Source organism: Nicotiana sylvestris, chromosome 6 (assembly GCF_000393655.2).
Source record: "Nicotiana sylvestris chromosome 6, ASM39365v2, whole genome shotgun sequence".
NCBI lineage: Eukaryota > Viridiplantae > Streptophyta > Magnoliopsida > Solanales > Solanaceae > Nicotiana > Nicotiana sylvestris.
In genome coordinates, this window is record NC_091062.1 from 33,691,534 (window position 1) to 33,763,622 (window position 72,089).

At 37.5% G+C, this 72,089-nt stretch overlaps 3 protein-coding genes across 3 annotated transcripts; 2 read left to right on the forward strand and 1 right to left on the reverse strand.

Moving 5' to 3' along the window:
* The first annotated feature begins 27,937 nt into the window (after positions 1–27,937).
* On the forward strand, positions 27,938–30,293 carry LOC138870457 (uncharacterized). Its single transcript, XM_070148262.1, has 5 exons — positions 27,938–28,283; positions 28,456–28,660; positions 28,810–29,246; positions 29,534–30,144; positions 30,282–30,293. The coding sequence occupies exons 1-5, from the start codon at positions 27,938–27,940 to the stop codon at positions 30,291–30,293; spliced, it is 1,611 nt and encodes a 536-aa protein (XP_070004363.1).
* A 205-nt stretch (positions 30,294–30,498) lies between these two features.
* Positions 30,499–34,419, reverse strand: LOC138870458 (uncharacterized). The gene is made up of 8 exons (XM_070148263.1): positions 34,018–34,419; positions 32,200–33,027; positions 31,893–32,096; positions 31,572–31,703; positions 31,384–31,489; positions 31,215–31,295; positions 31,018–31,086; positions 30,499–30,896 (listed from the first exon to the last, which is right to left on the reverse strand). The coding sequence occupies exons 1-8, from the start codon at positions 34,417–34,419 to the stop codon at positions 30,499–30,501; spliced, it is 2,220 nt and encodes a 739-aa protein (XP_070004364.1).
* Positions 34,420–37,058: 2,639 nt separating this feature from the next.
* Positions 37,059–40,349, forward strand: LOC104213851 (uncharacterized). Its single transcript, XM_009763401.2, has 2 exons — positions 37,059–37,383; positions 39,954–40,349. The coding sequence occupies exons 1-2, from the start codon at positions 37,134–37,136 to the stop codon at positions 40,220–40,222; spliced, it is 519 nt and encodes a 172-aa protein (XP_009761703.1). The 5' UTR covers positions 37,059–37,133; the 3' UTR covers positions 40,223–40,349.
* Positions 40,350–72,089: the final 31,740 nt, after the last annotated feature.

The following is a 72,089-nucleotide window of genomic DNA, read 5'->3' on the forward strand; positions in this document are numbered from 1 at the left end:
CTGGTTCTTCCTCATCAGTTCGACCTCCAGCACGGGGTTTTCAGCAGTCGACAGGTCGTGGTAGGGGTAGAGGTGCAGTGCCGAGTTCGAGTGGTGCTCAAAATCGAACCTATGCTCTAGTAGGTCGACAGGATCTCGAGTCGTCTCCAGATGTTGTTACAGGTATTATATCTGTGTTTTCTTATGATGTATATGCGCTGATTGATCCGGGATCTACATTATCATATGTTACACCCTTTGTGGCTAATAAGTTTGGCATTGAACCTGAATTGATAAGTAAACCCCTCGCGGTATCTACTCCGATAGGAGATTCTGTGATTGCTAGAAGGGTATATAGAGGTTGCACTGTGATGATTTGTAGTCGTCAAACCTCGGCAAATTTATTTGAGTTAGAAATGGTTGATTTTGATGTGATAATAGGAATGGACTGGTTGGCCTCATGCTATGCAAATGTTGACTGTCGTACGAAGATGGTTAGGTTCCAATTTCCGGGTGAACCCGTCATTGAATGGAAAGGGAACATTGCTACACCGAAAGGTAGGTTTATTTCCTATCTTAAGGCAAGGAAAATGATCTCAAAAGGTTACATTTATCATCTCGTTCGCGTTAGGGATGCGGAGGCGAAACCGCCTACTTTACAATCAATCCCTGTGGTCAACGAATTCCCAGATGTTTTCCCAGATGAACTCCCAGGCCTTCCTCCTGAAAGGGAGATTGAGTTTAGCATTGATGTGTTGCCTGACACTCAACCGATCTCTATTCCTCCATACAGAATGGCCCCGGCAGAGTTGCGAGAGTTGAAGGTGCAGTTGAAGGACTTGCTGGATAAGGGCTTTATTAGGCCTAGCACTTCACCTTGGGGTGCACCAGTCCTATTCGTGCGGAAGAAAGATGGGTCGTTACGGATGTGTATCGACTATCGACAGTTGAATAAGTCTACTATAAAGAACAAGTATCCACTTCCAAGAATTGATGACCTGTTTGACCAACTCCAGGGTGCCAAGTATTTCTCTAAGATTGATTTACGTTCAGGGTATCATCAGGTGAGGGTTAGGGAGAAGGATATTCCAAAGACGGCCTTCCGGACAAGATATGGGCACTTTGAGTTCTTGGTGATGTCGTTCGGGCTAACAAATGCCCCAGCAGCTTTTATGGATCTCATGAATACTATATTCAGGCCCTATCTTGATGTGTTCGTGATTGTATTCATTGATGACATTCTAGTGTATTCTCGTTCGGAGGCGGAACATGCGGGCCACTTGCGGATAGTATTACAGACGCTTCAGGATCGTAAGTTATATGCTAAGCTCTCCAAATGTGAATTCTGGCTGAACTCAGTAGCATTCCTTGGCCATGTGATATCTGATGAGGGTATTAGTGTCGACACTCAGAAGATCGATGCAGTAAAGAATTGGCCGAGACCTACAACACCATCAGAAGTCCGCAGCTTCCTAGGGCTAGCAGGATATTATAGGCGGTTTGTAGAAGGATTTTCCTCTATATCATCACCATTGACTAAGTTAACACAAAAAGCTACCAAATTCCAGTGGTCTGACACTTGTGAACGTAGTTTTCAGGAGCTGAAGAATCGATTGACATCTGCACCAGTGCTCACTCTTCCTGAAGGAACAGAAGGTTATGTGGTATATTGTGATGCCTCAGGTATAGGTTTGGGGTGCGTATTGATGCAGCGTGGGAATGTGATTGCTTATGCATCAAGACAATTGAAGAAGCATGAAAAGAATTATCCAACCCATGATTTGGAATTGGCTGCAGTAATATATGCTTTGAAGATATGGCGGCACTACTTATACGGCGTCCATGTTGACATCTACACAGATCACAAGAGTTTACAATACATCTTCAAGCAGAAAGAGTTGAATTTGAGGCAGCGTAGGTGGCTTGAATTATTGAAAGACTACGACGTCGAGATATTGTATCATCCCGGTAAAGCCAATGTTGTGGCAGACGCTCTCAGCCGTAAATCAATGGGAAGCTTAGTACATATTGAGGCAGGTAGATGGGGGTTGATTAAAGAGCTTCATCAGCTAGCCAATATGAGAATCAGATTGTTAGACTCTGATGACGGAGGTGTTACTGTACAGAATACATCAGAATCATCTTTGGTAGCCGAGGTAAAAGCACGACAATATGAAGATCCTATCTTAGTACGATTAAGAGAAAGCATTCAACAGTGTAAAAGTATGGCTTTTGGGATCGGAAAAGATGGGGCACTGAGATACCAGAGCCGATTGTGTGTGCCTAATGTGGCAGGGTTGCGAGAGAAGATTATGAATGAGATTCATCAATCCCGATATTCCATCCATCCCGGCTCGACAAAGATGTATCATGATGTCAAGGAGCAGTATTGGTGGGATAATATGAAGAAGTCTATTGCAGAATTTGTAGCCCAGTGTCCCAATTGTCAACAAGTAAAGATAGAACATCAGAAACCCGGTGGATTGCTTCAAAATATAGAGATTCCGACCTGGAAGTGGGAGGTGATTAATATGGACTTCATTATTGGATTACCTCGCTCTTATCATAAGTTTGACTCCATCTGGGTGATAATTGATCGACTTACAAAATGTGCCCATTTTCTGCCAGTGAAGACAACTTACACGGCTGAAGATTATGCAAAGTTGTATATCAAGGAGATTGTTAGGCTTCATGGTGTGCCCATATCTATTATATCAGACCGAGGAGCTCAATTTACGGCTAACTTTTGGAGGTCTTTCCAGAAGGGTTTAGGCACACAGGTAAATCTCAGCACTGCATTTCATCCGCAGACTGACGGACAGGCTGAACGTACCATTCAGACACTGGAAGATATGCTACGAGCATGTGTTCTAGATTTTAAGGGGAATTGGGATGATCATCTTCCACTCATAGAATTCGCCTATAACAATAGCTACCATTCCAGTATTAAAATGGCCCCATACGAGGCACTATACGGGAGGAGATGTAGATCACCAGTTGGATGGTTCGAAGTCGGTGAAACAGAATTATATGGGCCAGATTTGATTCACCAAGCTATTGAGAAGGTGAAAGTGATACAGGAGCGATTGAGGACGGCACAAAGCAGGCAAAAATCTTATTCTGATGTCCGACGTCGTGATCTAGAGTTTGAGGTTGGTGATTGGGTTTTCCTGAGGATCTCACCAATGAAGGGTATTATGCGTTTTGGGAAGAAAGGTAAGCTGAGTCCAAGGTATATCGGGCCGTATAAAATTCTTCGACGGATTGGACAGGTTGCTTATGAGTTAGAATTGCCATCCGAATTGGAATTTGTCCACCCGGTATTCCATGTATCTATGTTGAGAAAATGTATTGGAGACCCTTCTCGAGTCGTCCCTATCAAAGATGTACAAGTTACAGAGGACCTATCATATGAAGAAGTGCCAGTGGCGATATTAGATCGGCAAGTCCGCAAGCTGAGAACAAAAGATGTAGCTTCCGTCAAAGTATTGTGGAGGAACAAAAATATGGAAGAAATGACATGGGAAGCAGAAGAGGAGATGAAGTCTAAATACCCTTACTTATTCCAGAATGAAGATAACAAGGATGCTGGTGGAAGACAGGATACATTGGAAGGTGAAACGGCTCTATGAGGTAAGCAATAATTTGAGAATACTCCTCCTTAATACAAAATGGTGATATGTAGATAATGTAAATATGCATAATGCTTTGTGTAGCCTTGTGAAGCCATATGTTGGGCTTAATTACTTGCAAGTTTTGCTAGTGACCATTTTATAGGGGAAAATTGATCGGAAATTTCCATTGGAATCCACGATGATTAAAACTCCCCATAAACCCTTACATTCGAGGACGAATGTTCCTAAGGGGGAGGGTGTTACAACCCATATCCACATGTGTTAGTTCATGCCATATATTAGTTAACATAAATCCAAAAAGGAATTATCTTTGAGATGATAAGAAGTCAATCCTATTGGTCTTAAGTGATACAAGAGTGTATAAGGGTGATTAACCAGTATTAGAAGTTAAACGAATCAAGGATGTTGTAACTCGTATTTTCAGGTAATCTAGCGGTGCTTAATACACTCAAGAGGTCATTTATTAAGGTATTTTAATCATATAATATCCGTATCATAAGTCTTGAAGTCAAACGAGTTATGAAACAAAAGTCGACAAAAGTTGTCGCAACTTAGGTTCATAATTTTACTTAAACATTAGGTCAAATGTTTCTAATCTTTTCTCATAATTTACAAGGAATTACGGGGTGATCTACCCACCAAATTAAAGATCTATGAGTCTAGTTTCCAACGCATTAAACCGTTCATCGATACGATCTCGGAGTAGAGAGATATTCGCGTTTTCGCGAGACTGCGCCAAGCACCTCTCTATGGGGCCCACTAAGTCGGTTTAAGATATTTGGACCTATATAGGATGACTACAACCCGTTTTAAGTCATTTCTTTTCACTATTTTCAGACCTTAGAACCCTAGGAACATCCTCTCAAGGTTCTCTCAAGATTCAAGACCCAAAAAAGGGCAAACAACACAAATCAAGTGTCGGGAATTCCGTGGCGCTAGTAAGTCTCTTGTTCTTCTTGTTGTTGCTCATTTTTGTGTCGTTCCAGCTCGTGTGGGAGGTTGTTTTAAAGGGTTTATGTTCTGTAAATACTCCCTCATGTTCTTAATATCAATCCTAGGTGATTTCAAGCCTTCTAAAGTGATTCTAGTGCCGAAAAATACTAATTGATCGCTAGTTTCGCTTTTTTGTTGTTGTGGCAGCATTGGAGGGATATTTCATGGAAATTTAAGGTCAAATTGGAGTTGTTCTTTCTGTATAAAGGTAAGTAACCTCTTACTCTATATGTATTTAAGATTATCCAAGTTGCAGCTAAGCCATTGAAGCTAGAACTTGTGAAATATATATCGAAAGGCTTGGAAGTAATGTTATTGTTTTGTGGACTGTTTTGCGTTGTTGTTGGGCTGCATATTTTACTACTATCTTGTGGAGTTTTGGAGGAGTAAGGGTGTGGATAAACACCATATATATGTAGGGTTATGGGCTGATAGTTATTCGTAACATTTCCAGGTTGTTTGACACGACTACGGTGGTCGTCGTATGTATGGAGTGATTAGGCTGTGTGTGGACTATTTTGGGAGGCTCAATATGTTTATTATTGATGTTGTTTGGGCTGTTTGGTGACTGTTTTGAATGGTGTGAGGTCATATATATAGGGGAGGTTCTGTCCGTTTCATCGTAAAATAGGTTGTGGTCGATACATAATAGTTATGACGCTTAAATGATAATGATAGTATCGTTTCTCTTATTGTAGACTAAGGAGTTTTGACAATTGCATAGCTTGAGATTGGGGCAGTATATACAAGGTATGTGAGGCTATCCCTTTCCTTCTTTTGCACGACTCCGATTGTACATAATGTAATGAACGATCTTCCAAGATACTCTACTCTTAGAAGCTAGCAGTACTTACATTGTTTTCCCTCTTATGGAACGATTGATGTTAATGTTGCTTCTCTTAGTCTTATGTTATCAATGTTGTTGGTACTTCCTGATTCTTATAAGGTTCATAGTGAAGAGTTAGTCCTAATAACGTGTACAGAGGATACCGACCTTACGTCACTCCGAAAGGTTTAGAATGTGATTCCATGAGTCGAGCATGCATTATATATATGTATCTATTTTACTCTACCGAGCCACGCTATAGTTGGCCGGGTACGGCACCTATTGTGCAACCACTGATCAGTTGGGTTTTACCGAGCTCCACGTGGCCGGGTACGATTCTACCGAGCCTATTATGGCCGGGTACGATATGATGATGATGATGCCCATAGAGGCGAATGCTTTAAAGGTTTATGTATTTATACATATGTATCATGCATTTCATGTAAGTAGCCCTCAGAGGTACTAAGATGTTACAGGTTGTATATTCTCTATCCTTGCTTACATTACTGATCGTATTTATGGTTCCTTGCCTTACATACTCAGTACTTTATTCGTACTGACGTCCTTTTATTTGTGGACGCTGCATGTCGTGCTGCAGGTCCTGATAGACAGGCAGGTGCAGCTCCCCCACCACAGTAGACTGTCCAGTTCAGCGGTGATTGGCGAGATCCCTTCTCCGGACTTGCCTTGGTCTTGGTATGCAATTTTTGTTATAGACATTATGGGTATGTCGGGGCCCTGTTCCGGCTATGTTGCAACACTTATGTTCTTTTAGAGGCTCATAGACAGGTGTCGGCTCATGTATAGTTTGGTATGCCTTGTCGGCTAGTTTTTGTTGTATAGTCTTTCATAGTAGCGTGGTAGCTCATACCTTATATGTAGTTTCTTGATTGTCTGGTCATCCCCTGCTATGTATGTTCATGCCGTCATATTTTATTGCTGGTTGTCCATGATCTAGGTCTACCATTTATATTGATCTCGTCAGCCCTAAAAGATAATAATGAAGGTTAGATGAAATGTACGTTGGTGCTTGGCAAGTGTGGTCGGGTGCTAGTCATGGCCCTTCAGTTTGGGTCGTGACAAAACATTAGGCCTAAGACATGTATATTCCTATTTTATCAACACATGCCAAACAAATATTCCGTTCAAACACCAAAACAATTATGAAACCTGAAAATATAAGAAGAAACAGAGTGAAGAATAGACCTTTAATTGAGCAGCAGCCAAAGAAGCTAACGGGGATACAAATATGACGGAATCTCGAACAGAACCCCGTGCTGATGACAAATCGACCCTCTCCACTTAGACCAGAATACTCGTTCAAAGTTCTGTTTTCGAAGAAACATGCTATTTAAGAGGGTCAAAATCGAAAGGTCACCGGAGCTCCGATTTGGAATCTTTATGAGTTTTCTCTGTTGCAAATTTCAGGAGATGAAACAAATCATAAGTTAAAGAAGAAAGATTTTTTGGGAAGGATTGAAAGGTTTGCTTGCTCTTAAGAAGAGAATGATTCTATAGAGAAGGGAGGGGTGTCGCTGGGTTTTTCGTGACAGCATGGAGGTGAAGAGATGCGGCTGCTGCTTTGTTCTTCTTTAAGAAGTTGATGCCCATCTCCTTTTTCTGTGTGTCAGCCCTCTTTGTTAGGTCTAGGGTCTAATTGTTTTATAGGATTTTTTAGGTTAGGGCGTATGGGACTAGGAATTATGGGCTTGGGAATTATGGGCTAGGTTCAAAATTAGGCCTAAAAATGGGTAATTCGAGCCAGAGTTTTATTCTTTCCCCGCGAACGAGATTAAAAATACGATCTCATTTATTAATTAATTCTACTTAAGTAAAATAACTATTAAAATAAGACTGACCGTTAACACAAAACTATTTTTTCATATTTTTCAATATTAAAAATGACTACAAAACATTAATGAAACTACTTTTTTGTAATTTTCATTTTCTTGTAATAAAATAAAGTAAAAGAGTAAAAATTAGTTGAAATAGCTATATTAGGCCTAAATTAAATATTTACGTGGTAAAATATAAAAAATCTTGGGGAGGGTCAAAAATCACATGTCTACAGCTGCCCCTCCTTGACTGCAAACGCGAAGAGTTTTCAGACAAAGAACGACTAGACAGGTTTTTTGACCCGACCCTTATTTGGGAGAGACTAAAACTGAGAAAAGGGGAATGTGACCGAGCCCTAGTATCTGAGCTGCCTACATATCATTGGCTATAAAGGAATCAGGCCACGTGTAGTTTAGAGGTGAGTGAGATGATGGAGTATGCCGAGGTGGAGAGCCGGTCGAGGTGCCATTCCGCCGAGGTTCCGGTCCGCGGTCCTGTTATTACATCAAAAATCAAAAGACGAAAAAGACTAGCTAAGCCTGTCAACTATGAGTTACAAGATTCCTATCTATAAGTCTTCTGATGCTTGATCTTTAGCCTTGAATGGTTCTTCATGCGGACTTTGGATTTGAACCTTGACGCTTGCTAGTTGCAGGTGCTAGCTCGTTCTTCTTCAGATTTTCGGATCAAGACCGGACATGTTGTGCTTGTGACCTCAACCATGTCTTGAGAAGCTCATATCATTCATCAACTTCTGCATTTGGATTAACTTCTTGCCCTTCTCTTTTTTTTTCTTTATTGTGACTAACTTCTGTTGATCAGCTCGGACTGTTGACTCGCATTCTTGCCGCGAGCTTCTTTTGTTGCTGACTTGAATTGTAATCTGAGATGCTTTCCCTTTTCTTCAGGTGGATGCCTGATTACTGAACTCGAATTAAAATCTGAGATGTTTTCCTTTTCTCCAGGTGGACGCCTGATTACCGACACTTAAATTGTTTCCCTTCCCTAAAACTGGTGATGTTCTCCCTTGCTTTCCAGGTGATTGCCTGATTGCCAAAATTTTATATGTATTCCCCTGCTTTCCAGGTGGGCGCCTGATTGCCAAAATTTTGACTGTATTCCCGTGCTCTCCAGGTGGGCGTCTGATTGCTGAACTTGAACTGTACTCCCATGCTCTCTAGGTGGGCGCCTGATTACTGAACTTGAACTGTATTCCCGTGCTCTCCAGGTGGGCGCCCGATTACTGAACTTGAATTGTATTCTCGTGCTCTCCAGGTGGGCGCCTGATTGCCAAAACTTGAACTATATCCCGTGCTCTCCAGGTGGGCGCCTGATTGCTGAATTTGAACTGTATTCCCGTGCTCTCCAGGTGGGCGCCTGATTGCCAAAACTTGAACTGTATTCCCGTGCTCTCCAGGTGGGCGCCTGATTTCAACAAAACTTGAACTGTATTTCCGTGCTCTCTAGGTGGGCGCCTGATTGCTGAACTTTAACTGTATTCCTGTGCTCTCTAGGTGGGTGCCTGATTGCTGAACTTGAACTGTATTCTCGTGCTCTCCAGGTGGGCACCTGATTGCTGAACTTGAATTGTATCCCTGTGCTCCCCAGGTGGGCTCCTGATTTCAACAAAATAGATAAAATAAAGAAAATGTTCTGCCCCAGTTTGGTAGCTGGGCACATATGTGAGTGTTAACTGAATCATGTTACCGAATATTTTAAGAATTTGAAAGCTAGATCCCATTATCCAAGAGGGTCCTGACAACTCCTAGTTAAATGACGGTTTTAAATCTAAATTATATCTTCTAAAGGTATGACTCCCACTAAACCTTGTTATCTAAGAGGGTCTTAAAACTTCATCCCATTATTCAGGAGGGTCCTGAAAATCAAAAATCAAGTCTTATCTTAAGAGTGACAACTTTTACGACTAAATTATACTACCCTACAGCAGAACTTATGCTAAATCTTGTTATCTAATGAAAATCTTAAAGCTAAGTCCCATTATTCAGGAGGGTCCTGAAAGCTCTTAATTGACCTATCTCAAGCATGAAAATTTTGAAGCCAATTTATATTCTTTTGGGGTACATTTACGCTAGACTTTGCTACTCATGATTGTTTTGAATTTTAAACTAGGTCCCATTTTTCAGGAGGATCCTGAGAATTTATGGTCAAACCTGTCTGGTGCTTGATTTTCCTTACGGAGGGTTTCTCCGAAACAAACAAAATTTTCTGCCCCTGTTTCAAATCAAAGAACAATCTTGTCAGTTCAAAAATATGGTTGTTGGTTTTTGGCCTTGACTTTGAGGGCGATGGCTCCTTTACTTCCCATGGTAACTGATTTCCGCTCGAAGACCTTGCTTGCTTATTGACTAACCACTTTCTCTGTCACCCTTATCACAGAATATATCTCTTCTCCGTTAAAATCCAATACCCTCTATCTGTTGCATTGCTCATAAACCGACATTTACCAAACCTTTGTGTTTCACATAAACCCCAAAGCATATTGATTGTTACCAACTCAGTGCGCACGTTGTTCATTCCTGATTTAAATCACTGACCTTGGCCTTGAGGTCTATTGCCCCCATCGCTTGCCATGATAACTTTGATTTCTGCTTGGAAGATCTTGTTTGTCACTAGTTTACCACCCCTTTTTGTCAATCTTATCACAGAAAATACCTTTGATCTGTTCACCCTAACCCTCCATTTGTTGCATTGTTCATTAATTGATATATACCAAGCCTTTGTATTTCATACGAATCCCAAAGCATGTTGATTGTTACCAACTCAATGCGCTTGTTGTTCTTTCCTGACGTATGCCACTTTGATGTGCTAACCAGATCCCGTTTTGTGTAATTTGGAAAGATGGTGGTAAATTTTGAAGTCATTTCTCACTTGTTCTGACCAAACAGACTCAGGAACAGGAAGTAAACAAGACAAAAGAAATAGAGTAAAGGAAAATGGAAAGAGATGATTCCTAACAAGAAAACTACACAGTAGGAACCTATCAAATGTGAATACCAACTCTAATGACCATGACATTCACCTATGGCCTTTTTTGTCAATGCAAGTCGGATGTTCAACTCTTGTTGTACCCTTAAACCGTGAAACTGGGCTTCAATGCTCTGATTATCTAATCTGATTCACAATCCTTATTCGACTTGTAGTGCCCGAAGGGTTTTCACCATCAACCCTCTCTCATTTTGTTCTTTCTCTCAACTTACAGTTGCCTCAAGGTGCCCGTGAAGGTTTTCACCAATAAGACTCTCTCATTTTTTATATCTCTCAGCTTTCATCGCCTTACGGTGCCTGTGAGGGTTTCCACCAATAAGACTCTCTCATTTTTCAGTTTTCCTTGTTTGGACCGGAGTGTTGTCCCTGATATGAATTACCTTTACTTGCTCGACTTGGCATCTCTCGAAGACTGATCGGAAGGTATTTCTTTGGACCGTAATATGGGCTTTTGGATAGGGTTAGAAAGAAAGGGTATCAAAAGGCTCAAAACAATTCAAATGGGTTCAAGATTACAACTTTCGGAATCAGAATTCTTACAACAACCACAACTTCAGCCCAATTCCTTTGCTTGGGGACTTTTGAATTTTTACTTTGATGAGACCAAACTGTGAGGCTGCCTACGTATCCTTAAAAGGAATCAGGTCGAACGTAGTTCATGTCATAGAAATTACTTTTGTTGTTGTGATTTTTCTTTTCTTTTCCTTCCTCTTTCTCTTCTTTTCTTTTCTTTCTTCCTTTTTCTCTTTTTGCTATTTTTTTGTTTTTTTGTTTTTTTTTCTTATCTTTTTCCTCTTTTTTCTTTCTTTTTCTTTTCTTCTTCTTTTTTCCTCTCTCTCTTTTCATTCTTTTTCTTTTCTCTTTTTCCTTTACTTATCTTTCGCGCTTGCGTTTCTGATCTTTGCTACTGATTCCAAAAGAGGGGTATGAAAGGAAATAAGTAAGGCTCAAAAGGGGTAACAAAGGATAAAGTATTTAGATAGCATAGCAAAATGCCTTCATCATTCCAGTCTTCAAAATATGCCAAGTACAAATAAATACAATTTAACCAAAGAAAATGATATATAATATCTCTTGACCGCATCGGAATTGATGGCCATTTCTACACACTTGCCTTCTATATCTGTTAAATACAAAGAACTATTGGACAACACTCTCACTCTTATTACCACGAACAACCCCTGTCAATTTGGGCAAACTTGCCTTTAGCTTCAACCCGATGCGCCATGATGCATTTCAATAGGATTTCTTTATGTTATATCTGCCCTAGTTTCACACAATTCGGGCTTGAAGTGATCTCAAAATGCCTTTGCTTATTTCCCCTCAAATGTCCCTACATCTTCAAAATTGTTTCATTGCTTCATAACTAAATTGACTTTTAAAAACCAGGTTGAGAATTACGCGTGCATGTCATGTCACTAGAACCAGCATTAGACTTGGCATAGAAGAGAACTAAACAAAGAAGATGACTAGAAATAACAAAAGACAGGAAATTGCATTAGACAGACGGTGAAACGGTTCGAATAACAAAATAAGTAAAACAAACTGGGGTACAACCCTAGAACAAAACTAGGTAACACTAAATAAGTTGCTATGGCTAAAGGAACTAGGAAAAATAAAAGGATAGAAGGGTTTGAGTCACAAGACAATATCTGGATTACAATCCTGAAATAACCCGGACAACAGAAATGACAACAAAATAAACCACCAAAACTCCTCCCTGGCTAACCAAGAAAAGAGCGTCTTTATAATCACCAAACTCAACATCTTAGCCACTGACTTCTGCATTAACAATACTAGGACCTTCACAGGTCTCCATCACATTGTTCTTAATAAATTGCTTTTGGGTTCCCTTTGCCTGCTCGTTCTTAGGATCAAACTCTAATAGCTCTTAAAGCTTTGCAGCGCGTGGACCTCCGAGGATCTCAGAATAATTCTCATATTACTTTTCAAAACAAATCATACCCACCATATGCGTCTTATTATGAACAGGCGATGGACTTTGGCTAGTGTCTGCTGCATCTGGATTTTGCACGACAATGTCACTTGCATCAATAAGCTCCTGAATTGCCTTTTTAGGTGCCAACACTTTTCTGTATCATGCCCCGAGGCATCTGAGCAATATGCGCACCTTTGAGAAAAATCAAACTTCTTTGGAAGAGGGTTTGGCATTTTTAATTGAATCGGCTTCAACATGTCCAATTTCCTTAGCCTCTGGAACAGACTGGCATATAACTCTCCCCATGGAGTGAAGGTTTTTTTCTTCTGCAACCTCTCATTCTTAAATGCTTGATTGGGCCGGAAACCTGATCCAGGAGGGTTTTGGTAGGCTCGTTGAGGCGGGTAAGACATTTGTAGACGTGGTACGGGCCATCACGGGCCTCGTGGGTGTGGAGCATATGGTGGTGCACTGTGGACAGGGTACTGGGAAAGTTATGTACGACTTTGGGGGTTCTGTAGAGAGAAGTAGCATTGGGGAGGGTCATCTGGTGCACAAGGATATCCATGGGGCCGATGTCGAGGCTGAGAGTGTTGAGCAGGAATGCCCAGCAGATCATTTTCTATTTCTCTTTCTTGCACCCAAACTTATTGGGATGTTCTGAATGTCTTTTGTAGTATCTGTTAATGTAGAATAACTTATGATTTTGCCTAACTTGATTCCCTCTTCTACCATCTCTCCCATTTTTAGCACATCATTGAAAGGCTTTCCCACGGTCGTGATCAAATGACTGAAATAGGTGGGGCCCTGGGCTTGTAGGAAAAGCTCTACCATTTCTTCTTCACCAATCGGGGTACTAACTCGAGCAGCTTGCTCCCTCCATCTGAGCCCAAACTCCCTAAAGCTTTCCTCCGGCTTCTTTTCCATTTTAGATAGGGAGGAGCGGTCTGGGGTAACGCCTGATTTGTATTGAAAGTATCGAAAAAAATCTTGAGCCATATCACCCAATGTAGGCCACTTACCGACATCTTGACGATTATGCCATTCCAAAGTTGCCACAATCAAGATCTTACTAAAATAGGCCATCAACAAGTCATCTTCCTCTCCAACACTTCTCATTTCACTGCAATAAACCTTCAGGTGTGCTACCGGATCTCCACACCCATCATACAAGTTAAATTTTGGCACTTTAAACCCCGTGGGCAGGCGAACATCAGGGACACAGACAGTTCTTTGTAAGCCATGCTACCCTGGTTTCCCATTCCTTGCTTGTTCTTTAAGGATTGTTCTATGCCTTTCAGCCTCCTGGGTATCCCATCTCGCCTTTCTCTTCCTGTGAACTTTTCATTTTCAACATGAGGCTCATCCCGCGGGCCCTGCTTGTATGAGTTGGCAACCTTGTGGGCAACCTCTGAGGGGTAATATTGGGCATCATGAGATTTAAGTGGGTGTTCATTGTCGGGGATAGTGGACATGACAGGAGGGCACTTTTGGGAAAAGCTAGTTGGAGGACGAGTGATGGAGCTACTAGGGTGGTTGGGAAAGCTGTGATAAGCGGGTGGATTTGGAGAGTATGGAGGATCATCTAGCCCTATGACCGAAGTTTGGGTAAGGGTAGCATCTAAGAAGCTAGGTGGTGACGGGGGTGGTGTCTTCCCAGTCATCCAGCCTGATATATGTCCGTTATGTGTTGTCTTAACATCCTCACCTCATCAGCCAAACTAGTGTCCTGTCCAACCAACTGCTTTCGGGCACCGGTATCAACCAACCCAATTATGTTGTTGTCCGCCATTGCCTTTTGACTTTATGTTGTGGAGAGGAGTTACTACATCGAGAACCACAAACCAACTGCCTGTCTGCTATGGAGATATCAAAAGGAACAAAATGGGATCATCCCGTTAGCGTTAGGGCATTTAACAGCAAAAATATCACTATGCGTGCAATGCACCTAGCAACAATTAATGGTTCTAGAATGACTTCGAGGGTCATAAGGTCATTTGGCATCATCCCAATTTGTCCATTTGAATCTTCTCTTTTCTTTGCACTTCTTAGCTCGCTCATTTTCCTTCCCTTTTTTTCTTTCTGATTATCGCTCTTTTTCTTCCTTCTCGTTTCTCACATCCCATAATTTCACCATCTTCTCTTCTTCTTTTCTTTTCTTTTTTGTTTTTTTTCTTTTAATAAAAAACAATGATTCGATAGACCCTATGTAGGTTGCCTACGTATCATGACGCCGCATGAATCAGATCTTTGCGTAGTTCGGGAAGATCGAGAATAAAGCAAACAAACTAACGTTCTTTTTTTTTCTTTTTTACCTTAATGACTACTCTGATGAGAAGAGAGAAATAAAAGAAGCAAATCTTTTTTTTTTAAATTTTCTCGACTTAATGTTCTATGACCTATTCTAAGCTCAAGCTTAACAGGCATGTTTTTTTCTTTTTTCTTTTTATTTTCCTTTTGAAACAAATACTCTATTAAGGAAATATACTAGAAGAGAAAAATATTTTTTGACTATCTTTTTTAGGAAGAAAATCTAAAGAAAAAACCACAGAAAAATATTTTAAATTTTCATTTGATATCTTGACGCAAGATTTCGAAACAAGCAATGAAAAAGATAAAAAAAATATTTTTGGATTTCAATTTTGATTGCCTAGAAGAGAAACTCTGAAAATAAATCAAAGATAAAGTATGTTGTCTTTTTCTTCTATGTACAATATCGTAAAGTTCTAATGAAAATAAAAAAAAATTAATTAATTTCCAAAGGAGAACCTCAAAAGAAAATCTTTTTGGATTTTGGAATTAATATCTTAAATAAAACATTTAAAAAGGTACTAAAAGAAAAAAAAAATTGAATTTTGGTCCTAATATAGTAAAGAAAATATAAAAATAATTTTTATTATAAGTTCTAGATATTAATTGCCTAAAGGAAAAACCACCTCAAAAATATTTTTTTTTTCATTTCTACAATTAGTATTCTAAAGAAAATTCTTAACAGGAATATAAAATGCAATTTTCTTTTTGGATTTTTGATTTATTACACCTCTTTTCAAATGCAAAATAGAAAATACAATAATAATAATAATAATAATAATAATAATAATAATAATAATAATAATAATAATAATAATAATAATAATAATAATAATAAAACTCGACATTACTATACAAAACTAAAAGGTAAAAACGACATAAAATAAAAAAAATAGACTCAAAACATAAAAAAAAAAGAAAATCTTCTTTTAATCCACTCCTGAATGAGCGATCCTGACTAGATGTCCTAGGGCTCTGTCATGCTCAAACTCTGGTAAGTAGATCCACACCTATATGAAAAAAAACTCAAACTGACACTAGATGAGACAATAACATTCCTTACTAGACACATGCAAGACATGGTTGAGGCTATTTTTGCAAAATGGCTTATGTGGCCGAAAAGGTGGCTAGAAGTACAAAATTTGGCTAGGACCCCGCAAAGACAATAACTTAAGATTTACTAGGAAGACCGGATCCTATGTGGGTTGCCTACGCATCACGCCCCGAAAGACGAGAATCAGATTTGCGTAGTTCGGGCAGATTGGATACAGGTGAGAATTAAAAAAAACAACTAATCTAGAGAAAATATATTTTTTTTTCTTTTCCTTGAAAATGATGAAACATGCAAAATCTTTTTGGATTTTCTTTTACCTTTTTTTTTTGATTTTTGATTTTTGAAAAATGATATAAAAAAAAGTGCGAAATTTTTTGAATTTTCATGCTCTTTTTTTCGTCTTTTTCTTAATAAAGATGTAACAAAATATAACTGGGCCCACTTGCTTTATTTTCGCACTTCACCCTCTCTTTTTCTTTTTCCTTTTTTTTTATTTTTTTTCATTTACTCTGAACTATCATTGGTCTGCCAAATGACTCTTTTACCCTTGAAGATTGTCACATGTAGCATATTAGGATGCATCAGGATGGTCCTTTCATTTCAGGTACACCTGCCCTAGACAGACCCAACCCCTGTGTTGAGTCTCCAAAGTCAAATGCACATGATGCAAACAAACACTCCTACTAGGGATACGACATGAGGCTGAGTTATTTTAAGTTTAAAACCTGGGTGTATTATTCTAGACCTGGCTTACCCGAGCTGAAAACTCGAGTCGAGGAGGGGCTGCGTACCGGTAACCAAAAGATCATCCGGCTTTGCAACTTGTCCGAACCTTGTTCTATTTGGGATACAACACTAACAGAAAGAAGTCATGACCAGCGTGCACTCCTCGGGAGAGAGAAGAGAGGGGTTTCGTAGCAGTTTATATACAATTCAAATAATATCAAAGCGGTAAAAGCAACATTTAGCACATTAGGCCCAAACATGTAATAAAATCAGATAATAAATAAAGCCAAATATAACAATTCCTCTAAGCTCGAATTCTGAACCCTGAACCAAAGATTCTGGGTTCGGTCCCCAGCAGAATCGCCAGAGCTATCACACCTCCTTTTTACCTACACCCCCGGAAGGGAGTATATAAGGGAGTTTTTTCTAACTTAAAGTGACAATCGAAACGGATTATTTTATTAAAATTCAGAGTCGCCACTTGGGATAGTTTATGGTGTCCCAAGTCACCGGTTCAAATCCCAAATCGAGGAAAAGGTTGACTCTGTATTACAGTCCGCGAACTCAGAAATCCGGGTAAGGAATTTTGTTAACCCGGGAGAAGGTGTTAGGCATTCCCGAGTTCCGTGGTTCTAGCACGGTCGCTCAACTGTTATTATTAGCCTATTATCTGATTTTAGTACATGTTTTAGCCTATGGTTCAATTTTAACTTTATAACCGCTTTTTTTTAAATATTTTTAGGAAGATTGCAACGTCATTTAAAATATGTCTTGAACCACGTCAGATAAATGCACCCGCAGTCCGCAACACATTTTATATAACATTGTCGAGATTTGGATTTGGGTCACATAAATGCGCACCCGAGTTTAAGAAGGTAAATTATTAAATAGCGCGCCTAAAGCAACTGCACATTTTCAAGTTAGCGAGGGCCATGGAAATTCAACTAAATGGCATGCCTCGATTTCTAAAGATTAAAATTAATTGAGTGAGGGCCATGGGTTTCGGGATTTTATTTGGCATGGCATGCCTCGAATTATTCCAAAGGGTTTTATTATTCGAAGTTGTTATGATCGGGTTACATGAAATGCACCCCCAAATTTCGGAATTAGGCATCGCAACTACGTCACGGGAACCGTACCCATAGTCACAATGGTTTATTAATCGTGCCTAAAGCAACTAGCGCATTTGAGTTATTTTCCTATGTTAAGAATTATCAGTGCTTTTCAAGTCCATAGTACATTCACCTTCTCTCTAGGATAAAGACATGCTAATACATATTGATTATATCATGAAGTACTACTGACAAGAAAAATATAGCAACTTTGGAATGTTATTTTCAGTTTAAAATTCTATGCACTTATAAGTAACCAAAAGGAAACAACAGAAAACTAAAAAAAGGACGAGCAAGAACAAGGTTTTAATAAATTTATTCACATAGGCAAATAAGATACCAGTAGCGTCAAAGTCATCCAAAGGATAAACAAATAAACCAACATAAACATGCGTAGGAAAATAAAACAATACACAACCAGTAGTTCTCCTATTTCCCTTTGACCATTTCTTACATCACTGTCATTTCAATGTTCACGCCAAAATTACAAGACTTTCTACAAACTAATATTCAAAGTGTCAAAACAGCTTCTTTTAATAAATTAGCTAACACCCACTTCATTTTATTGATAATCTTTGATTTTCTCTACAACTTTCAAAGATGGTGTTCGTTTCAGGCAACGTCCAAAAGCAACAGCCTCTTTCAAAAATAGCCACGGAGAAAACTCAGCTTATTTTAACTCACACCAACTCTAAGTTAAGTAATTATGTTCTCTTCTCAAATCAATTACGTACTGATACTTCCTTTTCGAAATCACACAAGCTCACGAACCACTGCCATCCAAATTAAAATTCAACTTCACATGAAATATTAGTAGGAATCTCTAACTAAGGAAAAAGAAAGTTAAGAAATAAAACCCACTAAGTGAAATGGAATCGAAAGAGTGAATAGTAACTGAAGCTTGCAAACATTAGGCCTAAGACAAGTATATTCCTATTTTATCAACACATGCCAAACAAATGTTCCGTTCAAACACCAAAACAATTATGAAACCTGAAAATATAAGAAGAAACAAAGTGAAGAATAGACCTTTAATTGAGCAGCGGCCAAAGAAGCTAACGGGGATACAAACACGACGGAATCTCGAACAGAACCTCGTGCCGACGATAAATCGACCCTCTCCACTTAGACCAGAATACTCATTCAAAGTTCTGTTTTCGAAGAAACACGCTATTTAAGAGGGTCAAAATCGAAAGGTCACCGGAGCTCCGATTTGGAATCTTTATGAGTTTTCTCTGTTGCAAGTTTCAGGAGACGAAACAAATCATAAGTTAAAGATGAAAGATTTTCTGGGAAGGATTGAAAGGTTTGCTTGCTCTTAAGAAGAGAATGATTCTATAGAGAAGGGAGGGGTGTCGCTGGGTTTTTCGTGACAGCATGGAGGTGAAGATATGCGGCTGCTGCTTTGTTCTTCTTTAAGAAGCTGATGCCCATCTCATTTTTCTCTGTGTCAGCCCTCTTTTTTAGGTCTAGGGTCTAATTGTTTTATAGGATTTTTTAGGTTAGGGGGTATGGGCCTAGGAATTATGGGCTTGAGAATTATGGGCTAGGTTCAAAATTAGGCCTAAAAATGGGTAGTTCGAGCCCGAGTTTTATTCTTTCCCCACGAACGAGATTAAAAATACGATCTCATTTATTAATTAATCTTACTTAAGTAAAATAACTATTAAAATAATACTGGCCGTTAACACAAAACTATTTTTTCGTATTTTCCAAGATTAAAAATGACTACAAAACATTAATGAAACTATTTTTTTTATAATTTTCATTTTTTTGTAATAAAATAAAAAAAAGAGTAAAAATTAGTTGAAATAGCTATATTAGGCCTAAATTAAATATTTACGTGCTAAAATATTAAAATTCTTGGGGAGGGTCAAAAATCACATGTCTACAGCAGCCATCGTTCACACGTTGAAGATTTGGAATCATGATCTGTATGGCGTGGAATGTGCGGTGTTCATGGATCACAAGAGTCTGCAGTATTTGTTCAAGCAGAATGAGCTAAATTTGAGGCAGAGAAGGTGGTTGGAGCTATTAAAGGATTATGATATCACCATCTTATATCATCCGGGAAAGGCCAATGTGGTGGCCGTTGCTTTGAGTAGAAAGTCAGCCAGTATGGGCAGTCTTGCTTATATTCCGGTCGGTGAGAGGCCGCTTGCCTTGGATGTTCAGGCTTTGGCCAATCAGTTCGTGAGGTTGGATGTTTCTAAACCCAGTCATGTGTTAGCTTGCACGGTCGCTCGTTCCTCTTTATTGAAGCGTATTCGTGATCGCCCATTTGTGTGTCCTTAGAGATACGGTGCAGCATAGAGGTGCCAAGCAGGTTACTTTAGGTGATGATGGAGTTTTGAGATTGCAGGGTCGAATTTGTGTGCCTAATGTGGACGGGCTTCGAGAGTTGATTTTAGAGGAGGCCCATAGTTCCCGGTACTCTATTCATCCGGGCACCGCGAAGATGTATCAGGATTTGTGGCAATATTATTTGTGGAGAATAATGAAGAAGGACATCGTTGCATATGTGGCTCGGTGTTTGAATTGTCAGAAAGTTAAGTACGAGCATCAGAGACCTGGTGGTTTGTTCCAGAAGTTTGAGATTTCTGAGTGGAAGTGGGAGCGTATCACTATGGACTTCGTTGTTGGACTCCCACGGACTTAGAGGAAGTTCGATGCAGTGTGGATTATTGTTGATAAGCTGACCAAGTCAGCACATTTCATTCCTGTGGCAGCCTCCTACTCTTCCGAGAGGTTAGCTGAGATCTATATCCGGGAGATTGTTCGTCTTCATGGTGTGCCCGAGTCTATCATTTTGGATCGAGATACACAGTTTACCTCCCATTTCTGGAGAGCAGTTCAGCGGGAGTTGGGCACACGGGTTGAGTTGAGCACAATGTTTCATCCTCAGACGGATGGGTAGTCCGAGCGAACTATCCAAATTTTGGAGGATATGCTCCGAGCTTGTGTCATTGACTTTGGAGGCTCGTGGGATCAGTTTTTGCCTTTAGCTGAGTTTGCCTACAACAACAGCTACCAGTCGAGTATCCAGATGGCTCTTTATAAGGCTTTGTATGGTAGGCGGTGCCGGTCGCCAGTTGGATGGTTTTAGCCGGGAGAGGCTCGGTTGTTGGGTACAGATCTGGTTCAGGATGGCTTGGACCAGGTCAAAATTATTCAGGATAGGCTTCGTACACCTCAGTCCAGGCAAAAGAGTTATGCCAACCGTAAGGTTCGTGATTTGGCATTCATGGTCGGTGAGCGGGTATTACTTCGAGTGTCGCCTATGAAGGGCGTGATGAGATTTAGGAAGAAGGGCAAGCTTAGCCCTAGGTTCATTGGCCCGTTTGAGATTCTTGATCGAGTGGGAGAGGTAGCTTACAGACTTGCATTGCAACTGAGCTTATCAGTCATGCATCCAGTGTTTCATGTGTCCATGCTTCGGAAATATCATGGTGATCCATCCCACGTGTTAGATTTCAGCATTGTCCAGTTGGACAGGGACTTATCTTTTGAGGAGGAGCCGGTAGCTATTCTAGACCGGCAGGTTTGTCAGTTGATATCGAAGAGTTTTCCTTCTATTTGTGTTCAGTGGAGAGATCAGCCCGCTGAGGCATCGACCTGGGAGTCCGAGTCCGATATGCGGAGCCGTTATCCCTATCTTTTCCCCGAATCAGGTACTTCCTTCTTCTGTCCGTTCGAGGATGAACAGTTGTTTTAGAGGTGGAGGTTGGGTCATCACTTGTTTTAAAAGTAAATTCTGCATTTCGAGGCCTTAAAACCTCTTTCGGCATCACCTCAATTGGCATGCGCAGTCCGGGCGCGTAGCCGGAAAGCCATTTTGTGAAAATCTGTGAAAAATAATGAATTTTGACTTTAAAATGAGTTTAAATTGACTTCAGTCAACATTTTAGGTAAACGGACCCGGACCCATGATTGGACGGTCCCGGAGGGTCCGTAGGAAAATATGGGACTTGGGCTTATGCCCAGAATCGAATTCCGAAGTCCCAAGCCCGAGAAATGAATTTTTTAAAGAAAATTATTTTCTGAAATTATTTATGAGTTTTGAAATAAAATGTGTTTAAAATTTGATGGTATCGGACTCGTATTTTAGTTCTGGCATCGGGTACAGGTCTTATATGTGATTTAAGGTAAGTTTGTGAAATTTGGTAAGAAACGGACTTGAAACGACGTGAATCGGATCGTTTTTGAGAAAATTGAAAATTTGAAGTTCTTAAGAAAATTTCATGATTTTGATGCTAAATTCATAGTTGTTGATGTTATTTTAGTGATTTGAACATAAGAGTGAGTTCGTATGATGTTTTTGGTTGGTGTGCATGTTTGGTTTGGAGCCCCGAGGGCTCGGGTGAGTTTTGGATAGGCCACGGGATGGATTTTGGACTTGGTGAGTTGCAGGTTTTTAGCTGGTGTGATCAGGCCTGCAGGCTTCGCAGACTGACTAGCAAATGCGAAGGCTGAGTTGCAAATGCGAAACAGCCCAGGCCAGCTCTTTCTTGCAAATGCGATACGCCCCTTTTGGGCCTGTTATCGCAAATGCGATCCTTTTTTCGCATTTCCCAACTCACAAATGCGAGAATCCCTTCGCAAATGCGAACATAGTAGAGGTCGGGGTTCGCAATTGCGAACCCTGGTCACAATTCCCATATCTATTACCTGCAATTTTATAATTTAGCCGAAAATCTCTCATTTTTCACACGCTTTCAAAACCAAAACACTCTTGGGCGATTTTTCAAAGACAACTCTTCTTCCAAATCGATTGTAAGTCAATTTTAACTAGTTTCCTTCAATCATTAACATCTTTTCACATGATTTCAACTCAAAATCAATGATTTTCATGGGGGAAATTGGGTGTTTTGGGTAGAACCTAAGTTTTTTAAAAATTGGGGATTTGGACCTCGATTTGAGGTCCGATTTTAAAATAAATTATATATTTGGATTCGTGAGGGAATGGGTAATCAGGTTTTGGTTCGAACCTCGGGTTTTGACCATGTGGGCCCGGGGGCGATTTTTGATTTTTGGGTAAAACTTTGAAAAAACTCATTTTTATACATTAGAATTGATTCATTTAGCATTTACTGATGTAATTAAGTAATTTATGACTAGATACGAGCGAATTGGTGGTGGAGTCAAGAGGTAAAGCGATAGTAGAGGCTTGAATTGTGTTCGTGGCATCGAGGTAAGTGTTTGGTCTAACCTTAGCTTGAGAGATTAGGAGTCGAGTCCTATTTGCTATGTGATATTTGTCGAGTACGATGTATAGGCATAGTGACGAGTATCTACACGTTGGTGTCAAGCATGCCCATGAGTATTATATTGTGACTATTATGGCTTCGTTGTATTATTCATGATTTGATGATGATTTCTATTGTTGGGCAAAGTTTGTGGAAGTAATTGTGACATTTGGACATTGAGGAGCGTTGGCTCAAGTTGTACAATGAAATGTGAAAGTATAAGTGTAAATTGAATCTTTTAGAGCATTGACTCAAAGTTGTGAAGTGAGTTGTGAAGTAAAAGTGAAAAAGAGAAGAGAATCATTATATTATCCCCCTTGCCGGAAATTTGTTGTTTTTTGATGTTATCTCCCTAGCCGGGATGTTGATGCTTCTTTTGATGTTATTCCCTTGTCGGGACTTGATTGTTGAACTATTGTTCCCTTGCCGGGATTCTTATCGTAATTTCATTTATTCCCTTGCCCTATTATTTGTGATTGTTGTTTGGGTGAAGAGGAGTGTTAAAGCACAAAAGGTGATGTCGTGTATTATTTTGGTGAGAGAGTGTTAAAGCACGAAGGGTGATGCCGTGTATGATTTGTGAGGAAAGAATGTAAAGCACGAAGGGTGATGTCGTGCCGCTCGATGTACCATTCCGTGCCGATTATATTGATTATATGGTGAGGACGAGAGTAAAAGCACGAAGGGTGATGCCATGCACATTTTCATTACTTGATTGCTTTGGTGAGGACGAGAGTAAAAGCACGAAGGGTGATGTCGTGCACTTATTGGTTTCTGATTCTTTGTTGATATCTGAGATATGTTGTTTCTTTCAATTTCCTGTTGTCATTCTATTCTAAATTGATAGTTCTCCCGCAGCATGTTACCCCTCCCATACTTGATCGTATATTTCTGTTCTTCTTTTCCGCTGTATATAGCTAAATTGCACAGGTGTATTTGGTAGTCTGGTCCTAGCCTTGTCACTACCAGCACATGGGGTCGGTTGTGCTGATACTACACTATGCACTATGTGCAGATCCCGGAGCAGCATCATTTGGACTGTAGATTGGGTGGCTGCCTTCAGTCCACGCGGAGATCCAAAGTAGACCTGCAGACGTCCGCAGGCCCTGGCGTCTCCCTCTACCCCTTTATTCCTGTTTCATTTCCTTAATTCAGAAACAATGTATTGTTTGTTTTCAGACTTTGTATGTAGCATTATTAGATCGTCTGTGGTACTGTGACACCAGTTTTGGGTGGTTGAGGTTCAAACAGTTGTATTAGACATATATATTCAGATAATCTACTGCATTTCTTCCCCCTATTGAAATTTTCCGTTGTCCACACGCTTTGGCTTTATAATTGTTAAAGAGTATAAAATGGATAAAGAAGCAATTTGTTCAAATAATTGGCTTGCCTAGCTCATATTAGTAGACGTCATCACGACTCCCGAGGGTGGAAAATCCAGGTCGTGACAATAGATAATCGAAATTCTTCTGAGATAATTTAAATAGTTAGATAAAAAATTTAATTTGGATTATACACATTAAATTGACCAAAAAATTAGTATAAACTATGAATTTCATCTATTACTATTTATTAAAATTAAAATTACAGTTTTTAACGCTATATTGCTGTTCGATAACTTTATGTAACAAATGAGAATTACTAATTTTTTATTTTGACATTTTAACAACTTAGTACCAAAATTAGTCGAATCAAATAAAAAATAAAGATGAGTAAAGCAGGTTATATTTTAAAATTTTAATTATATACATTAAATTAAGCAAAATTAGTAATATGATTTTTGTAAAATAATAGGCTGACGCATAAATATGACGAAGATATAGAAATCTAAAATCATGAAAAATAATCATTGTCATATGTATATTACGTAATGAGAAGACGAAATAAGAGCAGAAATTTTTTTGGAGAAGTACAACGGGTAATGGGAATTTTACAACAATTCCGAGCAATCTCCGGGAAGCTTTTCAACCGGAGAAGTCAATAGAAACTATCAGAAGATGCATATGCTTTAGGTTGAAGCAGGGGCGGCCCGTCCATAAAGCAGGTAAACCAACTACTTTAGGCCCCATATTTATGGAGGACTTTATTTTTTTTAAAGAGAAATTTTCATAAAGCACTTTCTTTAGTGGTAATTAGCTATCTATAGATACCATTTGCTATATTACGGATTGTAGATCCGTTTTATGTTGTTATAAGATGTATTAGATGTATTTAAGTGAATACAGTAGCAAAAATAGACGTGAATCAGGAAAGTCCAGCTAATCAGTTGTTGTATTTGAGTATATTCGACTGTATTCATGGCGTGAAACATGGGATTACAGCTGGACAGATTGTTGTATTCGACTGTATTCACGGCGTGAAACATGAGATTACACTATTTTTAAACGGAAAGTGAATCAATTAACATAATATACTCCTAATATAACTCAACAAACTCAATCATAACACACAAATTTTGTATTTCCTTGTATAAAAAAATTCTCAACAGAAAAATACCCTAAAAACATAGCAATCTTCAGAGAAATTATATAATACACCTGAATACATAAATTATATTAATTTAAAAAAACATATGAATACATTCATGACATATAGCGAGACAGTGACTACAATTAAATACATAGAATACAGCGGGATACATTGAAATACAATGAAAAAAAGACCGTGAATACAATGAAGTAAATGAATACATCGAGATACATTGAATTGTAATGAAAAAAAGACAATGAATACAATGAAATACATGAAAATACAGCGTGATACGTTGAAAATACATTGAAACGGAGGGAAGATTTTTGGGTATGATTGAGTCAAGTCTCATTGCTTTTGGACCTAGACTACCGTTTGAAACGCGTTGCAACGTAAACTTTACGAATCTTGTACTAGCTATTTGTGCTGGTCGTTAATGGGGTTCTTGCCCTGTTTTGGCGTTTGTTATGTCCAGGCATGTGACAAGGGTTTTTTGGGTGGGAAGCGCTGGTTGTTGTGGCTGGAAACGGGTGTTCTGGCCGCTGGTGTTGTTGGTAGAAGAGGGTGGACGACTGGAAGCTTGGGAGTGAAGAGGAGAAGGACTTTGGGTGGCTCAGGCTTAGAGGTTCAGGGGGGTCGCTGGCTCTTGGATTTTTCGGCGACTGATGGCTGGCGGCAGTGAGCAGTTGGTGGACTGGCGGCGGCTGCTTAGGGGCGTTGGATGCTGCTAGTTTTGGGGGTTCTCATGATCTAGGGTGTGTGGAAGAAGTAGAAGTGGTTGTTGGTTGTGAGATCGGCGAGAGGAGCCCTCAATCATGTTTTCAGGGAATGAGGGAAGAGAATGGCATGTATCAAAGTAGAGAGAAAAACAAAATAGTGTAGCTGAATAACGTATTTAGTGGCTTAGAGGTAGGAGGTAACTAAAATTAGATATTTCGCTATAAACATTAAAAGGTATCTATAGAATATAATATTTTTAAATAGTATTTATTTAAAATAAATAAGGTGTTAACCTTTGCTATAGGAGGTAAAAATTCATTTTTTTAACACCTGATAGGCTATATATAAATTTTAAAAAAAAAAGTTATGGGAAGTGAAAAGGTTTGATTTTTTTATTTAACAAATATAGAGACGAAGGATTTGCAACTGCTTTGATTTCTGTCAAGAAAATTGCATTTGAAACTAATATCGACCTAGATTCTATAAGAAACGTGTAATATATAGGAAGAAACAATTTGAGGAGAATGTCAATAGTGAAATCTCGAAATCTCTCGAATAGTCTTTTAGAGTTGATTACCTTTTATACTAACTCCCTCTGGTCCATAATAAATGACTTTTTAACCTGTGTTGTGCCCCTTAAGAAAATACTGACTCCTAAAATAAAATTGTATTTTGACTGAATTATCCTTAATTAAAATTTATATGTTATTAACTTGACACATTGAGATATGTAAATAAGAACAAATTTTGAAAAAAATAAAGTTAATTCCATCTCGATTATATAAAAAGACATTTATTTTGGACCGAAATAAAAGTCAAAAAGTCACTTATTATGAACCAGAGAGAGTAGTAGACAAAATTATGTTTGCACTTTAAAATAGATTTGAACAATTAGAGGCATAAGAAAATATTTTTGGTTTTCTATTTAGCGATAAAAATTGAGATCACTAGATGATGGAAATTTAAAAAAATATTGCCTTCATCTTGAATGCTCCTTAAATCATAATAATCAACCCGATATTGATAGTTTAGATTTATTTTCTGAATTAAAAATATTAAAGAAAATAGTACAATTAGAAGATAACAATTTAATTGATATACTCAATCAAATAAAAAGATTCGATTATTTTTCAAATACCTATATTACTTGTAGAATAATGTTAATAACTCCTATTACCGGTTCTTCAGCGAAAAAAAGTGTTTCAAAATTAAAATTGATAGAACCTTACCTAAGATCAACAATGTCTCAAAGATATTAAATGAATTAGCTATGTTGTCAATTGAGAAAGATTTGTTAGGAAAAATTGATTATAAAAAAATTAATAATAATTTTGCATCTAAAAAAAGTTAGAAAAATAGACTTCAAATAAAAATAAAATATTTTTTATTAATAAAAAGTTAAGGCCCCTCATAAAATTTGGCTTTAGATCACGAAATTGGTCGGGCCGCCCCTGGATCGAAGGTGTTGTTGTAAGGAGCTGGTTATGTTTAACGGAAAGTTTTCCTTTTACTGTTAGTTTTAGGTTATAGGACCAAAACAGTACACTTTTTGTATAGATTAAGGACCTTTTCCATTAGGTGTTATATATCAGGGACCAAATGGATCCAAACCACATACGTTAGGGACGATTTTGATCATGGGATTTTTACCTATCTATACCATATATCAAATCTTATTACCAAAAATGTTCATAATTTGTTATTTACCCATGTAGTCCACACTTTTACTACAAATTATATACCAATCCAAAAATAGGTAGATTTTGCCATTAAAAAGCCCTAAAATGAAGGCACCAAATCTGATGTGATTCTGTCAAGGATTTTATTCGAATTTTGAAACTGAAGGAGATCTCTCTTCCTGATGAAGGCACCAGTTGCGTAATTCTCTCCTTCCTCAACAGAAAGAGATCTCTGTTGATATCAGCTACAACAAAAAACGCAATCAAATTGTACAATTACTGAAGAGAGACTATATCTGTTCTTCGTCTCAAATTGTACAAAATTGCTCTTCGTCGATATCAGTACTCAAATTGTAGAAACTATATCTGTTCTTCGTCTTTTTTCCTATCAACTACACGAAATCATGTCAAAAATCCCAATAATGCTGAAATCGAATGGTAATTGGGATAACTATGGCAGATTTAGAGATTTTGAAGTTGATGCCATTGTGGTAGATGATAATGCAAACTACGGAATTCTCAGTTCTACAATTGCAGAACAATTATCGATTGATACATCGGATAAAATTATAGAAATCAAATACATTGTGAACGAGAATTGTCCTCCAATGGAGATTAGGAATGATATGGGGGTTCGTGCTTACATGGAAACCAAAAAGGAGAATAAAAACTTAGGTTCGTATCCTTTATGTATAAGCGTAAGAGATTTCAATATGGAATTGGCAATCAACAATGAAAGCACCAGTGCAGGTATGTTTGATTCGACATTGCAGAGAGTTATGGTGTTACTATGTTATCTACAATATTACTACAATTACCTACAATTAAACTACAAAGCTCACATAGTACTGAAAAGGATAAAGCAATGTTGCTTTCAAAATTATCTACATAGAAACTACATTTATGAATTTATTGTTTGCAGGTTCGTCTGGATCCCTAAACTTACTTGAATTTCCATCCTCACCAGCTATAGAGGAATATCAAAGTGAAATAATAACTGAATCTACGCAAACATATATTGAAGAAGGACAAGTTTATCAGGACAAGCAAACAGTAGCTGCTGCAATGAAGAATTATTCAGTGATGCACAAGTTCCAGTTCAGAGTAAAAAGATCTAGTCATAGAAGGTATGTAGTTATTTGTGGATAATATATCAGCAAAATCAGTGTATGATTGAAGATAGGTGGGTTTTATAAATTGTAGTTAAATTGTAGTCAGTTTGTAGTTAATTGTAGTTTTTTCATAAATTTGTGTAAATATTGTATTTCTTTTGTAGCTACTGGCTTATATGTGTTGCTGAAAGCTGTAAATGGCATTTCAAGGCAACGTCAATTAATGATTCGGCAATGTTCAAGATAAGAAGTTTCAGCCGTCAACACACATGCTGCCTAATGGACGAAACATTCATACAGCGCAAACGTACTGCAACAGTACTTGGTAGCATGGTCGTTCCAAAGTATTGTGATCCTAAGACTGTTTACACACCAAAGGACATACAAACTGACATGTTATCCGAACATGGACTGAACCTAAGCTACATGCAAGCATGGAGAGCAAAGGAAAAAGCTTTACAGTTTTTGAGAGGGAATCCGTGTGACTCCTACAACAAATTACCCAAATATTTTTATATTCTTGAGAAGAATTATCCTTGTTCTGTTGTTAAATTGAAGAAGGCAGGAGATGATTGCTTCTTATACGCATTTGTTGCTCTTTGTACATCAATAAATGGTTGGCAACATTGTAGGCCGGTAGTAGTGGTTGATGGAACATTCTTAAAGTCAGCCTACAGGGGGATTATGCTGACAGCAAGCACCATGGATGCAGCAGGTAAATAATGGAATAATTTTGTATATTTTGTAGACAGTCTTTAAAATGCAGTTAAATTGTAGTTATGTTGTAGTTATTTTGTAGTTATATAAAAGAATGTAGTTAACATGTCTATATTTCTCAATATATATTGTAGTTGTTATTTAATCATATTTTATGTCTTAAAAATGTAGGTACTATTTTTCCCTTGGCATATGCTGTGGTTGATTCTGAAAACGACGCGTCTTGGAAGTGGTTCTTTGAGCAATTCAAGGAGGCATATGGTGAAAGACCTTCAATGTGTGTTGTTTCAGATAGGCATGAGAGTATACTGAAGGCAACATCAGTTGTCTATCCGGGATTGGCACACTACTCTTGCATGTGGCATATATGGACAAATATAAGGTCAAAATTCAAGAAGGGACATCTACAATTACATGAATTGTACTTTGCTACAGCACGGTCATACACTATGGATGAATTTAATGAAAGGATGTTGAAGATTGAAGAGGTAGACCTGCGTGTAAAGTCTTACCTATATGATATTGGCTATCATAGATGGTCAAGAGTACATGCAACGGTGAATAGAACTTTTACTATGACGTCAAACATTGCCGAGTCGTTGAATGCTGTAACAAAAGATGCAAGAGAGCTTCCAATATTTGATCTATTTGAGTATATGAGGACTCTTCTTGAACGTTGGACAAAAGAAAAGTTATCGAAGGCAAAGGGTACTTTCACATACCTTGGTCACAAATACAACAAAGAATTGGAAGACAACAGTACATTATCTCAGAAACTAAGGGTAAGATATTTTTTTTGGTGCAGTAGAATCAAAAAAGTACTAGCTGCAGTTTTTCCAGATTGTAGTTAAACTGTAGTCAAATTGTCGGTAATAATAGTTTGTAGATGAGCTGTAATATATTTGTTGCTGATTTGTAGGTAAATTGTTGATAATCCATTTTAATGATTGATGTATTATTATTTCTGTTTGGTCTTCAATTGTAGGTGAGGGCTTCAACAGATCATATACATACTGTGTTAGATGGTGTGAAGCGGTACATTGTGTGTCTAGAAAACAAGAAATGTAGCTGTGGACAATTCCAAATACAAAAAAAAGATGATCAAATACAAAAAATTGACAAAATAAATTACAATTTTAAAGTATAAAAATGGTGAACAGACAGTGTAAAATGAAGCATTCATACCTCCTAGATACTTTATCACTACGAATGTATAACCAGTTGGTGAACCTTTCTGTCAATTCAGGATCTACATTTTCACCTATGACACTTGTGAAGGGGTGCTTGAGGTAAAAAAATTTAGGTCCAACAGATGTGCTGCCTCCAGAACTATACAAAGATGTGAAAGGTGATCGTGCATGTTTTCCCGGTTGCCTGGTTCTACCGGGATGAACAGGGGTTGATTCATCTCGTATGGGCTCGCCATACATGACCAACTGTGATAAGTTTTCTGGCAGCTCAAAGTCATCCAATGTCAAACCTTTGTTTTCAATGCCTTCAGGAACAACTTTTTTATCAATGCCTTCAGGAACAACTTCAGTCACAGTCACACCGTGAATTGGCGACTGTGGAACTTCACCTTCTGTAGATAAGTGTAGATCTATGTAGATATGAACAGTATTATGGAGTTATAGAGAATATAGAGAATATATTACCTGCTTGTTGTGCCTCAGCCACTTCATCAATTACTGGTTCTTCCTCAATATTTCCTTGTAGATGTTCTGCTGAAACATCAGCTTGAATGAATAATTGAGAATGAGAATTGTAGATATATGTAGGAATATGTAGTTAAGGTGTAAATTATTAAAATTTTGCATAAAAACCTTATTGTAATGAAGGAATGGTTCTGTACCTGCTTTATATGCCTCAGCTGCTTCTTGGAAGTCAGGATATAAGTCAACATGTGGTTGAAAATGTTCTGGAGAAATTGTAGCTGCAACACATAGTAAAAAAATGATTAGTATAATTAAATAATGCTGTCTTGAAATTTGTAGATATGTATGTAGGAATTTTGTAGATACATGTATTGCTTGTGCTTCCATGCAGTTGATCACCAGCATTGAACTGGAATTGCTGGTTGTTCTCTCCTTGATGTTGGTAATTATTTTTTGTTGAACTACCAGCAAACTACAATTTTGGGGAATATTTGAGACTACTTTATTCATATGTCTTAATTAGTCTTAGTACAAAATTATATGTAAATTCTTACCTTTGACTCGTCCAAATCAAACCTCTTGTTTATCACATTCATAACACCCTTCAAAGATTGATCTATGAACTCTCGAAGGCTTGAGAGTTCCTCAAAAACATCCTTCCTATAGGCATCTAACTTTCCATCAACCTAAAAATTAAATATATAATTAGTTGGTAATCTTATTCTAACTGCTACAGTTACACTACAATTCAACAAACTATAATTGTTATAGATTTATACCACAAATTAACTACAATGTATAACATACTATAATTGTTATGTAATGAAGTCAAAATGTAGCAAATTATGTCAATATATTGTAGTTATTCATAATACCTGCACAATCCCCTTTTCCAACTTCATGAGCTTGCTACTGACAGATTCAATGTCCTCTTGACAATCTGTATATTTGGGTTCAAATGATGGAGAAGCAGCAGTTGGAACATGTGATGGTTGAGCACCATGTTCATCTTCATATTGAATCTTGTCTGGCAGATTAAGCACTCCAAGCTCTTCTCCAGATTCAATCATGTTTGTGAACTGAATGATGAAAATAACAGTTAATTCAAGTGACAAAAAAATGTAGATTCAATGTAGTTATTATGAATGTAATTGTAGCATCATACAAAAGTGGAAAAAATACCTTGATCCACTCAGGCTTGATCATCTTCTCTTCAATTGCAGTTAACCAAATCTGCCCCTTTGTAGCTGACCATCTTAAAATGCGAGGTATAGATTCAGAACATCTCGTAGCAAGCTCGGTGCTGACGGACGAGCAACACTCATATAGCCACACTTGCAAGGCTAATGAGCATCCCCGTATCAGATAAGAATGTACATGGGGATTAAGACGATGTCGGACAGATTCAATAACCTGCTTGAAGGATTTGATACCCCATGGGTATGACTCAAAATTACCAGACTCTATTAGAAAGAACATAAACTTGTCTATGAAAGTCACATGGTCTTTATCAGAAGGACAAACAAAAAATTCCAACATATAAAGAATGCACAACTTCACCGCATCCACATCGTTTGCCCATGCTTTATTAGTCACTACATTTTTCAAATGCCATTTCTCAACCCTTTCTTTGTTCGGAAAATATGTATTCATTAAAGGGCTAACATAGGTGGAAGTGTAACCATAGTCTGAAAACTTATTCACACAATTAAGACCAGTTATCAACCCAAATTCTCTCAAGGAAAAATTCAATTTTTCACCCTTAAATAGTACTGAAAAATATGAGTCAGTAGACTTTGTCAATTCATACTTCATCAGAAGATGAAGTGATTGGTTTTGCATACAGATTGTGGGGAGACCTAATAAGTAACCAAAACAAGTTTTTCTGAAAACCCTTAAAGCATTCAGAGAGAGTAAAGCTTGTATCTGGCTAGGTATGCTAGGATCACACAAACTGTGGAATCTAAGCACACCATAATCAACATTTTGTTGTGCAAAGTAAGGTCCATTCTGTAGAAAATATAAAATTAATGAACATTAGTAGTTTGCATAAAAAGGAAGCAGTAATCTACATATAACTACATGACAAATACAAAATATAACTAGAAGAAGAATAGCCTACCCACACCTATAACTACAAAACAATAACAGAAGAACAATGCACGTGTAAACATTATCTACAGGATGTAACAGTTACTTCAAGTATCTCACATAAATGTAGATTAACTGTAGTTAGAATGAAGTTAAATATATGAGCTATACATGCTACAATAAAAAATAACATATCTATAATTTAACCATCAGACTACACATCAACTACAAACTAACTACATTTGTACACTGTCTAAGAGTCACGGTTCCAATTAAACTACAAAATTGAGACAAAGAATCTACAAAACAGTTACTTCAAGTATCTCACATAAATGTAGATTAACTGTAGTTAGAATGAAGTTAAATATATGAGCTATACAGGCTACAATAAAAAATATCATATCTACAATTTAACCATCAGACTACACATCAACTACAAACTAACTACATTTATACACTGTCTAAGAGTCACAGTTCCAATTAAACTACAAAATTGAGACAAAGAATCTACAAAATTAGGACAACACCACATTTTACCAAAATACACTTGAACAATCAAAGAAGAACAATGCACGTGTAAACATTATCTACAGAATGTAACAGTTACTTCAAGTAACTCACAAAATGTAGATTAATTGTATTTAGAATGAAGTTAAATGTAGCAGCAATACAGGTTGCAATGAAAAATACCATCTCTACAATTTAACGATCAGACTACAAATCAACTACAAACTAACTACAGTTATACACTGTCTAATAATCACAGTTCCATTAAACCTACAAAATTGCGAAAAATAATCTACAAAATTAGGCCAAAAAACACTTGAACACTAAATTAACACTTGAACAACAGATTTTTACAACCAAAATCAAACTACAAAACAGTGAGGAAACATAAATAGTGTTTACCTTTATTGAAATTTTTTCCTTAACCAATTTTGGTACTTTTTTTGAGGGTTTCTTCTTCTTTGGTTTTGATGAAGAAGGAGAGACCTTGTGTTTTTTCACAGATGGAACTTTGGGAGAATCATCTACAAAATCGTCATCTACACTCAACTCTTTCCCCTTGCGTTTCAGTTGATTCTCGACTAGTTTATCAACTCCACCAACATCAACATCGTGCAAATGCTTGCTTCTCATTTCCGCACGAATTTGTCTAGGAGATGAAATACCAGTAGTTTGTTCACTTGCATGCGTCGTTTGTGGGTTTTTTGGTGGTGATTTTGGTGTTAAAACACCCAAATCAAAGGTTGGAATATCAGCTAATATAGCTTTTGATGATTTTTTTTGGGGAGTGTTGGTTTTTTTCATGATTTAGGAGTTGAAGACAAAGATGGAAGTGAATTCAAATCGTGGGGGATACTATCAACTGAAGGTAATTAAGTGGAGAAGAAAGTGATGGTAATTGTGGGTGAGAAGAGATTGTACGAGAATGGAGGAAAAACTGAAGGTAAATCGTGGGGGTGGGGGGAATTAACTGAAGGTAAATCGTAGGGGGTGTGGGGGGGTGGGAGGAGAGAGAGGCGGGTAAACCAAATAACGTGAAAATACAGTCCTAAAATCACGCCTAAAATAAATGAAGGAATAATTATACCCTTAATTTGAATTATGGTATAGAAATGGTAATTTGGTATGCTTAAATGTAATAAACACAAACCTTAAACATTGAGGGTAATAAGGTTTGATATATGGTATAGATAGGTAAAAATCCCTTTGATCATTCCTCACATGCAATATACATGGATTTCGCATTTGAACTTTATGGTTTCAGATTCGAAAGTTTACCGCATTTCATCTAATTTATTGGGTTCAAAATCTCTTATTTAATAATAATTTATGTGAATTTATTTCTTTTTAATCAGTTAAAAAAGAATAAACCTTTTTCTAATACTGTAACTTTTAATTTTAGTATTCCAATATTATCCTTAATGAAAAGTTTTCACGCCATACAATTGGTATGTCATGTTTTACATTACAAGTTTTAAAAAATTTGCAGTCACACAAATATATCTCATTTGTTACATAAAGTTATGGAACTACAATAAAGCATTAAAAACTGTAATTTTAATTTTAAGGAATAGTAATAGATGAAATTCATCTTTCTAATTTCGTGGTTAATTTAATGTGTATAGTCGAAATTAAATTCTTATTTCGAACTATTTAAATTATCTCAATTTTTTAAATTCTATTCGATTGTTTTTGCTACTAATTCGTTAGAACATCATAGAATATTAATAATTCTCATTTGTTATATAAAGTTATCGAACTATAATATAATATTAAAAACTTGTAATTCTACTTTTAAAAAATAGAAACAGATTAAATGAACGACATTTACTTTTAAAAAATATATTATACTTTACCATTAAGGTACACTATTTGACCACATTTGATTTACTCAGTCAAGAGCGAGAATTGAAAATAAAAGTTCCTAATTATCATGTTAGAACAAAGGATCACTCATTGTTCCGTCTAAATAGTTTAATCATAACCATCGAAATTTATAATGTAGGGGTATCAATGTAAGTTAATCGTATGATAAGTATGAATTCAAGTCTAATTGTTTTTCTCTCATTTTCTTTCCTTATGTAATTAAAAAGGTTTAAAGAAAAATAATGTAGCTCAATAATATTTTCAGACTATGCTACTGAATAGGGGTGTCAATGGATATTCGAAAACCGACCAAACCGACCGAACCGTATCGCACCGAACCAATTTTTAGGTTTCTTTTTAAGAAACCGTAGGTTTTTATATAAATTTATAACCGCACCGATAATTAGGGTAAGTTTTTTATTTTATAAAAATAAACCAAAAAAAACCCGAACTGTACCGAATAAATTTTACATGTAGAAAATATATTTATTTAGTAAGTTTAAAAATAATAATGCATTAAATTTTCTTTGAGCCTTGGAATTATGAAAACTATTACAAGTCAACAAGTAATTAAACTCAAAATACTAATTCCTAAAACCTATTATGTTACTTCTACTTAAACCAAGTTATTTCAAGTATCTTTATTAGCAAGACACAAAGTATTCTAGCAATTATGAGTAGCAAACTATAATGTATTGAATATGTTTCTTTTCATATAATTTAGATTTATTTTTTTGAATATTTAATCTTCTATAGACTTAAAATTCTTGAGTCCCAACTTGGTACATCTTTTAACTCGTGTGATTAATATTTTCTTTGCCTTTGTTTGATTTCTTTTACGCTGTTGTAGAATAGTTGATGGATCTATACTATGGCCATATTTTTTTTTTAAATTCATCACCCTTTAAACAATAAAAATGTCTAGAGAGTTTTGCTAAGTCCTATAAAAGAACGTACGTTATTGCAATTCTACTTCTACTGATGAATTTTACATGATATTAAAAAAATACCAATAATTAACCGAACCGTACCGATACCGAAGAGAAACCGACATGATTGAGACGGTTTCGAAAAGTCTAATTTTGGTTATATATAATAGAATAACCCAAAAATTGATATGGTACAAATTTTATAAAATAACCGACCGAACCGAACCATTGACACCCCTACTAAGATGATAAGGGGTGGTTTGTTTACAGAATGTCCTGGGTGTATCCCGTGAATAAGCTATGAGTTCATTTATATTTAATAGTTTTGGCTTAAACTATATATTTATGTTAAAAAAATATTTATTCCCTCCGTTTCAATTTATTTAAATTTATTTGATTGGGCACAAAAGTCAAGAAAAAAGAAAAAACTTTTAAATTTTTTAATTATTTGACATTTTAACAACTTAGTACTAAAATTAATCGGACGGCATAAAATAATCAAGATGAGTGAAACAGGTTTTTTTTTTTTAAATTTTTTAGTATGTACATTAAATTTTTTTAATAAAATCTTAGTATTCATATATAGTTTTTTTAAATAACAGGCTGACGCATATATATGATGAAGATATAGAAATATAAAATCACGAAAAATAGTCATTTTCATATGTATATTAGGTAGAGAGAAGACGAAATAAGAGCCAAAAAATTTGTGGACAACAGGTAATGGGAATTTTACAACAATTCCGAGCAGTCGCCGGTAAGCTGTTCAACCGGAGAAATCAACAGAAACCATCAGAAGATGCATATGCTTCTTCAGAAGGTGAGTACAGTGTAACGTCGGCGGTAACCAAAATCAGTGGTCCCGTTAAGTATGACGGAACTCAATCAGATGAGAAAATCAGCAACATTCTCTGCAAGCTCCGGAAATTTGCTATTGTCTCTGCCGTTGACGAGTCTCTCAGAACCGTCGCTGGTCAGTATCTCTCTCTATCTTTCTCTTTCACACACACAACTCCACCATATTCTTTAGGGAATTTTTGTTATTTGGAATGTTTATGTGGTTTATTTCTAAAGGGTTTACGAACTGTTTCCATACTAGTGAGGAATTGTCCGATTTCAATATACTGTTGAATTTTGATTTTGGAATTAGTCGATTACAGTTCGCTTTTTGATAATATTGATGAGGTTGAGCTGGATTTTATGTAAATAGGTTTTCAGATGGTTGGAATTGATTTCATCTCCTAAGCTTTGTACTGCATCAGTATGATGCGGTGTGTGAGGGGAAAATCATATACTACTGTTATACAATATTTTCTTTTTATGACGTAGTGTCGGGGCCAACTTGCACACATAGACTATTTCCACAGGATACCTGCCACTTCTCACCAGCGGATGGAATAAAATCACCTAATATGTTTTTGCCTCTGCCTGGATTTGAACATGAGCCCTCTTGGTTCTCCTCCCACTTGACCATTAGGTTACACCCTTGGGGGCTATTATACAACATGTTGTTGAGTATGCGGGCATTCCTGTGAGAAACTAGGTGTGTAGTGCCTTAGGAGTTATTGTGATTCTCAAGAGAATACCTTAACTGTCGGTGCAGTGTCTATAATCTTGGTGATGGAGAGAACCTTGGAGTTGGATTTCTCCCTTCTGCCTGCGCAATGTCTAAAATCTTCTTAACTTTATGGTAAAGTAATGCAATCTTGTACCGTGGTGATCACTGGCTAATACATGAACCAATCAGATGGGTTGATTTAGAGAAGAGAGGCTAGGAACCTTTGTTTTAGGAGTGAGCGAAGTATAAAATGGTTGAAAAAGTTTACTACTGTATTATTAACAGTTTCCAGGATTAGCTATTTAAAATAGAATTTATTTAGCTTAAAAGTTTCAGATAACTACTAACCTTCCATCTTGAAGTCGTCTTGTGAATAAACATATGAGGGCCAGGCCATTTTGTGAGTGACAACTGAAAACAGTTGCTGTAGAATGTTAATATTGGGCAACTTTCTACACCAAATATCAGACCAGAACTTAATTCTGTTGGTAAGATTGTGTATACAATGGGTTGCGGAAGTACCTCCCCACTTATTAACTGTCCCCACCATATCCTGTATTATAAGTCTATAATAGAGTCTAGCTTATTTAAGTTTTCCGGTTTACACCCTCATGTTTGTATTTACGCCTTGCTTAACTAGTTCTTCCAGACTTAATTGTCCTTGGAAAAAGGGGAACTTATTGTTTCTGAAGTTTGTTTTGTAGGGGGGGTTCGTTTAAGAATGGGGGTATCATTAGGAGAGTGATAATTTGTCCTGCTTAATCCCATGTTTGGTTGATGTGTGGGAAGGACAATAGGTGCAAATAATAATCTATTGCTCCAAGCAAGAAGCTGGTGGGTTTCTAATCAAGGTTAATCTTGAGAAAGCATCTTACTTTATACTCCAGCCAGCACAACCTTCCTTCAGTCTGACCATAATCTTCACTAAAACTTTTGGAATGCAATTCTATACTGACTTAGGATCAGTGGCAGAACTAGGATTCTTAGGAAAAGGGGGTTCAACATTTGAAGAATGAATAATAAAAAATTTCGATAACTCAAAAAAATTTGAGTCAAAATGAAATTAAACTAACAATATATTTGATAAAAAAACTTGCATTCCTTTGAATAACTTTTAGAATTGAAAATGTGAGTGAAAAATGCATTTAAAGGAAGAAAAAGCAAATATATCATACAATAATAAACAAAATACGAATTAATGATGATAACTAAGTAACATAATTCTTTTTTTAAATATAAGTATTAAAAAGCTGTTGTGGGGATGTTCAGATAAAGATCTTTAATCAAAATATAACAAAATACTAATTAAATTTACAAGTTATTAACAGTTTTAATTATAGTAATTAAAAAAGAAAGAAAGGGATTAAAAAAAGACTATGGGACCTTGTGAATGAAATTACGAGAAAGATGATAGAGATTATTACTCGTGTCCTGAAAAATGAAAGATAAGTGCACATTGCTAGATTCGAGCACACGACTTCTACTTCAAATTTGAATCCCCTTACCAAATACGCCACCATACTTTTTATGATTTAAGGGGATTCAAAATCCTTTTTTATGTCAATATTAACATTATTTTGTAAAATCTACACAAAAAATCAGTGAAATTTCAGCAAAGGGGATTGAACCCTCTTTCCGCCATGTGGCTCCGCCCATGCTTAGGATATGATAGTCATAAGATTGGAGTGCTTATTGCTGTTTTAGCCCATAAGTGTACCGTTCATGGGATACTTGGTTCTCCAACCTCCTTCAGGATCCTTGCTATTTCTGCCATCAGCAGTTACAAACAGCTATGTATATGCTGACTCATTCGTCCTTGGAACGAGCTCTACTTGATATTTTTCTTGAACTGAATAATCGTGAGTCGAGATGGTTATCTTTGCCTTCTAGAATTTTCACATATTTCTTTATGATTTTCATCTAACATTTGTTACTTTATGTGTTGATATACCTATTAATTTCAGTATTTTCAATTGTTTCTGCAGGTGGGAGTAAAATCGTAAAGGAAGGATCGAAAGATCAATCGCCTTCACGTCCTAGACTTGACAAACAAGAAATTACTGTTATGATGGAGGAGATGCAAGCAAAGATGGAGAAATTTCAGGATGACATGAATAGCATAAAGCAGCAAAATGGAGTGTCAGCTAAATGTGCAAATGGATTGGATTCCCTTGAGTTCTCTGATGAGCCTATCAAGAGTTCAACGCCTGCAAAATCTAATAGAAAAAAGGTTTTCATTCGTTCTCGGCTGTAGAAAGCAGTACAATCTTGGCAATGAGGAATCTTCACTTCTGTAATTTTCATGTGATTTGCATTGTATCTGTGTAATATATGTATTAATATTTATATAAAAGTATTAAACTGGTATTCAGATGTGCCAACTACAGTGTCCGCTCCACTCCCCAACCAATCAGACATCCTGGGGTGTGCTAATGTTATGCTCTGTGGTTTTTTCTAAAACTCTGCATTCTCTCAAGTGTTTGGTTACTTTACACAATATAACAATTTGATCAAACACCATATTAGTATTAATTTGTTCGACGTATCTCAAGAATGAGCGATAACTAAAAATTCTGTACCATTTGTTTTTTCGATATACAAATTAGATCATAGAAAAAGTTCCCTTAGTAATGCAGTCATTATATCAAACCATATTTTCCCTTTTGCAAAAAATTTAAATGGATGGTCAAAATAACTGCGAACGAACATATATTATTTCTATAATTTCTATAATTAACTTACTTTCACAGTATCACCGACTCAATATGCGGAGGTACCAGAATATCATCAGGCAACTGACTAATGCGAGTGCAAGCTCGTCTTGGACACTTCTTTAAAGCAAAATTATTGGAAAATTGCAGTCTTTTCTCCATGAATCTCATGGGAAGGAAAGAAGCAGAACAAAGATGCACTGCAACAAGACGACCTATGCCTACATCCTTTTAGTAATATACTATTCTTTACTCGAAATATTTGATGTAATTATCATCACATTCATTTTTCTTGCAGACACTATTATTTGATTGCTCTCCTTTTTATTACTCTCTATGTCACATTTTATATGATATCATTTGACTGGATTGTAAACTTAAGATTAATTTGACTTATGTATTAACTAGTAGCAAAAGAAAAATAATTAAAATAATAGTAAAAAATAGTTTTCTAAGGAAAATATCCCATCAAATTTCAATTTAATTATTTATATATTTGAATTCTAGAAACTTTTGAAAGTTATGTACAATAACATCAATAATAGAGCAATACCAACAATTTTGTAATAGGTTAAGCCGGTATGGGGGAACTTAAATGTCCTAGGGGGACTTATCTATCGTTTGTAATATGTTAAACAACTTCTTGCTATTAATATATAAAACTTCCAATTTCCTCAACAAAAAACAAAAAATAAACATTTTGCGATGTTTTAAACGGGGCATTTGAATCTATACTCGCTTTTTGGGCCACGTTTTAACTTGTGCCCGCTTTGCTAAAAAAATTGCAAGCATACCCACATTTTCGCTTAGCTTCAGCATACGGGGCTGAAGTAGCAAAGACAATCACTCAAAACTTCAGCATTCTAGTATACGGGACTGAAGTAGCAAGTGTGCTGAAGATTTTTTTTTTTTGTAACTAGCGAACTTCAGCTATAGAGCTGAAGTTTTTATTTTGTAATTGGCGAACTTCAGTTTTAGAGCTGAAGTTTTGTTTTGTAACTGGCAAACTTCAGCTCTTTTGTAACTGGCGAACTTCAGCTCTAGAACTGAAGTTTTTGTTTTGTAACTGGCAAACTTCAGCTCTAGAGCTGAAGTTTTGTTTTGTAACTGGCGAACTTCAGCTTTAGAACTGAAGTTTTTGTTTTGTAACTGGCGAACTTCAGCTCTAGAGCTGAAGTTTTTCTGATTTGCTCCTGTCTCACACGTGAAAATGTGTAAGCTTCTATATTCATCTCTAGTGCAGACTTTCTTTAACAAACCTACTTAGACGTGATATTTCCAGTTAAATGAAGGTGCACATTCTCGCACTGAACAAGGAAAGCTTCAACCTAAAAGTTTTTAATTAAGTCAGGGAGGTTTCAACCTAAAACTTTGAATCTTTAAAATATTTATAAAGACAATGGATACACTACATAACAAAAATTTGGCATGTATACCTGAATCGAAATTCTCGTCTCATTGTACACGGAGGACAAGATTCCTAGTAAAAAGGGCATCCTTTATATGATTTGAGCCAAAAACTGACCTTAAGATTTTGCAGAGCAAATAGAATCTTAAATAACGAATTATACCTCTAAAAACCATGTTGTAGCAAAGTATGTGAACTATAGAGCTTTCCTTGTTTAGTGCTAGAATATAGATGGTTACACCTAAGAAGAAGAAGAAGAAGAAGAAGGAGGAGGAGGAGGAGGAGGAGGAGGAGAAAAGGGGCTGAAGTTGTTTAAAAAGTGGGTACAAGTTAAAAGTTTTTAAAAAAATAGGTATACGTTAAATGGGGGTGACCAAATAAGCGCCCCGTGCAATTTTTACGTTTTAAACTAAACAATATGTCATAAAAATTGAGACAATAAAAAAAAATCTCCATCCTTATTCAATTTTATAAAACACTCTTTCCATTTAAAGACATCACACTATGTTTGACACTACCTATTTCTCTACAGCTTACACAATTTTCATGAATTTAAATTTACAAAGTAATTCATATTTAACTTTGATGAGATGTTTATCACTTGCAATAATACTTTAATATTTTCTTCCATCATCATTTATTGTATAAGCCAAATTAATATTTTAAATTTCATTTACTTTCGAATACTTTCACATTAAAAATAAAAGGGAGTGCGTATAAATTAATTTAAATAGTCACTCACTCAATCACTTAAACTAAAACTAGTCAGAAAATAAAATATGTATATGTGTATATATCCTTGTATAATCAGTATATAATCTATGTATACCAACTAAAAATAAAAGAAAAACTACCAGCTATGTCCATTTACAAGTAGTTCATTACAAAAATTGACCAATTCATAAAATATTACTAACATTAGCCAACTGTTACTAATATTAGCCAATTAGCTATTTGTAGCAAAAAAATATCAATTTTTGCTTTCTTTTAAGTGGGTATTATTAGAATAAATTGGGTACATCTTAAGGAGCTTGAATCTCGGTTTTGGGATAATTTGGTGAAGTTTTGAAGTGGTTTGAATTGAAAATTCGAAGTAAAAATTGAACATGAAAAAAATAATATGTATATCATTTGTGTACCACATATGTATCATATTTGTATCAATGGTGTATCACATGTATATCCATGTATACATGTGTGTGAGATACATGCGTGATACATGTGTAGCAGAAGAATTTTTTTAACTCGATTTAATTACAAATTTTGATGCAAAACCAGTCCAAATCAGCTCGAATCTTCTTCAAATTTTGTATATTGACTTATCTATATATTTTCAATGAATTTTAACTCTACCCATTGAAAAAGTTCCTTTTTGCTTAGATTTTTGAAATATTGTATATAATATTATTTGTATTTCATCACCTTATGTAACGATCCGACTGGTCGTTTTGCTTTTTAGAACTCCGTCCCCCTAAATAAAACTTCTCGTGCTTACTTTAACTAATTTACGACATGTGGGGATGATTGGTTCGGAATTTGGAAGAGTTTGGGTTGGAATAGACTCATTTGACTCCTTAAGATTTTCTTAAAAGGCTAAGTTTGACTTTGGACAATATTTTTAGCAAATGGAACCGGATTTGTGTTTTGACAGTCCCGAAGGGTCCGTAGGAAAATATGGAACCTGGGTGTATGCCCGGAATCGAATTCCGAGGTCCCTAGCCCGAGTAATGAATTTTTATTAGAAATTGTTAAACTAAAATTCTAAGAATTTAAAGAAACTAAATAATGATTGATCACGTTGGTATCAAGCTCGTATGTTGGTTCCGGATCCTAGTACAGGTCCAATATAACATTTAAGATTTGCCCACAAAATTTGGTGTCAATCCGAGTAGTATAAGTACGTTTCGGCACGTTAGAAATGAATTGAAGAACTTAAAGTTCATAAGTTTGATCCAATTGGTTTTAGGGGGTGATTCTTAGATTTAGCATTGTTTCGGGCGTTCCGAAGGTTCGAGCGGGTCTGTTTCATGATTTCAAATTTGTTGGTATGTTCGGACGGGCCCGGGTGCCCCGAGCGTCAATCGGACGAGGCTCGAGTGAAGTTGGAAAATTTGAGAAGAGCTGAAGCTTCAGATTGCTGTCATAACCGCACCTGCGGTTGGTCAGCCGCAGGTGCGAGACCGCAGAAGCGGTCGTCCTCTCGCAGATGCGGCCAAGGTAGGCCAGGCCTAAAACCGCAAAAGCGGCTTCAAGACCGCAGGAGCGGACCCAGCCCACTTGGCCAAATCCGCAAATGCGGCCTTCCTCTCGCAGAAATGGGACCACAGATGCGGAAATCACTAAAGCAGTGAGCTTCATTTATTTTGGGCTCTAATTCATTTGGCCATTTTTTACTCACCCATTGGGCGATTTTGGAGCTCTTGAGAGAGGATCTTCACCTAGCATCTTGAGGTAAGTTTACCCTACTTATTTTTAGTTTAATACTTGAGTCTTGGGTAGATTAACACGCAAAAATTAAGGTAAAATCATGGGGTTAGAGCAAAACCTAAGGTTTTGATAAAAGTTAGATTTAACCACGAAATTTATTATGAAAAGCGTTAGAAATCATATATTATTGATCCTTAGGTTATAGAGAACAACTTTCTTCGAAATTTTTTGGAATCCGGGCACGTGAGACCGGGGTTGGATTTTAGGAAACTTGTGTTTAAGGTTGGGAAATTGCTTAAATAGTTAGAACGCAATCTTGTGAGCTTGTATTGACTAGTTCCTACCTCGTTATCTAGTTTTGGATCGTTCGACTCCAAATTGAGAGTTTGAGCTCGTTCTTGGTATTGGAAGTATGCTTCGGAGCAAGGTGAGTCTCCTATCTAACCTTGTAATAGGGAATTGTCCCCATAGGTGATATAATCAAATAATTTGCCTTTAAATGCAGGGGCTACGTACGCACTAGGTGACTAGAGTCCGTGCGTAGCTACTATCATGCTAAGTTCGGGTAGTCTAGGACTCAAAAGCATGCTTTATGTGATATTCTTGCAACTTTATGTTAAATTTGGATTGTTTAAATCATGGTGATTATGGTAAATGAGACTAGTAAGAGGAACTTTATCTTTCTTGGCCTTTTTAAAGAGAAGTTGATATTTCTGTGAGTAATTGTTCCCAGTTACATATTCATGTCTGCTTGTTGTTGTGTTTAATTACATTTGACCGCGTCGCATGTTTGATTCACGAGCGGGGTAATAGATGCATCTATGGTTCGCGCCGTTCAACTCTTGGCAGTGCACAATTTACTTTTATGTTGGATCGGGCCGTACGACCTCGGCGCTATTTGCACATGCTTTACTCAGTATTTTTCTATGAATTGAGCTTTATTATTTGCCCTAGAATGAAAGTGGACAACTGTGATATTATCCAGGAGAGGACCTGTTATTTCTTTGTTCTAATTATTTGTTCTATCCATGCTCAGTATAATTCATTCTCATATTATTTGACCCTAGTAAGTGTCAAGTCAACCTCTCGTCTCTACTTCTTCGAGATTAGACAAGATACTTACTAGGTACATATTGTTTATGTACTCATACTACACTTCTGTACTTAATTGGACAGGATCTGAGGCAGGTACATCTAGTTACTAGTCTGGTGCGCATTCTTGATCAGTGTCTGAGACTTCCACAGTGAGCTGCTCCCCTTCCTGTGCCGTCTAGCAGCATGATGGAATCTCTCTTTATTTTTGGCTATCTATTCTATTTCAGACAGTAGGATGGATTTATTCTTTTGTATATTCTATTAGTTGCCCGTAAACTTGTGACACCAGATCTTGGCACACACATTAGTAGACTATTCTTTTGGGAATTGTATAACTATTTTCGTACATTGCTAATTATCATATGTTTTCAACTTCAAATTTAGAAATTTCTATATTTGTTTTAGTAAAGTGAAAATGAGAACTTATTAATACTTCCGCGTTGGCTTGCCTGACAAGAGTGTTGGGCGCCATCATGACCTGTAGTGGAATTGGGTCATGACACCTTATTTGCTATCTCATCCATAAAATTTCTTTTCCGTCTTGCATCTAATGTTGCTAATCACGCTTAAAAATACGAAAGGTGATTTTTGCATGTGATTCTTTGAGAGGAAAAAACTTATCTTTTTTGGTTTTTTAATTTTTATATGTATTTGGCTAATTTTGATAAGTCTATGACTAATGGCTAGAGGTTGGTAAGTTGAGACTTATTTGGGATATTTGTGTAAGTTTCCCAAAATAAAATAAACACAGAATCCAGGTGGGCTATATGTGTAAAGATCCATTTTCCTTGATGGGTTCACTACTACTTCTAGAGTATTGGGTTAGGCCCAGTTCCTAAAACAAGTCTAGGCCCACGACCCAGGATGCTAATTCAATAACAATCGGAAAAGGCCATTTATCGTATGCATTTCTGGTAACTTGCATCACTCTGCAACTCTTCATCTCCATAATCGCAGAGAAATTCTTCGATCGTTAAAACACTAAAATATGGCAGCGTGGACGGCGGCGGCACGGCAAGCCGCAACTTTCTCTCGGCTCTCCGCTTACAGATCAGTTAACACTACGAGCCAAGGCGCCCTCCTTATCCAGCGGCGCGGTCTAGCTGGCGGCGGTGGTAAATTTTCCTCTTCACTAGATTTTTCTTTAAATGGTATTGGAATGAATTTAGCTGAGGAGTGGAATTGATATAGGGGAGCCTTAGCTTAGTTGATTGATTGATAAATTTTGTTTAAATTTCTGGAACTTACATTGTACTTATATTCAATATTGGCGTTTGGTTTGTCAGTAGTAGAATTTTGTTTTATTAGACTTACTTGGCTTGGCTTGTCAAATTAGTAAAGGAGAATTCATATTCCACCCGTTCCATTCCATTTTAAGTGTCGTATTAGCCCAAAAATAAAATTTCAACAAATATGTGCTTTAGAAAATTACCTTCTCCATTTGTCATTTTAACATGGACAAATTTGCTGAAGCAAAGTTCTATCTATCAAACTTTTCATTCACTTTTCTAACTTAAAATTTAGCTGGAGCCAAATTTTCTTTCGTTATTCAAAATTCAATTGCAAATTTTATTCATCTTAAGAAAAGGTTTAACATTTTCAATGAAAATATCTTATAAAAGAAAGGCTTAACCTTTTTAAATATTGAACTAAACATGGCTACTAGATAAATCAATTCAAATAGATCTAAATAGCTAAATTTGTCTGTTGAACCTGACCTCCATCTCAATTCAACCTATTCAATGGTTGAGACATCTTCAAAGAGTTACTTTTTGTCTGATTTTAATGTTGATCCAAGTACACAATAGGATACACAATCGGAAGTAGGATTGCAAGAATCATAGGAGGAGACGCCAATACTCTTGTAACTTGACGTTGAAAATTCTGGCTTCGCCACTGCTTGGTAGCATTAAAAAGGAAGGTGGATTAGACAGTCGGAACCTGAAAGCACATAATAAGAGCCGTCTTATGAAATGGCTACAGAGATATACTATGGAATACTCTATGGAGTAATATGTGATAAATATAAACAAGATGGCTAATAGTGCAGGAAAAATAACCCTTAAGGGGTTGGGGTTTGAAAATCCATCATGGATGTTTTGGGAACCTTAGGCAGCTAACACAAGTATTAAGGTTGGAAATGGAAGGAAAATCTCATTTTGGAAGGGCTTTCAAATGTCTTTGTTGAGAATGCAGTTCAACACCACAAAAGCAATCAATGGCCATCTTTTTGCTCAAGTTAAGTTTTGTAACCCGTTTGCTGATTCAAACTTAGTTCACATTGGATTGAAAAGATATTTTTGAACCTTATCTTCAACAATTTGAAACTGAGAAAAATTGGAATGTGACTTGAAAATGGGGAAAACAGTGAGTAGAAATCTAATATCGAGTTCCTGGCTTTGTCTGTCATGTTCTACCACAAGCAAACAATGCGAGCTCTAATGCTTATGGCATTTAAAATATGGTTTTATAATGCATTCGTGTGATTCAGTAAAATCATTGATGTTTTTCTTTGTGATGCAGACCATCATGGTCCTCCAAAGGTGAACTTTTGGCAGGACCCAATGAGCCCATCAAAATGGAAAGAAGAGCATGTGAGTTTTTCAGAATGCTTACAATTTTCTTTTCTACTTGTTTAAGCTTTCTTGGGTTTATTTGGTGGTTAGCATCATCTTGCCTATCCTTGAAACAATCGAGCTTCCTGTTCGTCACTGTTATGACTTATTCTCTTGTTATTTTCACTGTTTATGACTTATTCTCTTGTTATTTTTTGATCTTATCGTCATGCTTGTGTTGTTTGGAGCCTTGGACTGCCGAATAACTTATATGCGTTTGGTCTTGAATTCTTCTGTCACTTAGTGGCCGTAAACCTAATTCTGGTAATACTTATGACATTGCTTGTGCCTTGTGAAGTGGAAGTTAGATGCTATTTGTAAGATTAAATGCTACATCTGTGCAATAGTTATGCATTCTGTCGTCAACTAAAAGGCAGAATTCTTGCAAATGCGCATGCAACCCTTGTTCCTCACTTCCTGCCACCATTCTACTCCCCGATAGTCCAATACTCTATGGGCCCTGGGTTCGTAAGCTCCCTTCCAATTCCCATTGCCCTAACCCTCCTTATCCTACCATAGCATCCAACCTCTCAAGATTGCCAATGGCGGCAGTTTGGAATAGGTTTTTCAGCAGTGGTGAGAGATGGTTTGGAGGAAAAGTGGGGATAAAAGCATTGGTCCCCTGGTGGTGAATGTGATTCATATCCATGAAAAAAAGAGAATCTATTTGGGTAGTGATTACTAGCCACTTCAAACTTATTGTTCCTAAATCTCGCAAAAAATTTACCAGTTTTTTCTCAAAAAGCTCGTAAACCTTCAGTGCAGAAGCAGGGACATTTGTATTTTAATAAGTTGGGAAAATTGGTAGCTACAACATGTGTTGGGATTGGAGTTGGGATGGATGCTTGTTGAAAAATGGTGGACAGAAACAGCTTGAGGGAGGGAGAGGAGTTTGTGATGGCCATCGAGGAGGTTGATGGAGGGGTGTCTAATTCCAGATTCTCTGTAGGGAGTTGTAGGCGGAGGGATAAGAGGTGATGCCAGAACTGCTTGTTGAAGGTTGAGACACTTTCTTCTTTTATTTAGGAAATTATTTTTCTCATTTTTACCCTTAAAATTTGTCATATGTTTTCATGTGATTTGGAGACGGCTGGGGACTATAAAAAACCGAATGTCGTAAATAGAGCTTGAAGGGTAATAATTTGAGGGATTGTTTCAGTTACTTGCAATTGTTTTGATTAATTCTCCATCATCTTTTCTGAAAGTATCATCTCCATTACCTGTAATTTGATCTGTCAGTATACTCAGTGGAGTTGTGTTGTTGTTGTTGTTCAGACATGGTGGCATTTCCTAACCTTATATAGAACAAAGAAGATAGTTTAGAATCAACAGTAACATACTTTAACATTTGTGCAGTTGAAGTGCATCCAAATTCCAAAAAGCTATTTATTACTCTATTAGTACCGGTTTGTGCAGACACTGTAATTGTTGATTGCATCACTCTTTATATCCTTTTGGGTGTAACATTATCAGAATTTGATTGAGTGTATGCTAATCACTAATACTTGGAGATGGTGTACATCATAAACTTGAAGTTTGATTATGAACTGACATCTAGTGCAGTTCGTGATCGTCTCTCTTACTGGTTGGGGTTTGGCTTTCTATGGAGGTTATAAGCTCTTCACAGGAGGAAAGAAAGAGAAGAAGGAATAGGTACACTTCTTTTGGTATTGAACAAGTTTTAGAAAACTTTGCCATAACACTTTGTTTGAATCAGATAGGAAATTTACTTTCTATATCCTATACTGAGACAAGTATTTGCTCTCTCATCCATCCATTATTGCCACTGCCTGTGGAATATGCTAGGTTTTATATCTATTATTTAAGAGTTTAGCTAGCTTTTACCTGATTGAAATTTGGACTTGTATTTACTGACACCTCAGACAAATTGATTGCTGCTATGGTGCCATTATTTGTATTATTAGAGCTAATTTAATCATGCAAATGTTATCATGTATAGATGTTGAGTGTGCGAACAAAATCCCACATTGGTAGCAGAAAAGATTGGGAGCCTACATATAAGGTGTAGGGATCTCCTAATGGTGTGATGCTTTTTAGGGAAAAGCATAAATCGGACAATATCACATCATGTAAGAATATCTTCGTGCTGGTTGAGCCCAACAATATATGGGTTATTTTTTCACCTTGATAAAAGCTGTTTTTCTCAAGCTACTTGAAATTTGATATTTTCTCTATATACCTGCTCTGATTTACTTGAATCTCTTTGCAGAAAGTTGGTGAATGATCACACTGATGTCGGGATCGTATCTATTCACCTGAAATAAAGTAGTTGCTAGGACTGTATGATCTCATTCAGGCCAATATGAGGTTGTAATTTATTGTTCCCTATCCATCCCATTCTTGCTTTGAACTTTGAGTTGTATATGAAATGTCTAACAATTAACTACGGGTTTTCTTTTCATGAAGTATTAGTCCATTTAATAACTTAGGTACCTATGCTATTGCGGTTTTTCTTCCACAAATACTTTAGTTCATCCTTTTGCAGAAGGACCATGAGTATGTTATCAAGACGGGCAGCACCAGGATCGTGTTCATATTCGTTGCATGTCTGCTATTGTTTTTATTGACATCCAAAATATAAAAGCGTGAGATGGGGGATGATGTCAAAATTCCAAAGAGAAGAGTGGACACCTCCCCCCCCCCCCCCCCCAAAAAAAAAAAACCCGCTTCCTTTTTCTTTTCTTTTGTTGCATATGCAGGCATCGTTGTTTTTGGGGTTCATTTAAATAATTTTTAATTGTCTATTGTTTAAAATCTGGGCAGCCAATTTTTTTCAGGGTGAAACTTTTTCATTTTCTGACGTAGAATTCTCATACTTGCGACGCATTGACGTGGCAAGTGACGTGTGATAATACCTCCCATGATTTATATTTTTATGAACAAGTCATAATAGCTTAGCTACTTTAATGTAACAAAATATTGTTTTGTGATTTTATTGTTCTTGTGTGTGTAACTTTCGATGATTATATATGGAAATAAATCCTCGTTCTTTCAAGAACTTACCACTCAAACAAATCTCTTTCAATCCTTTTACATTATCTGTACCTTAAGATTTATGGACAGAAGGTGAAAGCAATGCATGGGAAAATTTATGTTTCTAACTTAGCATTCAACTCCAAGTGTGAAACTTGGATTATGAGTGTTTACCTAGTAATATCGTTTTTGGTTTTCCCTTTTTCTTTTAAGCTCCTTATTTGACATGACTATTCTTTGATTCGGGCATCCCAACAAATTCTTGACTTCTCAAATGCACAGCGAATTATATTAAATATCGATTGAATTTTTCTGCACCATATTTTGACCCGCTTCTTCTTTGATTCGATTGCCCTTGCAAATCCTTGATTTCTCGAGTACACAATGGGATTTTAGTGTTGAGTCTGAGAAGTCCTATATATGCATCTCTACTTGTTCATATATTCTTTTATTTTGGTAAACAACATATTAGTTGATCATAAATTAAGGAATAATTGCACATTTCCCTTAAGGTTTTGACTTGTAAATTATAACTTGCCTTACTTGTGATTTCAAATACTAGTACATAAACCTTCTTTTGTTATTATTTTAAGTCTTATACTCTAGTCGTGTCAGTGGGAGTCTGCCATACACTTTCTATTTATTTAATTATATATTGTTATGCCCTCTTCGTTTCAACCTAAAGCAAACTGATCATAAAAGTGGATTTAAAAACTTGTTGGAAGATTAGGCAAACCATCATTTGTTATAACAAGTTAAAATACAATAACATAAAAATTCTTATTATCGCTAGTATATATAAGTTAAATCCTCAGAAGGCCATCAATGTACATATTAAGAACCTGAAGGACCCTCCGTGAATAAAATCTGATGAGAAGATTATAGACATGAATTCAACTAGTGGCGGATCCAGAATTTTCATCAAGGAGTGTCATAATATAAATAATTAGATATATCGAAAAGTGAAGGGAAGTTAACGTATAGTAAATATACATAAAATAAAAAAAATTATCTAGCAAAATAGTATAATTTTCCGGCGAAGGGGTGTCGCTTGACACCCTTTGCTTCAATGTGGCTCCGCCACTGAATTTAACAGCTCAAAAGTTAGAAAGAAGAACGAAAACACTTCACGCGATAGAATTTGTGAGCAAAAAGAATATCACACGTAAGATGCAAATTTGTGAACGAAAAGAACGTTTTTTTGGCAAAGAAGAAGAAAACTTTATTCATTACTAAGTAGCATGGTTACATGGTCTGGTCCTCCCATTGGGAGTAGATCTAGGCATACTAGTAAAAATAGCATTACAACCAAAAGAGGACATTACAGGGTTTCCCAGCATAGCCAAATTATTTAACACAACAATATTAGTGGTGGTAGTCCTAGTAACATTAATTCCTTCTTTGTCAGCCTGCACAATATCTCTAAGGTAGTCGGGCTGAATATATCTGACTATAGTAGACGTTGGCTTGCTGGATACCATGTTGTGCCAGATTATGTGCTATCTTGTTGCCTTCCTTGAAGTTGTATAGGATTGGTGGATTCCCCAACATCTTCAGCCAGTACTTGTATTTAGAAATAAGTGCATTATAGGGTGGGGAATAAATAGATTCAATTAATGATGGTGTAGAAGCTAAGTCTGTCTCTATTTGAAGATTTGTGAATTGATAAGCTGCTGCTATTTGTAAGCCATATCATAATGCCTCAAGTTCAATATAGAGAGGAGATAGGCCAGTAGTTTTTTTAGTAAAGCCTAGAATCCATTTCCCAATCGAGTCTCTGAACACACCTCCTATCCCTCCTTGTTCCTTAAAAGCCCCATCTATATTTAACTTCAATTGGTGGATGGTGGGGGGTTCCCATTTGGTAATGACTTGTAAAGGTCTGTCTAGTTTGTTGCAGTTGATGTTACTACAATGCAGATATTCCATGGCTCTTGAGATAACATGATTGCTATCAACTGAGTCGCAAAGATTATGAAAGGTGCTCCTATTTCTATTTAGCCAAAGAAGCCAGAGAGTAAAGGAGAAGAGACAGTCCCATGTCAAAGAGTGGCATATGATTTGAGGTTTTTGCTTGTAGAGATTGTCCAGCCAGTGGGAAGATTGGGTGTCAATTGATTGTATGCTCACACCTAGAGCATCCCATAGTTGTTTTGCTATTGGGCAAAATAGAAAAATATGCTGTGGTGTTTCCTCAGTGGTGGGGCAAGCTGGGCAGTACAAGGGAGTGACAATCCCAATGTGACTCAGGAAGGTTTTTGTAGGTAATCGATTATGGTAGCATTTCCATAGGAAATATTTAAGCTTATTCCAAGTTTTTAGTTTCCAAAGCCAAGCAAAGTTTTTACTTTGGGTTTGAGTTGCATTAGAGGTGATAAAGGGATACACAGATTTTGTGGTGAAGATACCATCAATAGTGAGTGCCCATATCGGAGTATCAGTGTGGTTGTAGATATTTACAGGTTGGAGAAATTGAATTTCAGTTAAAATATGGGATGGTAGCTCAAAGGATAGTTGGGATAGATTCCATGTCCTGTTAGAGAAGATATTTGAAATATTGATAGTTTAATCTTTGTATGATAGGGGACCTTGGATCATACTTCGTATGCTTTTTGTACATGGAAGCCAGTTTGCATGCCAAAAATCCACGTGGGAACCATCTCCAATATGCCATGCAATAGCGTACTTACAAATGGTCCATCCTGTGAGGGTGTTTTTCCATATGAAGGAGTGAGATGTATCTGAGTATCGACCAGCGTATTTGGAATTAAAAACTGCTGCCCAGATAGCAGTGGGATGACTAAAGAAATTTCAAGTGAGGCTTGTAATAGCCGCTTTATTTTTATCCAAGGATTTTCTTATCCCTAGACCCCCAGCATGCTTGGGCAATGAGACAGTGTCCCATTTAATATAATGGATTTTTCTGGATATTTGGTTGCTACCCCACAAGAAATTTCGTTGAATTTTGTTAATTTGACGGTGGTTTTTTTTTTGGGCAACATGGTGTATTGCATAATATGGTTTGGGAGGGCATTGAGGGTGGTTTGAATAAGAGTAGCTCTCCCTGCTAGTGATAGGAATTGAATTTTCCAACCAGTTAGTCTTTTATTTAGATTGTCAAGGATGAAATTGTAATCCGTTGGTTTAGGCTTGTTAGTCAAGATTGGAAAGCCTAGATATTTCCCAAAGCTGTCACTAACTTTGATATTAAGGATGGCACACATTGAATTTTTTAGAGTAGTAGAGCAGTTATTTGAGAAGAGTAATTTAGACTTTGTGTGATTTATTTTTTGGCCTGACAATATACTAAAGTAGTCAAGACAACGCTTGATTGTGTAGCAGATTTCTCATTGGCTGCTGCCATTAGGGTTAAATCATCCACAAAGAATAAATGGGAGAGGGGTGACCCGTTTGAGCTAAGTTTGATAGGTAATCGACTTAGTGATTGATAAGAGTAGACAGTAGTTCAATACACAAGATAAAAATGTATGGTGACATAGGGTCACCTTGTCTAATGCCCCTTGATGGCTTGAAAAACTCTGTTTGGGATCCGTTGACAAGGACAACAATGCGAGAGGTAGTAATGCAAGCCATGATGAGTTTAGTGATTCTGGGTGGGAAGTTAAAGTAGTGGAGAGCTCTACGAATAAAAGACCATTCAATTCGATCAAATGCCTTTTCCAAATCAATTTTAAGGAGCATTTTTCCTTTGTTGCCTTTTATTTTCTTGTAGTGATGGATAATTTCTTGAATGAGAACGACATTATCAGCCACCCGTCTTCCTTTGAGAAAGCTTGATTGAAAAGGTCATATTAGGGTGTCCCAAAATGGTTTGAGACGGTTGACAATTATTTTAGTAATGACTTTGTAAGTTGTATTGCAATACCCAATTGGTCTGAAATTTTTCAGCTCGTTGGCATTAGGGAATTTGGGTATTAGACAAAGGAAGGTAGTGTTAAGCTGCTCAGGGATGGTGAGGTTTTCAAAGATGGAGTGACAATAGTCAGAAACCGTTTTATTTATAATGTGCCAATATTTCTGATAAAAGAATGGGTATAGTCTATCCAGACCTGGAGCTTTGAAAGGTTTAAATGAAAAAATAGCCCTAGTGATCTCATAGTTTTGTAGTGGTTTATCCAAGGCTAATAGATCAGTGACAGAGGATGAAATTGGGGAAGCATGAATGCTTACCTAATTGGATGATTCGTGACTTGTTTGGTAGGCATTTTGGAAATAATTATAGGCGTGTTGAAGGATTTTATCGGGATCATTAATCCAATTGTTATGATCATCCTTAAAAAAGGAGATACAATTTTTCCTTCTCTAATTAAGAACGCTTATATGGAAAAATTTAGTACTTGCATCCCCTTCACTAAGCCAATTTATACGTGACCGTAGTTTTCAATAATCCTCCTCTATTTTTAAGAGATCTATACTCATTAGTGAGGGTTTGCTCAAGATTTTTCAAGAAGGCACTCGTAGGATAGTGGGTGGATTTTTGGATCCCACTAAGTCTTGCTAGAATTGTTTTCTTTTTATTTATAACATCACCAAAAGTGTTGGCAGCCCAGTATTTTACTTTATTAGTGAAAAGGGCGGTAGTAGTGGATAAATTTTGGCCATTCCAGGTGTCCATGACCATGGAAGTAAATTCCGGCTGTTGGCACCAGTAGGTTTCAAGATGAAAGATACGATGAGTATGAAGCCTAGTGCAATGGGATAGTGAAATGACGAGGGGTGTGTGATCAGAATATGTCAAGCCATTGTTCATTAATAAAACACCTATCAAAATGAACAATGCTTGGGTAACAAAATGTCTTGACAAATGGCTTTTGATCAGATGTCTTGACAAAATGGCTTGACAAAATGTCAACTTATAGATGGGTAACAAAAGCATCAGGGTAATATTCAAGCCATTGTTCATTAATAAAACACCTATCAAGTTGTTGTAAAATTAAGTCGGAGCGATTATGTCTATGATTGTACCACGCGTATTTTGCCCCTTTAAAAACAAGATCTATAAGTTGACAGTGGTTAATACAAGATTGAAAACGTGAGGCTCTACTACGGTTAATAGGTCTACCTCCCTATATCTTGTTGACTAGACACTTCATTAAAATCACCACCTAGGAACCACATTCCTTTGTAATTATTAGCAATATTTTCTATGTTTAACCAAAGTTGAGACCTAATATTTACTTTAGTGCTAGCATAAACAGTACTGAACAACCAAGGTTGGTGATGGGGAAGTACCTGAATCATGGCATGGATTTCCTGACCATAAAGGAGTATATGACTGAGTTGGACAGTTGAGTCATGCCAAAGGATGGCAATTCCCCCAGGTTGACCATGAGCAGGGATCTCCACTATGTTGGTAAATTGAAAATCATCTCTAATGCCTATGTGATTGGTCATTCGAGTTTCCAGAAGGGCAACTAGAGAAGGGTTGTGAGTATTTAGAAGGTCCCTGAAATGGCGCTTGAATTCATCATTGTTTCCACCCTGATGTTCCAAATGACAAAATTGGGAAATCTATTCATTGAGGGATCGAGAGAGGGATGGTGTAGGACACTGCCCTTCACTGATGGTCTTAGTATGACTGCAAAGTTGTCTACTGCCTCATTTAATGGAGGCCTAATGTCGAGGGAACATTTGTACAGTTCCTGTGGGCACTTGAAAAAAACTTCTTGTCATCCATTGCCTGAAATAACATGATCTTGACTGCGTGTAGGTTTGAAATTTCTGTGAACGATGTTATGTTTAGTGCTGGAGCTATGGGGTCGAGGACATTCGTCAACCAAAGGTGGTTGATATAGTTTGACATTGCTAGCCTCATGCCATTTGAGATTAGTTGTGCTAGGATCTGAGGGTTTTTGAGGACAAATAGAACCTCTTGGTTCTGAATGTTCAGGGTGAAGAAGGCTGCCTGGCCCTGAAGCCCTTGTTCTAACCATGTTGTTGGTTGATGTTCCTATGGGAGGGAATTTGTGACATATATCGGTATATTGGTGTTGTGTATTTGATTGTCCATTCTGGATAGTATGGATGGACGTTGATGAGGGGAAAGTTGGTTTAGTGGTATTCTCCTCCGTGTGAGAAGTTGTGGTGGATTCATATTATGAAGGGGAAAATGTAATGTTAGGAGGAACTTGGGGTTCGTGAGGCAATGATTGAGTATCTATTATAGGGGATTGGGTTTGCATGTTATGTTCAGTTACTTCCGACCCTAGATTATCCGTCATTAGGGAGTTTGTTTGTATGGCCACATGACCAGTGTTGGATGACAAGTCATCTAGGGGTGTAATAGAGGAATTATGAAGAAGAGATGGCGTGCTAGTTAGGTGATTAGGAGGTGGGACTGCTGGTTTACCTAGAGTGGTATAGCTGCATGCATCCTTTTAGCCATGTGGAGACCCAAGTTGGGGAGTAGGGGAAGGGTTTCATGTAGGAAAGAATAAGCAATGTTTGTGGATTGGCTATGCATTATTCCATCCAAATCCATTATGAAAAATTCATCTACCCTTGTTAAATTATTATTATCAGATAGTAGTGATGAAAACTTATTAGAGGTTGGAACAAAAGTGATAGTATTAGTATTAAGACTGTAAGGCTTTTTAGAAGATTGATAGTTAGTCTCGTTCATAATTAGTTGCTCAACAGTATTAGAAGTTTTAGGATCCGTTAGTCTTTTATTTAGATTGTCAAGGATGAAATTGTAATCCGTTGGTTTAGGCTTGTTAGTCAAGATTAGAAAGCCTAGATATTTCCCAAAGCTGTCACTAACTTTGATATTAAGGATGGCACACATTGAATTTTTTAGAGTAGTAGAGCAGTTATTTGAGAAGAGTAATTTAGACTTTGTGTGATTTATTTTTTGGCCTGACAATATAATAAAGTAGTCAAGACAACGCTTGATTGTGTAGCAGATTTCTCATTGGCTGCTGCCATTAGGGTTAAATCATCCACAAAGAATAAATGGGAGAGGGGTGACCCGTTTGAGCTAAGTTTGATAGGTAATCGACTTAGTGATTGATAAGAGTAGACAGTAGTCAGGGTGAAGAAGGCTGCCTGGCCCTGAAGGTCTACCTCCCTATTTATCTTGTTGACTAGACACTTCATTAAAATCACCACCTAGGAACCACATGCCTTTGTAATTATTAGCAATATTTTCTATGTTTAACCAAAGTTGAGACCTAATATTTACTTTAGTGCTAGCATAAACAGTACTGAACAACCAAGGTTGGTGATGGGGAAGTACCTGAATCATGGCATGGATTTCCTGACCATAAAGGCGTATATGACTGAGTTGGACAGTGGAGTCATGCCAAAGGATGGCAATTCCCCCAGGTTGACCATGAGCAGGGATCTCCACTATGTTGGTAAAGTGAAAATCATCTCTAATGCCTATGTGATTGGTCATTCGAGTTTCCAGAAGGGCAACTAGAGAAGGGTTGTGAGTATTTAGAAGGTCCCTGAAATGGCGCTTGAATTCATCATTGTTTCTACCCTGATGTTCCAAATGACAAAATTGGGAAATCTATTCATTGAGGGATCGAGAGAGGGATGGTGTAGGACACTGCCCTTCACTGATGGTCTTAGTATGACTGCAAAGTTGCCTACTACCTCGTTTAATGGAGGCCTAATGTCGAGGGAACATTTGTACAGTTCCTGTGGGCACTTGAAAAAAACTTCTTGTCATCCATTGCCTGAAATAACATGATCTTGACTGCGTGTAGGTTTGAAATTTCTGTGAACGATGTTATGTTTAGTGCTGGAGCTATGGGGTCGAGGACATTCGTCAACCAAAGGTGGTTGATATAGTTTGACATTGCTAGCCTCATGCCATTTGAGATTAGTTGTGCTAGGATCTGAGGGTTTTTGAGGACAAATAGAACCTCTTGGTTCTGAATGTTCAGGGCGAAGAAGGCTGCCTGGCTCTGAAGCCCTTGTTCTAACCATGTTGTTGGTTGATGTTCCTATGGGAGGGAATTTGTGACATATATCGGTATATTGGTGTTGTGTATTTGATTGTCCATTCTGGATAGTATGGATGGACGTTGATGAGGGGAAAGTTGGTTTAGTGGTATTCTCCTCCGTGTGAGAAGTTGTGGTGGATTCATATTATGAAGGGGAAAATGTAATGTTAGGAGGAACTTGGGGTTCGTGAGGCAATGATTGAGTATCTATTATAGGGGATTGGGTTTGCATGTTATGTTCAGTTACTTCCGACCCTAGATTATCCGTCATTAGGGAGTTTGTTTGTATGGCCACATGACCAGTGTTGGATGACAAGTCATCTAGGGGTGTAATAGAGGAATTATGAAGAAGAGATGGCGTGCTAGTTAGGTGATTAGGAGGTGGGACTGCTGGTTTACCTAGAGTGGTATAGCTGCATGCATCCTTTTAGCCATGTGGAGACCCAAGTTGGGGAGTAGGGGAAGGGTTTCATGTAGGAAAGAATAAGCAATGTTTGTGGATTGGCTATGCATTATTCCATCCAAATCCATTATGAAAAATTCATCTACCCTTGTTAAATTATTATTATCAGATAGTAGTGATGAAAACTTATTAGAGGTTGGAACAAAAGTGATAGTATTAGTATTAAGACTGTAAGGCTTTTTAGAAGATTGATAGTTAGTCTCGTTCATAATTAGTTGCTCAACAGTATTAGAAGTTTTAGGATCCGTTAGTCTTTTATTTAGATTGTCAAGGATGAAATTGTAATCCGTTGGTTTAGGCTTGTTAGTCAAGATTGGAAAGCCTAGATATTTCCCAAAGCTGTCACTAACTTTGATATTAAGGATGGCACACATTGAATTTTTTAGAGTAGTAGAGCAGTTATTTGAGAAGAGTAATTTAGACTTTGTGTGATTTATTTTTTGGCCTGACAATATAATAAAGTAGTCAAGACAACGCTTGATTGTGTAGCAGATTTCTCATTGGCTGCTGCCATTAGGGTTAAATCATCCACAAAGAATAAATGGGAGAGGGGTGACCCGTTTGAGCTAAGTTTGATAGGTAATCGACTTAGTGATTGATAAGAGTAGACAGTAGTCAGGGTGAAGAAGGCTGCCTGGCCCTGAAGGTCTACCTCCCTATTTATCTTGTTGACTAGACACTTCATTAAAATCACCACCTAGGAACCACATGCCTTTGTAATTATTAGCAATATTTTCTATGTTTAACCAAAGTTGAGACCTAATATTTACTTTAGTGCTAGCATAAACAGTACTGAACAACCAAGGTTGGTGATGGGGAAGTACCTGAATCATGGCATGGATTTCCTGACCATAAAGGCGTATATGACTGAGTTGGACAGTGGAGTCATGCCAAAGGATGGCAATTCCCCCAGGTTGACCATGAGCAGGGATCTCCACTATGTTGGTAAAGTGAAAATCATCTCTAATCCTATGTGATTGGTCATTCGAGTTTCCAGAAGGGCAACTAGAGAAGGGTTGTGAGTATTTAGAAGGTCCCTGAAATGGCGCTTGAATTCATCATTGTTTCCACCCTGATGTTCCAAATGACAAAATTGGGAAATCTATTCATTGAGGGATCGAGAGAGGGATGGTGTAGGACACTGCCCTTCACTGATGGTCTTAGTATGACTGCAAAGTTGCCTACTACCTCGTTTAATGGAGGCCTAATGTCGAGGGAACATTTGTACAGTTCCTGTGGGCACTTGCAAAAAAACTTCTTGTCATCCATTGCCTGAAATAACATGATCTTGACTGCGTGTAGGTTTGAAATTTCTGTGAACGATGTTATGTTTAGTGGTGGGATGATCTGCTCTTACCCCACCATTCCTTCCTCTTCTTGTACGGGTGCATTGTGATGGAGATAGGGTTGTGCTTGGTGAATATCCATCGGTGGTGGGAAGTGTTGTGGTATAGGCTGCCATGCATGAATCAATGGAGGAGTGTTTTGATCCTATGGAGAAAAGAATGGAAGATAGTAGAGGAGCTGCATGTTCTGCAATGGATTGTAGTGGTGTGGAAGGTTCCAATGGGCTTGCATCTTGTGGAGTAGACAGGTGCTAGTGCTGGAGCTATGGGGTCGAGGACATTCGTCAACCAAAGGTGGTTGATATAGTTTGACATTGCTAGCCTCATACCATTTGAGATTAGTTGTGCTTGGATCTGAGGGTTTTTGAGGACAAATAGAACCTCTTGGTTCTGAATGTTCAGGGTGAAGAAGGCTGCCTGGCCCTGAAGCCCTTGTTCTAACCATGTTGTTGGTTGATGTTCCTATGGGAGGGAATTTGTGACATATATCGGTATATTGGTGTTGTGTATTTGATTGTCCATTCTGGATAGTATGGATGGACGTTGATGAGGGGAAAGTTGGTTTAGTGGTATTCTCCTCCGTGTGAGAGGTTGTGGTGGATTCATATTATGAAGGGGAAAATGTAATGTTAGGAGGAACTTGGGGTTCGTGAGGCAATGATTGAGTATCTATTATAGGGGATTGGGTTTGCATGTTATGTTCAGTTACTTCCGACCCTAGATTATCCGTCATTAGGGAGTTTGTTTGTATGGCCACATGACCAATGTTGGATGACAAGTCATCTAGGGGTGTAATAGGGGAATTATGAAGAAGAGATGGCGTGCTAGTTAGGTGATTAGGAGGTGGGACTGCTGGTTTACCTAGAGTGGTATAGCTGCATGCATCCTTTTAGCCATGTGGAGACCCAAGTTGGGGAGTAGGGGAAGGGTTTCATGTAGGAAAGAATAAGCAATGTTTGTGGATTGGCTATGCATTATTCCATCCAAATCCATTATGACAGATTCATCTACCCTTGTTAAATCATTATTATCAGATAATAGTGATGAAAACTTATTAGAGGTTGGAACAAAAGTGATAGTATTAGTATTAAGACTGTAAGGCTTTTTAGAAGATTGATAGTTAGTCTCATTCATAATTAGTTGCTCAACAGTATTAGAAGTTTTAGGCTTAAAAGCTAATTTTTGTTAGAAATTTACTTGATGCCACATCAAATATATTGACACTGATACCTGGTTATTTTTCTTGATTTTTGACCAGTGATGGAGTGACAGTGTATCGCTTGTGCTTGTTTCCTTTGGGAAATGACACTGTTTGCCACAAATCCTTACTTGTTTGCCCCTAATTACCTATTGAGTTAGTGGAGATGACCCAAGGTCTTGCCTGTGTCTGTTTCACTGATTCTGTTTTAGGGTAAATGCATGAAGGTGCTGTGTGGCCCAATCAACCACATGCTTTACACAAAAAGTTTTCTCCTTTGTACAGTAATTGTTGTATATGTGCACCAATTTGAACTGTAGTTTGGACCGGCTGGTCTAGTGGTACTTGCACACACAGTCTCGCATACCTTCCTCTATTGTTGAGCTTGTACAAACATCTATACGCAGTAGCTTCCCAATTGAGTTCCAATTCTTCCAAGCACTATCCCATCATAGAACTCTGTTGGTAACTGAGGAAGACGAATCCAGACAGCTGAGTATACTTCTCTAGCTTTGCTAGCAACAAAATTAGGCTCCCACCTTCGAACAGAGAGGTAGTGACCATTAACAAACCACAATGCTTGTTGTAAAGCTTTTTCCATGTTTTCTTCCATGGTAAATTTTACTACGTAAAAGTCTGATCCTAGATCAATTAATGGAAATGGTTCATTTGGTTTCCAAAGGTCTTGAATCTTTCTTTTTAGGTAATGATGGACTACTCTCTTACCCAGGAGCTTGATTATTAGAGAGAATTTTCATGGTGAATACATTCGTTCCCTGTCCTCGTCTGTTAGAGAGATGTGTTTGAATTGGAAGGAAAGAGGTTCATGGGAGGATTCATCCCTTATTGGCTCAGAATAATCAAGCATGTTGATGTTGGAATTAATAAGAGTGGCCGTTATAATTTCCTGGGAGAGTAATTTATCCTTAAATGAGGCAGCGTTTGAAGTATTTGGGGTGGAGTTATTAGATGACATTGAATGATCAATAAGTAAATCTGCTGGTTTTGGTGGAATGGATGCATGAGGTATGGTTCCAGCTGTTTCTGGGTTCATTCCTGGGAAATGAATCTAGAGTTTAAGGGTGTGGGTGAGTAGAGAGAAGGCAGAGAGTTTTCTCTCACTAACAAAAAAAATGTTTAATACACCTTAGACATTAAAATTGAAGCTTCTCTTGTATAAAGGGAATTCAACAAATACATTATAAAAGAAAAGGAACTTTTTATCTACATATGAAAAATAAATTGTCAACAAAAAGATCCAATTGAACTCCTTTAGACCACATAGCTCCGCTCCACTCCAGTAAATTTTGTCCTAACTAATACAAAATCCTGATAATAGGATTACTTATATATATATATATACCGTTTATAGTTGAATTTATAAGGTACCATTTATATATATATATATATATATATATATATATATATATATATATATATATATATATATATATATATATATATATAATTTGTTTACCCGTAAAATGGTATAGTTGAATTTATACGTGGTTTATAAACGAGTGAATCAATTTGATCCTAAAATGATAAATAAATTAGACAAAATATAAGATTTAGCCTTGAAGTTGAGATAAAATAGCAGAAATACTGGTTCCGGAAGCAGAGGCAATAATAACAATATGAATAAGCAAGAAAGTAAAATTTTATTAAGCTTTTGATAGAATGTAGTGTATGTTTGTCAGAAAATTCGTGTCCTCTCCAATGATTGTAGAGCTCATTATTTATAGTTGCACCTAGGGAACAAAGTCCTAGAATCAAGCCCCAATTAAATAATAATTATGAGTGCGATTGAAGAATGCATAATAGTAGGCAGTGAATGACATATTCTCTGTAACGGACCGCGCACTTAATGCTATAAAATATTCTTCATTAAATACTACCGGTGGTATGTGTTTAATTCGCCTTTATGAATGTCATTCTCTGTGAGATCGTTGTCTTCAGACTCGATTGTCTTCTGCCTTCGGCTCCACGTATCGCTTTATTATGTGATTATTAAATATGAACATATTTTATCCTATATAGATAGTCCCCCTGCTTTCTGGTGGCATAACCTTGTGTTATCGGGAAGTTGGTAGAGATACCCTTTTTGGCGGGAAATTCTCTGACCCTCTCTGAAAAGTTTTCGACGGTTGATTAGACGCACGTCTCTCCGTATTTAATGCCCCAAACACGCGTCATCTCACGATCCAACAACACTTTTACCGGTTATCGAGGTTATGGCTATGATTTTAGCCGCCTATTCCTTTACTTATACGCATCAAACTTCTTCATTTACACTTCATAATTTTTCAAACTTTCTCAAACTCTCTTTACTCAACTCGTATTTGCCTTCAACTTTCTCTAACCTTCTTTTTAGAGAAAACCCTTTTCTACCTTTTGATAACAATGGCTTCTTCTTCCAAAAATCCTAGTTCCTCAAAGAACAACGGTAAATTTGATGATGCTTCTCCTCCTACGGTGAGCACCATTATTCCAAGAAGTCTTATCATAACTAAGGATTTCGAAGAAAAATATCCTTCCGCTAACCCTCGCACGTGAGCTGTTAGTTTGTATCCTTCTTCCATCTGTCCTTCCAGTATTCTTGTTGTGAAGAAAGACTGCCATTACCCTGATCTAAACATCATCGATCCTGACCTGGCGGAGCAGATAACCTTACCCAAGAAGGGTTTCACATATTTTTATACGTATCCCTTCACTTTTGGGTCGTTCTCTTTGAGTGTGGAGCTTGACTCTATTATCGTGGAGTTCTGCATCCGTTACTAGGTATGCCTGGAACAAGTAAGTCCTTTTGTATGGAGGAAAGTTGCTTATCTTCAACGTCTATACGAGGAGACAGGAGAGGAGCTCACCCTGGCTCGATTAATGAATCTTTATTCCCCCAAGATTTTTCACGGGGGAATGATAAATTTCAGCAAACATGGCCACCATGCTCTGCTAACCAGCATGGATGATGATCACGACCGTGGGTGGATGGAGAGGTTCGTTGCAATTGCCACCAGAGACATCATTCCGGCCATGACTCCATCCTTTCCGGAATTATGGAACCGTACTTGTAAGTTTACCGTTTTTCCCATTCTAGTTAGAGGTTGCCCCATGCTATTACTAACCCGTCTTATTTCACTTTTTTTAAGAACCCAGTGGACATCACTTAGGGTTGAAGGCTCGGACCAGTGGGTCAAAGAAATTTTGGATGTCACCATGCCTGAGACCCGCACGTGGAAAGAACTGGCCCTTAAATATGGGTGGAAGGCCAAAAATCATGGTAAGTCGAACTCATCTTGTTTTTACCTTTCGTCTAGGAAAGTTGATTAACCTTTCTCTCTAGTTGAATTCAGGTCTATCCCAGGGCTCAATTATCGTCTCCGAGGAGGACGTTTTGGCTGATTCTGCTGACGCGACGATACTGCTACAAGAGCCTTTCACCAGAATAGGTGTCTTTGGGCATATTTCTGGTGCAAGTGCTTCTTCTCTGAGTCCCCGACTGGAGAACAAGCAACCAAAAAGGAGACATTCCTTCGCGACCGGGGGAAAAATACAAAGGTAAGGAGTGTCGCTCCCCAGTCATCTTCGGATGCTGTGGTGTTGAGCACCGTGCCCAAGCCGACCATAGACACCATGGTGATCGACGATGATGGAGAAGCCATTGATCTTGGGGCTTCCCTACATAGAAGACGATGACTTCACCAGCTCAACATAATGCTCAATCTGTTGAGTTAGTTACACCAACCGAGGACGATGCCTCAGCACTCTGGGGGAGTATGATATGGTCGAAAATGCTAACTCTCACTTTCGGATCCCAGTTTCCATGCCCGGTACCGCGAGGCTGAGTACCGGGTCCTTTCCGTCTTCGGTTGATGAGCGACCAACAACTAGCACTGCATTTGCTGCAGCTGCTTCTCAACCTACAATGCCATTAACTTCATCTCCTTTTCACCAACTCTGCCTTCGCCACCAGCAACTGCTACATCATCTCCACCGGTTATAGTTGCCCGAAAGGAGAATATCCCTCCTCCCGAATCCCCAGTTCATGGGAATTTTGGGCATAAGTAATCTGCCCCCTCTGAAGATCCCCTAAGGAGGACGAGCATCACCTTCTCGGTTTCTACCAGATGCCGTATGTTATCCCGGCTAGTGGAACTTACTAATTGTCTAAGGCCTTTGGCTTCAGAAAAAGATAGGAATAAAGTACAAACTCTCTCGGGAGAATGTTTGTTGAACAATACCATGCACAATACAACAACAATATAGTCTTTATTTCCTCTGTTGTTTCTTCTATCTTTGTTATGGAAAGGTTTTGAGTTTGCATTTTTGGTTTGCAGGCCAACTTCCTTGCTTGCGAGGGCCTTCAAAGGCTGATCTTTGATAAGGAGGAACTTACCTCTGAGTGGGATCAACTTTTGGCTGAGAAAAACTAGACTACTTCTTGCCTCTCAGAACTGGAAGCACGAGCTGCTGAGGCCGTGGAGTTGGAGGCTCGGTTTCAGTAAAGCAAGAAAGAAGTAGTGACCCTTAGCTAGAAGACCGCCTAGTTAAGGGTGCAATTTGAAGAATCTAGGGCCAAATGGGTTGAAGTCCATAATGCCATTCTTGTTGTATTCGATCATTAGGCTGCCTCTGTAGAAAGATTGAATAATTTTGAGGCAGCCTTAAACTGCAAAATCAAAGAAGTTACTACTTCCAAGGAGAAGTATGCCCGGTTGGAGTCCGTGACTCCGGGCCACTAGATCCGCGCAGGACAACCTTTCTGCCGAGGTTGACCAACGTAAATAAGAATTTCAGTGCCGAGCGACTTCCCTCATTGTTTAAAAAATACATTTTATGTACAACATGAGGAGAAAAGCATTGGAAGAGGCCAAAACGAGTGTCATCGGCTTCGATGCCGAAATCTCCAAGGCCCGTGCACTGAGTCAACTGCCCGAAGAGGTCTTATGCTCCTGACTGATGCTACCGACTCTTTTGGTTCCTATTCCAAATTCTCGAGAACTGAAGAAGAACCAGAAGGTGACGATGTAGAAGGCCAAAATGGTGAAGGCCAAGATATTGAACCATCGGCGAATCCACCCACATCTCCTGGGGCTGCATATGCTTCTCTTCCTCCGGGTTCCGGAGATACATCGGCTTATTTTTGCTTTCTTTTCTTTCTTATATATTTGTACCTATACTGCCTAACACGTTTATTGTGAATAGAAGCATCTTTTCGTTTAAGTATTGTGCGAGTTTTTCTCTTTGTGTACTATCTGCTTAAGTATTTCGCAAGTTTTCCTTTTTGCGTTCTTTTTGTTTAAGTATTCTCACAAGTTTTTTGCGCCGAGATACGTGAGGCTTCAATTATATTTTCCTCGGTAGTATTTGGATTCCGGGCGCAAGTTCTTCCGTAATCAGCCCTTTAACGTGAGGGTTTTATAAGAAATGGCCCTCTTATGTTTATGGTGCTCTTGAAGAGGACGTCTCCTGTTCATTACAACACTAGCATTTGAAGCACTTGTTTAACTTTCAATGATAAAATTAATTTATCGTTCAGACAAGAAACAAGATAGAAATAAATGGACTTTACTTTATTCCTTCCATTTTCAAAAGTACATAAGCATTCATCGTGCAAAAAAGAAGTTGACATTACTTGTGGCTAACTTGTACAACTTGTACAACTTGTTTCTATGAGGCTAGCCACACAGTCTCCGGTCCCGATGATACAACTTTGCTTCTGAGTTTCGTATTTCAGTCGATATGGCAGCTATAATTGCCGTATCCTTTCCCCCAGTGTTCGAATGCGAAGAATGTGAATTTGAACACTGGAAGTCTTGATCCTTTGGGGATTCCACTAGTGGATAGTTAGATAATCTTTAGTTTGGTAACAAGATTCACTTTACCTTAGGAACTTTGTTATCAATCCAAAGACTATCTAACAACCCCCAGTGGTTTGCACTTGTGAATGGTCGGGTAACCCTTGGCCGATAGCAAATTTTACTTCCCGCTAAGAATTTTTGCTACTGAGCCAAAGATTATCTAACCACTCTGTAGTGATCCGTTATTTGCATGCCTTGTCATTTTAAGGTCTTATTTCTGTTGCTAAAGCTTCCTTTGTAGTATGCTTTCCATTTCTACCTCGTTAAAAACCTTGCCAGAAATACCTAACTGGGACAAAAACTGGACGAAGGGGAAAATAGTGCAGCACATACTTTCAATGTAGGCGAGGATCATCAGCAATAGTATCTTTTGATGTGTGTCGTGTTCTAGTTACTCGGAAACTTTACTCCATTTTGATTTTCCAATTCGTATGACCCTTTTCCGGTGACAGCTAAAACCCGATAGGGATGTTGGGCCCAGCTTTCCTGCGTTGAGCTCCTAGTGTTCTGAGTTACTTTCATTGAAACCAGGTTTCCTACTTTGAAATACCGGAGGTTGGCTCTTTGATTTTTTCCATTCTCTGCTTTTGGGTTGCCATCCTTATTTGCGCCAAGTCCCTACGTTCGTCGAGGAACTCCAATTTGACCAACATTGCTTCATTATTTTCTTATTCGTCCGCTCAGATATATATCTCAGGGTAGATTCTCCTACTTCCATTGGGACAAGGCTTCTGCTCCGTATACAAGAGAGAAAGGAGTTCCCTCGTGCTTGATTTGGCCGGTGTCTGGTACACCCACAGTACTCCTAGCAACTATTTGGGCCATTTGCCTTTGGCTGCTTCCAATCCCTTTTTGAGATTTTGTATAATCAACTTGTTTGTTGATTATACTTGACTGTTTGCGCTTGGATGATAAGGCGATGATGTGATCCTTTTGATTTTTATGTCTTCAAGAAACTTTGTGACCTAAGCGCTTATAAATTGTGGCCCGTTGTCGCATGCTATCTCTTTTGGTATCCCAAATCTGTAAATTATACTCTCCCATAAGAAATCTACCACTTTGCACTCGTCAATATTCTGATAAGGACCAATTTCAACCTACTTAGAAATATAGTCAGATAAAATCAAAAGACACCTTACCTTACAAGGGGCCAGTGGAAGCGGGTCGACTATATGCATCCCCATTTTCATGAATGGCCATGGTGACAAAACTGAGTATAGTGGCTCTGCCGATTGATGTACAAATGGTACGTAGCATTGACATCTATCACATTTTTTAACATAAGCCTTGACATCTTGTTCCATCCAGGGCCAGTAGTATCCTACCCTAATTAATTTTAACACCAAGGAATCCGCACCTAAGTGATTCCCGCAAATCCCTTTCGTGGACTTCTCGCATAACATAATTAGCTTTGGAAGCACCCAAACATCGGGCCAACGGGCCTTGGAAGGATCCTCTGTGTAAGTACGTAATTTTTGACCCGCACAACTTTTAAGTTAGTTTTAGCATTTTAAATATTTACTTGAGTTATTATCGATTTTTAATCTATTTTTTATTATCACTTTATTAGTTTAATTTTATTGTTTTAGTATTTAAAATTAAAGAAAAATACCAAAAATAATTTTATTTAATATTAGTTAATTAAATTTTAATTAATATTTTTAGGATTTTTGAGTTTGTCTTTGTTCAACCAGACAAACCATATTTTGGGGTGAGTTTCAGATTTCTTTGGCCCAATTAGGAATGGCCCACAAGATTTGAGCCCATACTCTTTACACCCAAATTAAAACCTTTTAAAACCCCTAATTCCTTACCCTAGAGCTTTAGCCATTTTCACACCAAAAACAAACACCCTAAGAACAATAGCGTTCCCCACCCCTCACCTTTCTCGTTGTCTTCCTCTTGTTCTATTACTGCTGCGACGGAGACTGTTAGTGGCACCTTCCAAAAAAGGAGAAAGGGAATTCTCTCGTTCACTTTGAGAGCTCCAACCCTATCTCCTAAATTGAGGGCAGCCGGTTTCCACTCCTCTGGATCTGATTTGCGAAAATCATCACTCATCCCCTCCAAATCTCCCTCACCTCACACCACAATCAGAAAGACACACACGCACAATAAGGGGAAGAGGAAAGTAAACATGTAACAATAGAGAGAGAGGGAGACAGATGGAATGAAAAGAAAAAAGAGAAAGGGGTCACCGTCTTCTCCTTCTTCTTTGAGCAAAAACAACCCACGTTCCTCACAAAACAAACAGTATTTTTGATCGGAGTCGAATCGAATTTTCCGACGAGTTTTTTCCGGTGAATCTCGAGGTTCCGACATGGTTTTTTGTTAATGGGTCTGTTCGTTTTCAACTACAGTTTCGCCTTCTTCTTGTAAATCAGTTGGAAGATTTTAATATATTGAAAGGTTTAAGAGGAAACTGATGGCATGAATCACAAATTGAAGGATTCAAAACTGAGGAAACTAAGATTACTAGCTGAAGTTCGGTAAGTTTTGTTTTAACTTCATATAAAAGGTTTTCATATTTACTTGATATAGTTTCACTTAATTTAAGTAAAGATTTTCTTGAATTTAGTATTTTGGCCTTAGCCTTCGAAGCTATATGATCTTGGATAATATAACTAAGGAAAATGAATTCTGTTGGTAATTATGTTAAGAGTCGTTATCTTCAGCATCTTAATATTTATTCATTTGACAATGTAATCTTGTTTGAATTGTACTTTTGTGCATATGCTGATTCCAGTTGTTTCGCAAATGCTTGATCTCTTTTCTAGTATTTGAATTTAAGTGCAATATTTTACTTTTTGTCCCGCATATATCCATTGCAATAGCAGTCTTGGAAAGAAATGTGTAGGCTAGTTGTTAAAAGATTTGGACCGGATTAAGCTTCATCGCACCTGGGACATTTTAGTTAAATGTTGGTATTTTTTTTATCTCAAACTTAGGAAAGAAACAAAAAATGAATATTCGTAGAAAATACTTTAGGCGCGACTTAATCTATCATTGCGATTGTGTATACGTTTGCGTGACATAATTACGATTTTCAAAGTAAATCGAGGTATGCGTTCGCGCAACTTCGACCAAATATTCTTAATATTAACAAAGCGTGATTAATTGTGTACACGTACGCGTGATATAATTCTTAATGAGCCGAACGAAATGAGTACACATACGCGTGATTCGTTTTAGGATAGTTTCTCAATTAAAAGCGGTAAAATGAAAAGCGCACATAGGTTCTAAAACACATAATTAAACAAATTAATTAAGCTAGGTATGATTTAAAGTGACCATGCCAAAACTACGGAATCTGGAAATGCCTAACACCTTCTCCCGGATTAACAGAATTCCTTACCCGGTCTTTTGTTTCGCAGACTTTTTAAACATAGTCAAATTTCCTCGATTTGGGATTTAAAATAAACCGGTGACTTAGAACATCCTAAATTATTCCAAGTGGCGACTCTGAAATTGAATAAATAATCCTATTTCGATAATGTCACTTAAATTGGAAAAACTCCCTATCCCTATCGGGAAAAAGGAGGTGTGACAGCTCTGGTGACTCTGCTGGGGAACAAACCCAGAGTCTCTGATTCAGGGTTCAAAATCGTGCTTGTTAATATGATCTATGCTCGGCTTTATTGTTTGTTGATATTACTATATTCGTGGACCTAATGTGCTAATTGCCGCTTATTTACCGCTTTGATATTATTTGAACTGTATTAAACTGTCTTCTTATGCCTTCCTTCTGAGTCTTCTAAAAATATGGTGCACACGTACGTGTGGCCCACTTTTCTGTTAGAAGTTGTACCAAATAGAATGAGGCTGGGTCAACAGCTAGGCCGGGTAGACTTTTGTACTCCCAGTACATTGCCCCCACCTCGGCTCGAGCTGTTTGCTCGGGTAAGCCAGGTTTAGGACACAACCCCAGGTTTAAATCTAGAATAATATAACCTCATGCTGAATACCTACTAGGCACGTTTGTTTGCATCATGTGCATTTGACTTTGGGGACTCAACACAGGGGTTGG

Coding starts and splice junctions, on each gene's coding strand:
- LOC138870458 (XM_070148263.1), bottom strand. CDS start 34,419: ATGAAAAAAACCAACACTCCCCAAAAAAAATCATCAAAAGCTATATTA. Junction 33,028..34,017: donor AGGAAAAAATTTCAATAAAG/GTAAACACTATT, acceptor TATTTTCTACAG/AATGGACCTTACTTTGCACA. Junction 31,087..31,214: donor AGCTGAGGCATATAAAGCAG/GTACAGAACCAT, acceptor CTGATGTTTCAG/CAGAACATCTACAAGGAAAT.
- LOC104213851 (XM_009763401.2), top strand. CDS start 37,134: ATGGGAATTTTACAACAATTCCGAGCAGTCGCCGGTAAGCTGTTCAAC. Junction 37,384..39,953: donor GTCTCTCAGAACCGTCGCTG/GTCAGTATCTCT, acceptor TTGTTTCTGCAG/GTGGGAGTAAAATCGTAAAG.
- LOC138870457 (XM_070148262.1), top strand. CDS start 27,938: ATGTCAAAAATCCCAATAATGCTGAAATCGAATGGTAATTGGGATAAC. Junction 28,284..28,455: donor CAATGAAAGCACCAGTGCAG/GTATGTTTGATT, acceptor TATTGTTTGCAG/GTTCGTCTGGATCCCTAAAC. Junction 28,661..28,809: donor AAAAGATCTAGTCATAGAAG/GTATGTAGTTAT, acceptor TTTCTTTTGTAG/CTACTGGCTTATATGTGTTG.